The following is a 63353-nucleotide window of genomic DNA, read 5'->3' on the forward strand; positions in this document are numbered from 1 at the left end:
TGGCCAAGGCAATGGTTTTTAGAACCGGAAAACAGCTCAATGGCCCATTTTAAGGCTAGGCGTGGCTGTTGGCTGGTAATAGAGTTTATAGTTTTCTTGCCTGGCGTAACTTTGGCCAAGGCGATGGTTTTTAGAACCGGAAAACAGCTCAATGGCCCATTTTAAGGTTAGGCGTGGCTTTTGGCTGGTAATAGAGTTTATAGTTTTCTTGCCTGGCCTAACTTTGGCCAAGGCGATGGTTTTTAGAACCGGAAAACAGCTCAATGGCCCATTTTAAGGCTAGGCGTGGCTGTTGGCTGGTAATAGAGTTTATAGTTTTCTTGCCTGGCCTAACTTTGGCCAAGGCAATGGTTTTTAGAACCGGAAAACAGCTCAATGGCCCATTTTAAGGTTAGGCGTGGCTTTTGGCTGGTAATAGAGTTTATAGTTTTCTTGCCTGGCGTAACTTTGGCCAAGGCGATGGTTTTTAGAACCTGAAAACAGCTCAATGGCCCATTTTAAGGCTAGGCGTGGCTTTTGGCTGGTAATAGAGTTTATAGTTTTCTTGCCTGGCGTAACTTTGGCCAAGGCGATGGTTCTTAGAACCGGAAAACAGCTCAATGGCCCATTTTAAAGTTCGGCGTGGCTATTGGCTGGTAATAGAGTTTATAGTTTTCTTGCCTGGCCTAACTTTGGCCAAGGCGATGGTTTTCAGAACCGTAAACAGCTCAATGGCCCATTTTAAGGTTAGGCGTGGCTGTTGGCTGGTAATAGAATTTATAGTTTTCTTGCGTGGCGTAACTTTGGCGAAGGCAATGGTTTTTAGAACCAGAAAACAGCTCAATGGCCCATTTTAAGGCTAGGCATGGCTGTTGGCTGGTAATAGAGTTTATAGTTTTCTTGCCTGGCGTAACTTTGGCCAAGGCAATGGTTTTTAGAACCAGAAAACAGCTCAATGGCCCATTTTAAGGTTAGGCGTGGCTGTTGGCTGGTAATAGAGTTTATAGTTTTCTTGCCTGGCGTAACTTTGGCCAAGGCGATGGTTCTTAGAACCAGAAAACAGCTCAATGGCCCATTTTAAGGCTAGGCGTGGCTTTTGGCTGGTAATAGAGTTTATAGTTTTCTTGCCTGGCGTAACTTTGGCCAAGGCAATGGTTTTTAGAACCAGGAAACAGCTCAATGGCCCATTTTAAGGCTAGGCGTGGCTATTGGCTGGTAACAGAGTTTATAGTTTTCTTGCCTGGCGTAGCTTTGGCCAAGGCGATGGTTTTTAGAACCAGGAAACAGCTCAATGGCCCATTTTAAGGCTAGGCGTGGCTATTGGCTGGTAATAGAGTTTATAGTTTTCTTGCCTGGCGTAACTTTGGCCAAGGCGATGGTTCTTAGAACCGGAAAACAGCTCAATGGACCATTTTAAGGTTAGGCGTGGCTATTGGCTGGTAATAGAGTTTATAGTTTTCTTGCCTGGCGTAACTTTGGCCAAGGCGATGGTTCTTAGCACCGGAAAACAGCTCAATGGACCATTTTAAGGTTAGGCGTGGCTGTTGGCTGGTAACAGAGTTTATAGTTTTCTTGCCTGGCGTAACTTTGGCCAAGGCGATGGTTCTTAGAACCGGAAAACAGCTCAATGGACCATTTTAAGGCTAGGCGTGGCTATTGGCTGGTAACAGAGTTTATAGTTTTCTTGCCTGGCGTAACTTTGGCCAAGGCAATGGTTTTTAGAACCGGAAAACAGCTCAATGGCCCATTTTAAGGCTAGGCGTGGCTATTGGCTGGTAATAGAGCTTATAGTTTTCTTGCCTGGCGTAACTTTGGCCAAGGCAATGGTTTTTAGAACCGGAAAACAGCTCAATGGCCCATTTTAAGGCTAGGCGTGGCTATTGGCTGGTAATAGAGCTTATAGTTTTCTTGCCTGGCGTAACTTTGGCCAAGGCGATGGTTTTTAGAACCGGAAAACAGCTCAATGGCCCATTTTAAGGTTAGGCGTGGTTATTGGCTGGTAATAGAGCTTATAGTTTTCTTGCCTGGCGTAACTTTGGCCAAGGCGATGGTTTTTAGAACCGGAAAACAGCTCAATGGCCCATTTTAAGGCTAGGCGTGGCTATTGGCTGGTAATAGAGCTTATAGTTTTCTTGCCTGGCGTAACTTTGGCCAAGGCGATGGTTTTTAGAACCGGAAAACAGCTCAATGGACCATTTTAAGGTTAGGCGTGGCTATTGGCTGGTAATAGAGCTTATAGTTTTCTTGCCTGGCGTAACTTTGGCCAAGGCGATGGTTTTTAGAACCGGAAAACAGCTCAATGGCCCATTTTAAGGCTAGGCGTGGCTATTGGCTGGTAATAGAGCTTATAGTTTTCTTGCCTGGCGTAACTTTGGCCAAGGCAATGGTTTTTAGAACCGGAAAACAGCTCAATGGACCATTTTAAGGCTAGGCGTGGCTATTGGCTGGTAATAGAGCTTATAGTTTTCTTGCCTGGCGTAACTTTGGCCAAGGCAATGGTTTTTAGAACCGGAAAACAGCTCAATGGCCCATTTTAAGGCTAGGCGTTGCTATTGGCTGGTAATAGAGCTTATAGTTTTCTTGCCTGGCGTAACTTTGGCCAAGGCAATGGTTTTTAGAACCGGAAAACAGCTCAATGGACCATTTTAAGGCTAGGCGTGGCTATTGGCTGGTAATAGAGTTTATAGTTTTCTTGCCTGGCGTAACTTTGGCCAAGGCAATGGTTTTTAGAACCGGAAAACAGCTCAATGGCCCATTTTAAGGCTAGGCGTGGCTATTGGCTGGTAATAGAGCTTATAGTTTTCTTGCCTGGCGTAACTTTGGCCAAGGCAATGGTTTTTAGAACCGGAAAACAGCTCAATGGCCCATTTTAAGGCTAGGCGTGGCTATTGGCTGGTAATAGAGCTTATAGTTTTCTTGCCTGGCGTAACTTTGGCCAAGGCAATGGTTTTTAGAACCGGAAAACAGCTCAATGGCCCATTTTAAGGCTAGGCGTGGCTATTGGCTGGTAATAGAGTTTATAGTTTTCTTGCCTGGCGTAACTTTGGCCAAGGCAATGGTTTTTAGAACCGGAAAACAGCTCAATGGACCATTTTAAGGCTAGGCGTGGCTATTGGCTGGTAATAGAGCTTATAGTTTTCTTGCCTGGCGTAACTTTGGCCAAGGCAATGGTTTTTAGAACCGGAAAACAGCTCAATGGCCCATTTTAAGGCTAGGCGTGGCTATTGGCTGGTAATAGAGCTTATAGTTTTCTTGCCTGGCGTAACTTTGGCCAAGGCAATGGTTTTTAGAACCGGAAAACAGCTCAATGGACCATTTTAAGGCTAGGCGTGGCTATTGGCTGGTAATAGAGTTTATAGTTTTCTTGCCTGGCGTAACTTTGGCCAAGGCAATGGTTTTTAGAACCGGAAAACAGCTCAATGGCCCATTTTAAGGCTAGGCGTGGCTATTGGCTGGTAATAGAGCTTATAGTTTTCTTGCCTGGCGTAACTTTGGCCAAGGCAATGGTTTTTAGAACCGGAAAACAGCTCAATGGACCATTTTAAGGTTAGGCGTGGCTATTGGCTGGTAATAGAGCTTATAGTTTTCTTGCCTGGCGTAACTTTGGCCAAGGCGATGGTTTTTAGAACCGGAAAACAGCTCAATGGCCCATTTTAAGGTTAGGCGTGGCTATTGGCTGGTAATAGAGCTTATAGTTTTCTTGCCTGGCGTAACTTTGGCCAAGGCAATGGTTTTTAGAACCGGAAAACAGCTCAATGGCCCATTTTAAGGCTAGGCGTGGCTATTGGCTGGTAATAGAGCTTATAGTTTTCTTGCCTGGCGTAACTTTGGCCAAGGCGATGGTTTTTAGAACCGGAAAACAGCTCAATGGACCATTTTAAGGTTAGGCGTGGCTATTGGCTGGTAATAGAGCTTATAGTTTTCTTGCCTGGCGTAACTTTGGCCAAGGCAATGGTTTTTAGAACCGGAAAACAGCTCAATGGCCCATTTTAAGGTTAGGCGTGGCTATTGGCTGGTAATAGAGCTTATAGTTTTCTTGCCTGGCGTAACTTTGGCCAAGGCGATGGTTTTTAGAACCGGAAAACAGCTCAATGGACCATTTTAAGGCTAGGCGTGGCTATTGGCTGGCAATAGAGTTTATAGTTTTCCTGCCTGGCGTAACTTTGGCCAAGGCGATGGTTTTTAGAACCGGAAAACAGCTCAATGGCCCATTTTAAGGCTAGGCGTGGCTATTGGCTGGTAATAGAGTTTATAGTTTTCTTGCCTGGCGTAGCTTTGGCCAAGGCGATGGTTTTTAGAACCAGGAAACAGCTCAATGGCCCATTTTAAGGCTAGGCGTGGCTATTGGCTGGTAATAGAGTTTATAGTTTTCTTGCCTGGCGTAACTTTGGCCAAGGCGATGGTTTTTAGAACCAGGAAACAGCTCAATGACCCGTTTTAAGGCTAGGCGTGGCTATTGGCTGGTAATAGTTTATAGTTTTCTTGCCTGGCGTAACTTTGGCCAAGGCGATGGTTTTTAGAACCAGGAAACAGCTCAATGACCCGTTTTAAGGCTAGGCGTGGCTATTGGCTGGTAACAGAGTTTATAGTTTTCTTGCCTGGCGTAGCTTTGGCCAAGGCGATGGTTTTTAGAACCAGGAAACAGCTGAATGACCCGTTTTAAGGCTAGGCGTGGCTATTGGCTGGTAATAGAGTTTATAGTTTTCTTGCCTGGTGTAACTTTGGCCAAGGCGATGGTTTTTAGAACCAGAAAACAGCTCAATGGCCCATTTTAAGGCTAGGCGTGGCTATTGGCTGGTAATAGAGTTTATAGTTTTCTTGCCTGGCGTAACTTTGGCCAAGGCGATGGTTTTTAGAACCAGGAAACAGCTCAATGACCCGTTTTAAGGCTAGGCGTGGCTATTGGCTGGTAATAGTTTATAGTTTTCTTGCCTGGCGTAACTTTGGCCAAGGCGATGGTTTTTAGAACCAGGAAACAGCTCAATGACCCGTTTTAAGGCTAGGCGTGGCTATTGGCTGGTAACAGAGTTTATAGTTTTCTTGCCTGGCGTAGCTTTGGCCAAGGCGATGGTTTTTAGAACCAGGAAACAGCTGAATGACCCGTTTTAAGGCTAGGCGTGGCTATTGGCTGGTAATAGAGTTTATAGTTTTCTTGCCTGGTGTAACTTTGGCCAAGGCGATGGTTCTTAGAACCGGAAAACAGCTCAATAGCCCATTTTAAGGTTAGGCGTGGCTGTTGGCTGGTAATAGAGTTTATAGTTTTCTTGCCTGGCGTAGCTTTGGCCAAGGCGATGGTTTTTAGAACCAGAAAACAGCTGAATGACCCGTTTTAAGGCTAGGCGTGGCTATTGGCTGGTAATAGAGTTTATAGTTTTCCTGCCTGGCGTAACTTTGGCCAAGGCGATGGTTTTTAGAACCAGAAAACAGCTCAATGGCCCATTTTAAGGCTAGGCGTGGCTATTGGCTGGTAATAGAGTTTATAGTTTTCCTGCCTGGCGTAACTTTGGCCAAGGCAATGGTTCTTAGAACCGGAAAACAGCTCAATAGCCCATTTTAAGGTTAGGCGTGGCTGTTGGCTGGTAATAGAGTTTATAGTTTTCTTGCCTGGCGTAACTTTGGCCAAGGCGATGGTTTTTAGAACCAGGAAACAGCTGAATGACCCGTTTTAAGGCTAGGCGTGGCTATTGGCTGGTAATAGAGTTTATAGTTTTCTTGCCTGGTGTAACTTTGGCCAAGGCGATGGTTTTTAGAACCAGAAAACAGCTCAATGGCCCATTTTAAGGCTAGGCGTGGCTATTGGCTGGTAATAGAGTTTATAGTTTTCCTGCCTGGCGTAACTTTGGCCAAGGCGATGGTTTTTAGAACCAGAAAACAGCTCAATGGCCCATTTTAAGGCTAGGCGTGGCTATTGGCTGGTAATAGAGTTTATAGTTTTCCTGCCTGGCGTAACTTTGGCCAAGGCAATGGTTCTTAGAACCGGAAAACAGCTCAATAGCCCATTTTAAGGCTAGGCGTGGCTGTTGGCTGGTAATAGAGTTTATAGTTTTCTTGCCTGGCGTAACTTTGGCCAAGGCGATGGTTTTTAGAACCAGAAAACAGCTCAATGGCCCGTTTTAAGGCTAGGCGTGGCTATTGGCTGGTAATAGAGTTTATAGTTTTCTTGCCTGGCGTAACTTTGGCCAAGGCGATGGTTTTTAGAACCAGAAAACAGCTCAATGGCCCATTTTAAGGTTAGGCGTGGCTATTGGTTGGTAAGAAAGTTTATAGTTTTCCTGCCTGGCGTAACTTTGGCCAAGGCAATGGTTTTTAGAACCAGAAAACAGCTCAATAGCCCATTTTAAGGCTAGGCGTGGCTATTGGCTGGTAATAGAGTTTATAGTTTTCTTGCCTGGTGTAACTTTGGCCAAGGCAATGGTTTTTAGAACCAGAAAACAGCTCAATGGCCCGTTTTAAGGTTAGGTGTGGCTGTTGGCTAGAAACCCACCCGTGGCTGGTATTGCACGGCTATCGGGCGTGACCCCTGTGGCGATGGGGTAGCTGGTTCAAGTGCCTGAACTGGTTGTGACAGTGTCACCATGGACCAACGCAATATAATAGTAGTAATGATGTCCACATAAAACAAACTAGATGAAAGACTAATAGAATGCATGTGACGTTGCCATAGCAATGTCCCCAACTTTGTCCCTATTTTTAGGGCTTTATACGTCAGTGATGAAAAACCAACCCTACTTTTTCGGGGGGTTGAAACATGCTCTTTCTGATGAGAATGATTAGTGCTCAGTGGGCCATTTTAAGGCTAGGCGTGGCTGTTGGCTGATACTAGATTTTAGACTTTCCTTGCCTGACATAACTTTGGCCATAGAAAGTTCTTTATTCTTAGAATAGAGAAAAAACTTCAGTCGTTTTTATAGGAAGGTGTAGTGTATAAGGTATAAAGGATTTTAGACTTTTATTGCCTCTTAGTGTTAGACATGGCAGAGTTTCTTAAAGTCAAAGTAAAATCTCTGCCCTTTTTAATGAAAGGTTGGGTGTGTGCATTTCTAAAATAGTATAGTTTTTTCTTCTGATATAATTTTAGGCATGGCTGTGATTCTTAGTAGTTCATAGGGCCCCAAAAGTAGGGACTGGCTCAATTTATTGTGGTGATATTTTCGCACTGACCTTAGCCCTGTTTTCCCATCAGTGCCAAACTATCATGGACATTCATTCTCGATTGGCCCTGTGCTAGCAGTCCATCTCCACCACTGATCTCCTGTTCTTTCCCCTAGGCACGTGATCATGGATGATTTGCCCAGTGAGACTTATTCTTAGCCAATTCGCGATTTGGGACAACTGAATGCCAGTTGATCCCCATACCAAGGAATGGACCTCTGCCTTCTCCTTGAATGGCAGCAGTCTCGGTTTCCGGAGAGGCTTGGGACAGAGGGGTGGAGTCTGGAAAGGCCTGCGGTGTGAGATCCACCACCATGCTTGTGCCACTATGGCCCTGTACTTTGCATAAGCCCTGGACTCCACTTCTCGCAATTCCAGCTGCCCCATCCCCTCAAGCTCTCCTGCACTGGGTTGGCAGCATTTTGGGGCTTTTGAAAGTGTAGTGGCAACGACAAAAGTTCCGGGCCGCCGGTGGGGACCCAAAACATCTTGGGGGAGGCTCCCAGACATCCCTCTTTGCCAGCAAACACACACTCCCTTTGCAACAAAAAATCCCACCCCCACCCCCGGCTGCTACTCCAGAGATGGGGTACTTCTCCTGTAGGGTATGGGGTGGAGCACAAATGTGCATAAAAACATTGTGCTTTTCTGTGCAGCTTGGAGAGCTCCTGCTATGCTGGGTGCTTTTAGGGATTGAGCAAGCACTGATGGCTGGCTGGCTAGGCAGGGAGAAATGTTCATGGCCGGGAAGGGGGTGGTGTTGGTGGAGCTTGAAGTTGGTGCATGTTCTTGGTCCCTGCCTTCTCACAGTGATAGCCCAATCAAGAACTGGGTGGGGAGCAACACCAATGAACATCTGCCAGTCTTGAGTGCTGCCAACACCCTCCAGCTGCTAGCGCCCCTGCCCAGCCAGCCCTGTTTGCTCGCTTGAACAGCCCCTTGAAGGCATGTCTCTTTTTCAGACCCACTCCTCTGACCTTGGCACCCACCTTGGCTGCTGCCATCCACTGAGAAGGCAGAGGCCCCATCCCTCAATGTGGGGATTGGCTGGAATTTAGTTGTCCTGCACCAAAAATTGGTCAAGAATACGTTTCTTTGGGTGAATCGGCCGTGATCATGCAGGGGTGGGTGGGGAGGACAGGGCACCAGTGGAGGGAGGGGTGCTGGCAACTCCAAAATTTCTTGGGATTTGCAAATTTTTACTGTCAGGTAAGCCCATCATTTGTTCAGATAGCACTTTGTATCACCAGCTTACTGAAAACAAAGGGGAGGGGGAAGCCCAAACCCAGTCAGCCACTGAAATGGACAATGGAGTGCCAGGAGGCATTTGAAAAACTCAAATGCCTATTTGTGGTGGAGCCCATACTAAAGCACCAAACCCTAACACCTTCTTTGTCATCCAAGCAGACACGAGTGACGTGGCTGTGGATGCAGAGCTGCTGCATAAAAATGATCAAGGGACCCTGCAGTCATGTGCCCACACTTCCAAAAAACTGAGCGAAACAGAGCGCAGGTGGGTAGTATGAGAAAAGGAAGCCTATGCAGTAAACTGGACACTACTGACATGGAGGCATTTTCTAGAGGGGAACAAAATTCCTTTCAAGGTCTGGACAGATCATAAAGACCTAGAACTGCTTAAAAAAAAACAAAACAGAAAACTGTCCCCCAAGAAGTGTGGTGGGCTCAATACTTTAATCATTTTAATTTCACTTTACGGTACCTCCCAGGCAGTTAGAACTTCTTGGCGGATGCCCTCCCATGGCTGCCCCAATACAACAGCTCTAAAGCTGAGATTATTCGACTAGTCATTCCATCCAAGCAATTGGCAGTATCACTTTTCTACTAGAGCTCAAGAAAAATGCTCCCCCAAATGATGTGCCAGATGATCTTGAAAGTAGAGTTGAAGGAGGACTAGTGGTTCAGGGACCACAAGCAGACTGTATTGTACATGATGACTTAGCCTGGGCGGGGCCCAAATTGTATGTGCCTGCAAGCCAATGACTTGTAGTGTAGAAATGCCACAATTCAAAAACTGCAGGGCAATTTGGCTTCGTGAAAACCTTACACTTCATAAAGCGCCAATTCTGGTGGCCGTCACTAAAGCAGGACATTTGTAAGGACACAGCATTTCCCCTCATCTCAAACCGAATGGGTGGACACTCAGCATGTTAAGGCCTCGAAACTCCTTCATACATCCCATAGAGAATATCCAGGTAAACCCCAATGAACCCAATCTAATTGTTCTTTTCCTATTTCTCTTTTTTTTCCCAGGATTAACGTCCATGTCAAGGGGGACCGAATGTCAGCACTGCCGTCTTCACTAGGCTTGCTCGGGGAAGCTGTGCAGGTGGAGAGAAGATAGATGTTAGGGGAAAGGGTGAACACTGACAGGAACCAGAGGTGCTAAGCAGCCTTGCCTTTTACTGTAACCTCTAATCCTTCATAAAAGAACCCATTGCTTGAACCAAATGGAGTTGGGGTCTTTCTTTCCTAGGGACTTAGCTTGGGCAGGTTTGACAATAACCCCAAATGGCAAAATACATTTTTATAAAATTTTAAAAAAAATGGGAAAGAAAAGTTAAAATATGAGATCTCCAAATCTCTTTGAGGAGATCTCATACAATCAGAGGGAACACTCCAAATGTTTTTTTGATGCTCTTGAGTAAGATTTCAGATTCCAGGGACTCTCTTCTTGTTCTAGGTTAGTCTGTTTTATGAACCTGTCCATTAAGAAGTCAACAGAGGTAGGTTAGGGCTTTATATTTAGGGTGCTAAGGTGTTAAGCCTAGAGAAATGTTGTGGAAAGAGGGGGAGCGTCACCTGAACCTTTGGAAAAGCGAAGCTGTTCCTTCGCTTAGATTCAAGCCATACATGTCAAGTGCAAAGGATCAGGATCATCTGTTAAAGTTTTAGTTCAGAAGATTTATTGCTCATGCTTAAACACAATCTAGTCAACTAAAGTTCAAAACTAAATTGGCAGATAAGGATCAACTCGAGGGGTTTGATTTGGACCATTTGCGGGAACGTCTCTCGGTCTCTCTCTCTCTCTATATATATATATTTATAGCTTTCTATCTAACTTTCTATCTCTATCTTTCTATCTCTCCCTCTCTCTCTCTCTCTCTCTCTCTCTCTCTCTCTCTCTCTCTCTCTATATATATATATATATATATATATATATATATCTTTCCATCTATCTAACTTTCTATATCTATCTCTATATCTTTCTATCTCTATCTACCTATCTTTCTCTCTCTCTCTTTCTATCTTTCTATCCATCTATCTATATAACTTTCTATATCTATTTATCTATCTATCATCTATCTATCTATCTATCTCTTCATTCTCTCTCTAATCTTGTTTCTTTAATCTGTTATATCTATCATATCTCACTCTCTTTCTCTCCCCCTCCCTCCCTTTCTCTCCCCCCCCCTCTCTTTCTCTCTCTCTCTAATTTGGTAAGAAAATTACAATACAGTAGGGCTACTGTCATTACATTGGGTTGACACACTTCGAGCGAGTACCGCTCCAACACTGGAGAGGGCGCCCCAACGTCTGATTTACTTTTTTTTTTTTTTTTTTTTTAATTCTCTCTCCCGGCCCGTCTTGCCGCTTCCCTCTCTAATGCTCCTCCGGAAAACGGAAGCAAGCGCGCGAGCCCTCGGACCGGAAAAAGAAGAAGCGGGGCGCCGGGCGCGCATGCGCGGAGGGGCCGGCCCCGGGGAGGCACGTGAAGGTCGCCCGTCTGCCCGCCCGCTCCATCCATTCAGCCGCCCGTGCTCTCCCCCCCCAACCACTTCCAGCCGGGGCCCGGCATGGACCCGTCGTCCGTCGCGGGGGACTTGGGAGCCGCCGTCAACGACCCGCAGCTGCAGCATTTCATCGAGGTGGAGACGCAGAAGCAGCGCTTCCAGCAGCTCGTGCACCAGATGACGGAGCTGTGCTGGGTAGGGCCGGCGGAACTCCCTGCCACTAGAGCGGGAAAGGTGGAAAAAGGGGAGGAGGAGGAGGAGAAGGACCGCCCCCCCCCGTTAGTACAGGGGTGAGGGGGGTGATCTTCCAACTTACGACCGAGCGAATGAGCTCCCCCCATTGACGTTGCTGAGTGAGACGTTGCTGAAGTGAGTCTTTGCCACGGTCGTTAAGTGAAGCACTGCGGCGGTTTAAACGAGCAACGTGGTTATTAAGCGGATCTGATTTTCCCCCCCCTCCCCTATTGACTTTGCTTGTTGAGAAGGTTGCCAAAGGGGATCCATGTGACTCCAGGACCTGGCAGCCGTCATAAGTCTGAGTCAGCTCAGCCAAGTAGCTGAATTTGATGGAGACGCTGCTGCAAACGTTGAAAAATGTCCCTATTTTCAGTGCCCCGTTGTAACTTCGGTCCCTAAACGAACCTTTGTAAGTAGAGGACTAACCTATATCCCAAAAGGTGTTTTATTTTTATTTTTTTTCAAGAGGCAACTGGACTTTCTGGGTTTGTTTTTTTTGTTGGAAGGCGTTTCGCTTCTCATCCGAGAAGCTTCTTCAGCTCTGACTGGATGGTGGGGAAGGGAAGGATTTATATTCCTGGCAGACAGCTGGTCGTTTTCATCCTTTTAGAGGGTCACTGAGGACAGAGATAAACCTCCAAGTGGCCTCAACGACCCTCTAAAAGGATGCAAAGGACCAGCTGTCTGCAAGGAATATAAATCCTTCCCTTCCCCACCATCCAGTCAGAGCTGAAGAAGCTCCTTGGGTGAGAAGCGAAACGTCTTCAAATAAAAACCAGAAAAGTCCAATTGCCTCTTGAAAAAAAATAAAATAAAGCACATTTGGGACAACCATGACTTGGATGACTGAGAATCTCCATAGACAGAACTACCTATAGTTTCTCCCCCCCCCCCAAGGGACAACTCTCCGCCACTTGATTTATCCCCATTGGGGTAATGGAAATAATGGGGTGCTGGAGCCATCGGTGCTTTCCTGGAGCTGCCTTCCCGACCCCTGAGGCTCGCCGGCACTTCTGGGGTATCCCCCAAAATGTGGGGGGCACCAGCTTTGAGCAGGCTGGAATAGAGCCTCCAGAGTCAGGAGCAGTCTCCTAGGAGTGGAGTTCCAGCTGCTGCTGGCAATAATAGGGTGCTTCTATAGGGAGAAGAGCTCTTAGCTTCCTGCCAAGCAGACTTCTGGGTGGCACCTAGGAACCAGGAAGCTGCACGGAGTGGCATTCTTCTACGTTTTGTATTGGGAGCTCCTGGTATGCCAATATGTACCGCTTTGCCATTTGGCCTTTATGTGTGTGGCGTTTCTATCCACGCTTTTCTTTGGAAGGCTCAAAGCAGCTTAGATGGGATTTCCCCACCCCCTCCCCCCCCAATTGGATTCACGCGACAGCCCTGTTAAAGATGGCTCAGGCTGAGCCAGCGGTTCAGAGTCATCCACTGGGTTGCATGATCCAGTGGGTCTCCCTCGGATCTGTGTCTGCCGCCATATCACACTATTACAAACATCGAGCACCATGTCAGCGTCGCCAATTCTACTGTTGAAATCCACTCTTGCTTCTCTCAGTAAAACAAGGGTTATTTTCACCTAACAATGTCATTCAAACTGCTTGTCTGCCGGATTGATGCCATCTTCTGCGCTTGAGTTGTCATTTGTGGCAAGTGGCTATCTATCTATCTATCTATCTATCTATCTATCTATCTATCTCTATCTATCATTATCTAACTATCATCTATCTATCATCTATCTATATCATCTTTCTATATATCATCTTTCTGTCTATATCTATTTTTATCATCTGTCTATCTCTATATCTCTTTCTGTCTATATCATCTATCTGTCTATTCTTTCTATCATCTATCATCTATCTTTCTGTCTATATCAACTAATCTCCCTCTATCTTTCTGTCTATATCATCTATCTATCATACCTATCTTTCTGTCTATCTATATATCATCTTTCTGTATCTATCTATTCTTTCTATCATCTATCTGTCTATCTCTCATCTTTCTGTCTATATCATCTATCTGTCTGTCTGCCTATTCTTTCTGTCTATCTGTCTATTTCTTATCATCTGTCTATCATCTATCTATCCTATATCTATCTATCTATCTATCTATCTATCTATCTATCTATCTATCTATCTATCTATCTATTACAAATTGTGCATGTTGAGTTTTTTTGTGGGTGGAAACGAGTCTGGGTACAGTTAGCAGCAATTTGGATAGGCTGAAAAAAAAAAGAAAGAAAGCCAGATTTATGCATTTGCTGGTCGCGGGTCTGAGGTTTGAAATCATGGCTTCCCCTCGCTGTTGAATGACTTCTCTTTTGTGACACTAAACAGGAGAAATGCATGGATAAGCCTGGCCCCAAGCTGGACAGCCGAGCCGAGACCTGTTTTGTGAACTGTGTCGAGCGTTTCATTGACACCAGTCAGTTTATTCTTAACCGGTTGGAGCAGACGCAGAAATCCAAGTCGCCCTTCTCCGAAAGTCTCTCTGACTGAACGGAAGGCCTTCAGCGGTGCTGTTTTCTTCATTGGAAAAAGGAGGACGCTGTTTTGAATGGAAGAGGAGGAGAAACAACCGAAGGAAGGATTTTTAACTATGATACGCTGTGAGGGAGCTTGGCCCCCACGTTTGAGATGGACTTCAGGGCTTTCTGGTCACCTAATCTAGTTCTGGTGTTAAAATTCCTACTGGGTGAACACTAATAAACCATGCAACATCGCACACCTGCTATTTAACCCGGACTTCCGCTGTCCTAGATTTTAAATTTGTTTTCCCCTGGATAATGGGAGCTTCATACCAGAATGGTGGCTTAATTATCTTTACCCAGCAGTAAGGTGGGGAAAGCACACTCCTTGAAACTTGAAAAATGTTCTTTTTTGAGATAAGGAGACTGGGAGGCCTCAGATACTAACACAGCTCCGGGGGAAAAGTAGGGGTGCAAATGTGCCTTTAAAACGGTACTGTGCGTAAGCGCGACTCTTTCAAACAATCCAAATGTCACTTGCTTGAATTTTGCAGCCGAGTTAACCTTTGTAAAACGCAGGTGGATCTTGCAGTTGGACAGAGGAGCATTAGGAGATTTGCAAAAGGGTGTCAGTAAGAGACCTGCTGTCTTTCGTGAGGTGTTTTTCCAAACCTACCTCAGCTCAGTAGAAAGAAATACCGCCCCCCCCCCCCAGACGTGTGGCAGTTAAGAGGAGTTGTCGCTCATATGGTCATGTCTGTCTCTTGCCAAGTACAAAAATCAATCTTGACTTTTTACATCAAATTCCTTGCCTCCCGATCAGTGAAATAAACATCAATTGGATGCATTTTAAACTGTTGAGTCGGTGGTCATTCCTTCTAGTTTGCCGTAGTTCTGATGTAGAGGGGATGCTTTTAGGAGCAATTGCATGTTCCAGACTAACCTTCCTAAAAAAAGTGTGGCTCTCGAAGTGAGTTACCGTATTTTTCGGAGTATAAGACGCCCCTTAGTTTTTGGGGAGGAAAATAAGAAAAAAGTTGATTGGTGGGTGGATCGGCCTCCCGGAATAATCCCAATCAGCTGTTCCCAGAGGTGAATTTTAGCAACAGGTTCTGTGGTTGTGAGCTCTGTGCCTTGCTTTTTTTTCTGCCTCTGAAACTTCTGAAACTCTGTTGCTCCGTGTCCACTGAAGGGACGTGGTGGCTAAGATGCTGAGCTTGTCGATCGAAAGGTCAGCAGTTCAGCGGTTCGAATCCCTAGTGCTGCCTAACGGGATGAGCTCCCGTTACTCGTCCCAGCTTCTGCCAACCTAGCAGTTCGAAAGCACATAAAAAATGCAAGTAGAAAAATAGGGACCACCTTTGGTGGGAAGGTAAGAGCGTTCTGTGCGCCTTTGGCATTGAGTCATGCCGGCCATGTGACCACGGAGACGTCTTTGGACAGCACTGGCTCTTTGGCTTTGAAAGGGAGATGAGCACCGCCCCCTAGAGTCGGGAACGACTAGCACATATGTGTAAGGAGAACCTTTACCTTATCACTGACTGGGAATGTATGGCTCCAAGAAAGTTGCAGCTTGCTGGCCCTACTATCTTTTTACCAAAGATCATGAAATGCTGATTTCATTGACGGTGGTAAAGTCATTTGATGTGTTAGACAAAGAATTTTTGGAGAGACGAATGTAAATGTGAGAAGTTTTCATCAGATTTCCGCTATCAATTATTTCACTAGCTTAGACGTGTCTAGCTGTTCCAGATCCTAGAGGGATTGCTATGTTGGTCTGCCAATAACTGATAAAGAAAAATACAGACTAAAAGAAAACATTTCTCTTGTAACTGAGTCTTGGTATCCTAAAACCCAACTCGTGCTAGATGTTTATTCTGTGGCGATCTCTACAATTTTACGAATTGCCTCCATCAGGCTTGTTAACTATTACGTCGTTTTTCTCTTTTTCATGGTCTCATCTATGGCCATCCGAGTGAAAACCAGAAAATTATGGAGGGGGAAAAAAGTCCCACTTTCCAACAATTCATAAATGCAATCATTAAATTTAGTAACCTTCAAAACAAAATTTAGAAGGGAGATCTTGGTATATGGGAACGGGAGTGGTTTTTTCCCCCCACTTTGAACATGGTTAACTCTGGATGATTGATGACCCTCATCTCTGCCTGGCTGCCGTATTGTAGCTCTCAAAACTGACATTACAGTATACATATAAAAGGAACAAATAAAAATACTTTGTTGGGTAAATGATCTGATGGAACCGAGCTGAGTACAAATGGAAAAAGCTTGAAACTTAAGAGGCAGCCTTTGTTATCACAGATCAGAAACTGGTCAGGACTGGTATCCCTGACTTATACCGGTTTGGACTAGTAGTATCACTTTCTAGTCCCAAGGCTTGGTTTTCCTAAATTTCCAAAAGAACAACAGTCTACACCAGGTGTCTGTAACCTGCAGCTCCGGAGCCGCATGTGGCTCTTTCATTCCCCTGCTGTGGCTCCCTGTCTGCTGACCCACCATTGGCTGGCCCCCCCCATCGGCCTCCCCTCCCAGTCAGTCCTCACCTGGCCTAAGAAGGTAAGGGCAATTACCTAAGGCAGTGATGGCTAACCTTTTTGCTGTCACGTGCCAAAAGTAGGAGCGCATGTGTGCCTATGCCCATAATTCAATGCGCCCTGTGCATATGGCCCCCCCGTGCTCCCCCCACTTGGCACGTGACACGGGCCCAGTTGGCCATTTTTTTGCCCTCCCCAGGCTCCAGGGGCTTTCTAGGAGCCTGGGGAAGCTGAAAATGGCCTTCCCCACCCTCCGGAGGCCAACAGGCCATTTCCGGCCTCTGGAGGGCCTCGGGGGGGTGGGGAAGGCTGTTTTCACCCTCCCCAGGCTCCTAGAAAGCCTCGAGCCTGGGGAGAGCGAAAAATGAGCCTCCCCCTCCCCACCGGAGGCCCTCCAGAGGCCAGAAACAGCCTCTTTGCCGACTTCCTGTGGGACCGGAAGGCCCGAAAATCAGTTGGCCGGCGTGGGCATGTGCACTGCAGCTAAGCTAGGGCAACACTCGTGTGCCCACCGATATGGCTCCGTCACGGACCTAAGGTAACACCAGGAGGCACAAAACCTGTAAGTGTGGCTGGGGGTGTGTCGTGACGGTGGGAGTGAGTGATGTAGTTGGCCCCGCCCACCCAGGTTTTGTGGCTCCCGGTGATTTCTTTTCTGTGGGAAAATGGGTCCAAATGGCTCTTGAGTGTTTAAGGTTGCAGACCCCTGGTCTACACGAATCACTTTTCTACACTTAAATGGCCAATCACCCACCTTACATTCTGTGCCACTGCTAGAATGAAAAACAGAAAGGAAAGGCGATTTAGGAAATGACTCCAGCGATCGGATTGCCAGCACAAAAATTAGATGGCGGTTTACAAGTCCATTCCTGGACATGAAAAATTGGACTGATATTTTTTTTTTAAGGAAAAAAAAAATAACAAGCCGAAGAAACACATTTGAAAAATACTCCTTTAATAATGCTTTTAAAAGTCACATTTTACATTTGCAACATACCTTAGTGTCGTATAAAGAAAATACTTTATTTTAAATAATTTGTAAAGCTTAAGGCAAAGCCTATAGAAGGCTTTGTACATTCAAAAGGTAGCAGAATATTGTAATGGATCCAGAGAGTAAGAAAAAAAATGGAATCTTCAGGGTAAAAAACATTTGGGAACACGTCAATAGACTTGTTGCTTATTTTTCCACAGGGTGCCTTGTTTAAACAGCTAAATACTCCCCCTTTATGGTGACTCTGCCTTCAAGGCAGGGGTGGGTTCTTAATTTTTTTACTACCAGTTCTGTGGGTGTGGCTTATTTTGTGGGCATGGCTTGATGGTCATGTGACAATTCTTTAGGATTTAGCAGAGGTATTGGTCTACCAGGCTTTTAACTGCTTGCAGAGCTGTACTGGTCTATCCATTTATTTTTGCAGGCACTGGTCTACTCATGTATGTTTGCAGGCACTGGTCTACCCATTTATTTTTGCAGGCACCAGTCTACTCATTTGTTTTTGGAGGCACTGGTCTACCACCAAACTGCCTTTTACCACTAATCAGCTATAGGGCGGTCCTTTGAACCCCCGCGGCAAGAGTTTAAACAGTTTTTCCTTATAGCCCATCAGCTGGGACTCAGGAGGCAGCAATAGATTGGGGGTGGGGCCAAATAAAAGGTAAGAATAACATGGGAAGGTGGGGTGGGGGGCGGGGGGCAGGGGAGAGCAGAACCGGTTCGGTGATGTCATATCATCACCGCTACCAGCTTGGCAGAACCAGGAGGAACCCACCACTGCTTCAAGGTCAACAGCCATTCCATTTTATTTTCCTCTACATTCTTCCAGTTTGTATCTGTCACTCAGAAGGGAAAGAGGGAAAAAATATTTGCCTTTTCCATGTTCCTCTCCATCCTGATGTCAGTCTCTTGCTCCTACCCTTCTTCTCTGGGGTGCCTCTTCCATTCCCACGATGGGACAAGATTTGCTTGGCCATTCTTGGGCTCATGGACGTATTCATATTTTTAAAACAATACACCTATCAGCACATTCCCCCAACCACTTTTAATATATCTATATGCTTTCAACAGTGGTTTTGTCTGCTCTGAAGGCTATCCATAGGTAATGGTTCCCCTCGCACATATGTGCTAGTCGTTCCCGACTCTAGGGGGTGGTGCTCATCTCCGTTTCAAAGCAGAAGAGCCAGTGCTGTCCGAAGACGTCTCAGTGGTCATGTGGCTGGCATGACTCAACGCCAAAGGCGCACGGAACGTTGTTCCCTTCTCATCAAAGGTGGTCCCTATTTTCTCCTTGAATTTTTTAAGTGCTTTCGAACTGCTAGGTTGGTGGAAGCTGAGACAAGTAACGGGAGCTCACCCCATTATACGCGGCATTAGGGATTCGAACCGCTGAACTGCCGACCTTTCGATCAACAAGCTCAGCGTCTTAGCCACTGAGCCACCGTGTCCCTTTAGGCTATCTATGTACCTCCCCCCCAATCCTATCCATGTACACAAAATGTGACTTGGCATGCTCTTTTTTGGAAGCATGAAAAAAAAGCCCAGAGCCACTGCAAGTCTTATCAGCTTGAATCGAATAGGACTACTATCAACTATGCTCCCAGTATAAAAACACTTAAGTGGCCGTGGGAGGAACGAACACAGTGACTCTACCGCTAGTGAGAGTTAGCTGTGAAACTCACGATCTCCTGAGTGGTAAAATGTCCACATTCCAATTCTCCAGAAGGAAGCAGCAGCCAGGAATCACTTAAGAGCAAAAGCCGACACGTCCATCCAGTCTGAGGGACTGAGTCAAAAACTGGGAGGCCTTAGCAACAAGGGCGAGACTTACAGACAACGATTCCCAAAGAGTTCTGCATTGCCGGGGGGAAAAAAATTCTCCGGGGAGAAGAAATAACCGTTTTAGAAACTTCCGAAAGAACTTAAAAGCAGAGGTCTTCAAACATGGCAGCTTTAAGACTTGTGGACTTCAACTCCCAGCCAGCTATGCTGGCTGGAGAATTCTGGGAGTTGAAGTCCACAAGTCTTAAAGCTGCCAAGTTTGGGGACCCCGTCTTAAAGGATTTTTAGTCAACCTTTGCTTTCATAAACATTGACTGTCTTGGTCCTCTGGTTTTTCCATCCCTTTCAGCAAGTCCTCTGAATCCAGGAGAGGCTGATGAAGACACGAAGTCCCCGGTAGATTTTTCTGCTTATGTTTCAGGAAGACGGGCAGCAGATCTGCCGTGAAAGGCACATCTCTGAAACCGTGAAGAAGGAAGATGCCCAACACGATGGTGAGGAAGCCGCTTATGGTGCCCACGATGTTCATGAGGACCAGATGCTGCCACTCTTTGAACAGAATGGCAGAGCAGGTCATGACAGCTGTGGTGAAGAGGACGTAATAGATGGGGGTGACCACGGAAGTGTTGAAGATGTCCAAGGCCTTGTTCAGGTAGTTGATCTGGACGCTGATGCAGACCACCAAGCTAAGAAAAAGCATCCAGCCTAACGGTTCTTTCCAGACGGCCTTGCCGGCGAACAGCTCTTTCAGGGCAATGCCCAATCCTTTGACGCAAGCGACGGAGAGCGAGCCGACGGACGAACAGATCAGGATGTACACCAGGACGTTCCTCTGCCCGTAGCGAGGTCCGGCCACGAAGATGAGAAGAGCCGAACTCACCAGCACGCAGGTGGCAAAGACGATAAATCCTGCAAGTGGAAGGAAAATAAAAGAGGTTTTGTGTCTTATGCTGTTGTTGTTTGTCGAAGTTACAAGCAGCACTGAAAAAAGTATGAGTCCCTTTATTAGTTCTAAGTTTGCCCCCAACATCCTGTTTACTCTCCGGTCTGGAGAAAAACTCTCCCACCAAACAGTAACAGCCGTTGGCTGAAAATACTCCAGTCCAGGCGTTATAAACAGAAAACGTCCAACTAAAAATCTAACAAGGCAAGATAAGGTAATCAATCCGACAGGGCAAGCAAGATAAGGAGTTCCAGAAGTGAAGTAGGATGGTAGTAAATCAAACCAGTTGGGAGGATGCCAGGAACTCAGATAAAGCAGTTAACACAAAATGAACTCAGCGTTTGTTCCCGACAACCGTCCCTCCCATTTGCCTCTCCTTTAAACTCTATCCCCAGGTGTGCCTTCTGAAGGGAATCGGGGCCCTTTCCTCCCTCGTAAGCCACGCAACCCACATTGCTCTCTTCTCCGTTCTTCCCTGCGTGCCCTAGGATGAGGAGGAGATGGGCCTTGGTCTTCATCTGAACCCCCTCTCCCTTAGTTCTATATCTCCCCTGCTCTGCACAACCTGACTTTGCTCTTCCCCAGTTTCCTCCACAGCCAACGGAGCCACTCTCTTGCTCTGTGTCAGCTGCTCGTCTTCCCCCTCGGATTGACCGGGGCATGACACTTTTGGCAAGTGGCATGTATTTATGACGGTTGCAGTGTCCCGGGGAGTCCTGTGATCCCCTTTTGCGACCTGACAAAGTCCACCGGGAAGCCAGATTCACTTAACAACCGTGTTACTAACTTCATCACTGCAGCGATTCACTTAACGTCTGTGGCAAAAAAAGCTGTAAAATGGGGCAACTTAACAACTGTACCGCTTTGTGGTCACAATTCAAGGACATGCCTGCATAGGAATCAGGCTTTCTGTACCTGGATCTTTCAGTTTCTCCAACATTGACTCCAGACTGGCCACCGTTTCCTCTTGAGGAGCATGGATCACCATCACAGTAGATCCCAAAATGCACAAGAGGCACCCAATCTTTCCATGGATGTTCAGCTGCTCGTTCAGAAAATAGGAGGCTAAAAGCGCACTTTAGAACAAAAGGAACAACAAGATTAGTTTCCTTGAAGAGAAAACACAGCAGCTAGAGAGACAGTCCTGGACGTTAAGGAGTCATCTCTAAGATGTGTCTGACAACGTGAATTTGAGCGCTAGCACTGATGGCGCTCCCTAGTTGGGTCATGAAACGTATGCAAGAAAACAGCCAAGCTCAGAGAGCACCAAGGATCCCATCTTTCAACCCCCGAGCTACAAATATTCTCCTTCATAACATGAACTTACCTGACCAAAACACTAAGGGCTCCTAGAGGAGTAACCAGCGTGGCTGGGGCGAAAGCATAGGCCGCAAAATTTGCGGCTTCTCCAATCCCCACTGTAAAATAAAAACAACTAGTCAGAAGTGCAAAAAACAAACCCCTAAATGATGAAATTTCAGGCATTGCTTGTTCTGAGCCGAAATATTTAGACTTTTTTCCCCCCAAGATACAAAGTGGGTTGGTACCACGGCATCCATTGGGTGGTGTAGGGAGCAAATAACTAAAGTGATAACCTGAAGCACATCCATGAAGTTTCCTTTGTGTGTTTGTGAGTCTTCTAAGTTGATGATGCCCCTAAAATACGATAATATTTAAATGGGATGGGAATCGCTTTTGTAGATTTAAACAATGCAGTTAAAAAACGAACGGCGGGTTTTTTTTGTAGATTTCTTAGCAAAGTTTATGGGAGAGGAATGTTGTGGCCCACCAGCGGCCAGCAGAGCTGGCAGCAGATTCAGACAGTGAGGAGGTTGGGGAGGAACATGGGCCAGTCCTGGAGTCTGGGGAAGGCTCTGATGAGGGCTCTGCGTCAGAGGCAGAGATGGGGCCAGGGCCGTATGCCAGTTATCAGCTGCCTTCGGAATCGGACATCAGTGGGACAGAAGAATAGCTAGAGCCTGTTCCCAGTGTGCACATGTGCAGAGTTGTCAGACGAAGGGAACAGCTAAAGAATAAGGGTCGACTTGGGAGTAAGGCCACAGGTGGACGATGAATGGCCCCTCCCAGAGGGAATAAAAGAGGAGCGAAAGGGGAGTGGAGTTTGCAGGAGACAATTAGTTCGCTTAATTGGTTTGTGACTCTCAGAGGCTCCTTGCCAAGATATCGGCCTGGCAGCTCTCTAAACCAGATAAGGCCTGACTGTAAATTCTCCCTTGAAAGACTTTGCTAGATGTGAATGAGAAGAATTCACAGTAACTTAATAAAAAGGGTTTTTTTGTTGGGACAAGGAGTCTGCTTCGTGGTTTGGGAACGCCTAGGTCAGAACAAGGAAGCTCCTTCCTCAAGAATGTCTACATGCTGCCACTGGTCTTATAAATTAAAATATTTTAAGGGAAAAGAGAGAAATCTCAAGGTGTACTTACTGGATATTAATCCTCCCCACCATAGCCATTCTCTCAGATACGCATGACCTCCCAGGCCTAAGGGGGAAAAAAAAAAGTGATCAGAAACCGAGAAAGTGGATCACATAAAATAAAAACCTAGTCTGAGAAAAGATTCAACAGTTCTAAGAGAGGAGGCAGCGGAATTCAGTAGGTTTCAAACAAAACCAAAGAGCGTATGGTTTTGTCTTAGAAAGTTTTACTGAAGATATGCACAAAAGCGGAGGGGAAAAAGAAAGCACATAAAAGCAATAAAACAAAAACCGATTCCCCCCTCCCCCCAAACCCCCCCCCCGGAGAAAACTGATTCACGTATTCCTCAAGCAGCAAGAAATACTTAAGAGCTTCCCAATTTAAAATGAAAGAAAACGCCCATTCATTAAATAACATAAGCAGATGTGTTTGGGAGGCCTGCAGAGTGCTCCTGGGGGCTGGGGAGGGCAAAAACACATTTTTTTTGTGAAAAACGGGCCCATTTTTGGCCTCCCAAACCCCCCATGGTTGCGTTTTTGCCCTCCCCAGGCCCCAGGAGGACTCTGCAAGCCTCCCAAATCCTCTTCACATCCCGTTTTTGCGAAAAACGGACCCGTTTTTGGCCTCCCAAACCCCCCATGCGTCACATTTTTGCCCTCCCCAGGCCCCAGGAGCACTCTGCAAGCCTCCCAAACCCTCTGCACATCCCGTTTCTTGCAAAAACGGGACGCGCGGGACAGGGTTTCGGGAGGCCAAAAATGGCTATATTCGGTGTATTTATTATTTATTTTATTTATTTATTATTATTCATATTTCTATGCCGCCCACTCTCCGAGGACTCTGGGCGGCTTACACCAAAGACAGTATACTAAATAGCATATTGCCCCCAACAATCTGGGTCCTCATTTTACCCACCTGGGAAGGATGGAAGGCTGAGTCAACCTTGAGCCGGTGAGATCTGATCCGCTGATCTGCTGAACTAGCAGTCAGCTGAAGTAGCTGCAGTACTGCACTCTAACCCCTGCGCCACCTCGGCTCTTAAGATGTATAAGACGCACCAACATCTCCACCCTCTTTTGGGGGGGGGGAGTGCATCTTATACTCTGAAAAGTAAGGTAATTACATACACCTCCTTCAATCCTGCCCCCTAACGTCAGGACTCATGCTTTTCCAATTCCTCAGAGCAATTCTCTTAGCAAACCCTCAGGGCCCACCCAAGAGGACTACAACTCCTGACAATATTTCAATTCTGCTTTTCTCCTTCTCGTGACCAGCTCCAGATCTACCCTTACCTGCTCTGACAGCCCCTCGGCCACTCAGGCGGAGAAGTCCTTTCTTTTTCAGGATAAAACTACTTCCAATAAATAGGCTGGAGGTGATCGCCAAACCCACACCAACGTAGAATTCGTAATGTCCCGTGAAAGTCCCCATCTGAATTGTTTGGAAGGAAAAAGCCAGAGAGACTGCAGAGCTATCCACAAAAAATGCTGTCTTAAATATTCTGGACTGGTTTTTTTTTTTAAAGTAACTCTTTAATTAATCATCCCAGAGTCATCCACCCACGTCTTAGATACATCTACATGAAATTATGCTGAGACACGAAGCTTCTCTATTTCCTAATCGGGGGTGTGGTAATTTTGTGAAATGTTCTGGTTTTGGTTTACTGAGTGAAAATAACCACTAGGCATTTCCACGATGTAATTTAAGGCAGGTGTGTGTGTGTGTGTGTGTGTGTGTGTGAATTTCCCAAGGCCAAGAATCCTTGGTCCCAAAGCAGCAGAAGGGGTCAGGAGAGAGGAAATGGAACGGAACGGAACGGAATTCCTTATTGGCCAAGTGTGATTGGACACACAAGGAATTTGTCTTTGGTGCATAGGCTCTCAGTGTACGTAAACAAAAAGATATATTTGTCAAGAATCATAAGGGACAACACTTAACGATAGTCATAGGGTACAAATAAGCAATCGAATCATACTAGGAAACAATCTATCATTTCTGTTGAAGGCAGACTCCCCTCCCCTGGTAAGGGCTATCACTCGCTATCTTAAAAGGATGACAGCAATACGAGCCAGTTATATGGAAAAGAATTTCACTGATTGTAAGAAAGATGAGCTGAGTTAGAGAGGAGCTATCTTATTTGGGTTATCTAGTCTTGGCAACTTAGCTATTGAAATCTGATATTGTAAAATTTTAATGTCATATATCATATATTTTTAGATTGTTATTTCTGTAACTGTTTTGTCTTTTTCCCTTTTTCTTTTCTGTTTTGTTTGAAAAGGGCTTCGGGCTATTCAATAAATACAAATACACTTAACGATAGTCATAGGGAACAAATAAGCAATCAAATCATATTAGGAAACAGTCAATTTAAATCGTAAGGATACCAGCAACAAGGTTACCGTCATACAGTCATAAGTGGGAGGAGATGGATGATGGGAACGATGAGAAGATTAATAGTAGTGCAGACTTAGTAAATAGTTTGACAGTGTTGAGGGAATATACATTGAGGGATATACATAAATAACTGCAAGAATAAATATACAGCCCGTGCAAATCGTCTCCAATCACCTCTTTTAATCATCTCCCCTTTCTGCCCCATTTGAAATCAGAATTGGATAGCAACGGAGAGAGGGCCTGGCCACCCTGACATTACGAATACTCCAATACAAGAGAATATCTGTCATTCAGGACTGTGGAGTCTGCCCCGAGCTTGGTTATTTGCTTGCAGACATTTCATTACCCAACTACGTAACATCATCAGTGCTGCGGAATGTGGGGTAAACACTCCCTATTTATATACCTGCCAGTGCTCGGTGTTTTGCCCTTGATAGTTCCTTCGTCACGCTCATGTTTTCTCCCTGTTGTCTGGTGTTTAATCCCCGCTTAATCTGTGTGGTGTTAGTTACTGGAGAGGTGTGTCTGCTCTTTTTGTTTCCCTTCTTAGCTTTTTCCTTCTCTCTTTCAAATAGCTGGCAAATGTGGTTTAGCTCCATGGGTCTGTTGATAGCGGATTTGTCTGAATGCCAGGCTTATCTCCAGAGGTTGTGGGTGCTCCCTCACTGGAGGATCTCAGGAGGACACGGGACAGCAATTTATACAGATTGATATAGGGTCTCCTATTTGAGCAGGGGGCTGGACTAGAAGACCTCCAAGGTCCCCTCCAACCTTATTACTCAATCTTCTATATTCTAAGGACTCTATATTCTTAGAATATATAAGACTATACATACATACAATAGATAGATAGATAGATAGATAGATAGATAGATAGATAGAAGAGAGAAAGAAAATGTATTTGCTGTCGAGAGAGAGAGAGAGGGAGGGAGGGAGGGAAGGAAGGAAGGAAGGAAGGAAGGAAGGAAGGAAGGAAGGAAGGCAGGCAGGCAGGCAGGCAGGCAGGCAGGAAGGAAGGAAGGAAAGAAAGGAGAGAGATAGAGGAAGAAAGAAAGAAAAAGAAAAAGAGGGAGATAGAAAGAAAAGAAAGAAAAAGAGGGAGAGATAAAGAAAGAAAAAGAGGGAGAGTGATAGGAAAGCAAGAAAAAGAGGGAGGGAGGGAGAGAGAGAGAGAGAGAAAGAGAGAGAGAGAGAGAGAGACAAAGAAAGAAAGAAAGAAAAGAAAGAAAGAAAGAAAGAAAGAAAGAAAGAAAGAAAGAAAGAAAGAAAGAAAGAAAGAAAGAAAGAAAGAAAATATTCTATATTCTTAGGAATACTTTCCACAAACCATGGTTGAATCAACAGAGGACCTTTCAGGGTCTCAGTCAGAGAGCGGCTCGCCCTCAAACTGGGCATACCTCCTTGCCTGGGCGGGCACGATGGGTATTGTAGTCCAAAGGAAGGCTGATGATCTGTTTCCCTTCCAACATTTTCAGCCTCACAACCCCTCCCCCCCCAGCCGCCCACTCCATCACTGGACGTTTTTAAAGAACATCGCTTATTATCTACATTGCTAGAGGACAGGTTCTCCTGCTTGAGCAGGGGGCTGGACTAGATGGCCTCCAGGGTCCCTTCCAGCTCTATTCTACTCTTATCAGAGTTATTGCCTCCCCCAAATACAGAATGACCACGACCCCCCCTCCTCCCCTCCATCCAACCCCAGGCTCCTTTTTCCCTCCCCCCCTTCCCAACTCACCCCAAATCTAGAGGACCCCTCCCCAAAAAGCCGAGGAAGGCGAGCAACTCCGGCGCTCCCGGTTCGGACAGCAGGCAGCGCTGAGCTCCCTTATTATTATAGGGCAAGCGATGAGCATGCGCAGAAGATCCCCTCCATATTTTCCCCTCCCTCCCCTTTCTAGCCGCGGCTCCGCCCCTTCCGCTTCCGCATCTTGAACGGTCCAGGCTGGAGGCCGTGACCGGAAGCAGGTGAGTCCGGTTTGTGGGGGTCCCTCGTCAAGCTCCCCCACCCTATCCCTGCCCCAACGAGGGAGAGACCCCCAGAAGGAGCCCCTTTGGAGCAGCCGGGGGTCCTAGGTCTCCTAGGCTCCACTCCACCCCCCTCCCCGCATCTGGGGGGGGAGCATAGCTTTGGAGGGCCGGTTTTGGGGGGTGTCTTAATTTCCCCTCCCATTGGGGATGGGGGGTGGAGGGTGCTTTTGGGGTCGGGATTGGCGGGATTGTTTTTTTTCCCCCTCCCTCCTTCCTTTTCCTCCAGGATTTCTCCACTTTGGCAACTTTGGACTTCAACTCCCAGAATCCCCCAGTTCTAAATGTGGCTGAGGGTGGGAAAGAATCCCTTCCCGGGGAATTCTGGGAGTTGAAGTCCACCCTGTAGGGATGAAGGAGGATATATTTGTAGCTCAGGGTTGGAGGAGATGAGGGGGCTCCTTGCCCGCCCTCCCCCCCCAACATTGACAGGGATATAAACAGTGAGCAAATCCCATTCCTTACTAGCACTGATGGTGTTACCTAGTTGGGTCATGAAACGTCTGCAAGAAAACAACCAAGCTCAGAGCATCAAGGACACTATAGTCCTCCCTCCCTCCTCCATTCCGCAAATCACACTCCCTTCTAGCACTGATGATGTTACCTAGTTGGGTGAAGAAACGTCTTCAAGAAAACAAGCTCAGAGAGCACCCAGGACCTCACAGTTCTCCTCCTCTTCCTCGTCCTCCTCCGTCCTCCTTTCTCCTCCATTCCACAGATCACACTCCTATTTAGCACTGATGATTTTACCTAGTTGGGTCATGAAACGTCTTCAAGAAAACAACCAAGCTCAGAGAGCACCCAGGACCTCACAATCCTTTTCCTCCTCCTCCTCCTCCTCCTCCTCTTTCCATTCCACAAACCACACTCCCTTCTAGCACTGATGATATTACCTAGTTGGGTCATGAAATGTCTTCAAGAAAACAACCAAGCTCAGAGAGCATCAAGGATCCCTCAAGTCCAGCTGTCTTAAAGCTGCCCTCAATGGGGAAACACTGGGTTAAATACTGGGGGGGTGGGGTGGGGAGGGGATGAAGGGAGGCGGTTTCTGTCCCTGGAATGCATACAGCCCTACAGCCTGCACTGGTCCTTCTAGTTGGCGTATGTCTTGAGTCCAGGCAGTTCTGGCTTGCTTCTAAATCATGGTTCGACCAAACCTGGTTAATTTCAAGGTTTGATGCAGGACAGTCCATGTAGTCTTTTGCTCCTTTCCCCCCCTGAAGACGTTGGAAGATGTTTTGCCTGCTTTTGCAATACTGGATCTGGCCTACAGAACTGCATTCCTGTCCCAAACTATTCCTTTATAAATTAAAAAACAACATTTTGGGATTGTGCCTCTTCCGTTTTCCTGCGAATGGATAAACGCTGAGCTGAGCTGAGAATCTCAGCTGATTTGTGGGGTGATATATTCCTAAATATGAAGTTCTGCAGGAAACAGATTCAAGAAAGTGTCCCGTATGCTTTTTATCACAGAAATAACATCTCATTCCAAGAACAGAAGACCGTATGATGTGTTTAAACCCCCTTACATAGCAATACGTTGATCTGCAGATACTCCCTGGTTGTTGTCGTTGTTGTTTTTAAAACAAACTCTTTTTCTTTGCATTTACGTTTAGTATTTTTGAATGATACAAGTTTTTATAAACCTTTGCCTGGAGCAAGAAGAGGAGGAATGGCGTCTGCAAGTAAATGTGTTTGTTTTACGTTTCTCTGGTGGCGGGTCTTTATTTTCTCTCTCTCTCTCTCTCTCGAAGATGTGCTGATTTTGGTGCAAAAGCTGTTCTGCTTTTCTAAAACGAGGCCCGGGAGAATTGCAGACTCCTGATGGGTGTGTGGGTGTGATGGCTGTGCTTTGCCAGCTTTTACGAACATGGATCGAATCGTTCCTTGTGACAGTACTAATTTAATGGGAGCGGATCTTTCCTTCCTTTCTGTGCTCCAGCAAGTGGCAGGATCTGTTCTCCAGTGTCTGCATTTGTCACGCTTCAAACCATCGAGTTTCGCTCTGTTCTTCTTATTGCTCCAAATCTGTATTTCTGGCCTCCCGGTGGCACCTTATTTGAAAGAGCTAAGAAGGCGTTTTGCTTGTTGGCTTAAGATGGGCAGGGAGGGGAAGAGAGAGGAACAGATCCCTAGCTGTCCTTTTTTAAAAAACAATTTTAAATTTAAGTTTATTATTTTTATTTCTCATAAAACATATATAAATGTACAATCTCTTTACAAACTCCTACCCTCAAAACAACGCTATAGAGCACTGCGCACCAGAACAACTAGACACAAGAACAGTTTTTTTCCGAATGCCATCACTCTGCTAAACAAATAATTCCCTCCACACTGTCAAACTATTTACTAAGTTTGCATTACTATTAATCTTCTCATCATTCCCACCACCCGTCTCCTTCCACTTATGACTGTATGACTGTAATTTTGTTGCTTGTATCCTTACGATTTATATTTATATTGTTTCCTGATTGCTTATTTGTACCCTCTGACTATCATTAAGTGTTGTACCTTATGATTCTTGACGAACATATCTTTTCTTTTATGTACACTGAGAGCATATGCACCAAGACAAATTCCTTATGTGTCCAATCACACTTGGCCAATACAAAATTCTATTCTATTCTATTCTAGTCTATTCTAGTCTAGTCTAGTCTAGTCTAGTCTAGTCTAGTCTAGTCTAGTCTAGTCTAGTCTAGTCTACTCTATTCCTACTCTACTCTACTCTACTCTACTCTACTCTACTCTACTTCTATTCTATTCTATTCTATTCTATTCTATTCTATTCTATTCTACTCTACTCTACTTCTATTCTATTCTATTCTATTCTATTCTATTCTATTCTATTCTATTCTATTCTATTCTATTCTATTCTCCATTCTTATCACCACATATTATCTTTTGGTTTCCATATTGGTTCATTCTTCATCCTAAAAGTTTAAAATACATTCGGCGTTGCTCTTCTACGATTCCATATCTCCCTTCTTCCACAGCAACCATTCCTCTCCGTCCCTTCTTCTCTTACCCTTCCCTCACCTCTCCTTCTCTTTCCCTTCCCTCACCTTCTATTCTTTTCAACTTTCTTCTTTCCTCCTCTCCTTCCCCTTCCTCTCCCCCACTCCTCCCCTCTTCCTCTCTTTCTAACCCTCTCTCCTACTCTTACTTCCCCTTCCTTCCTTTCTTCCTCTCCTTTTCCCTTTCTTTCTCTCTTTTCCTCCCTTCTCCTCTCTCCTTCCTACCTGTCCCTCTACTCCTCTCTCCCTTCCCTCTCCATTGTTGTGTCCATTTTCAATTCAATATTTTGTCAAGATGGTATTCGATAAAACCCCGATCTTATATTTACCCACATTTTCCTTTCAATTTCTTTTCTCTTTTGCTGGTTAGACATATATCATCCTTAACGTGCATTTATATAGTACCTCTTTTTTCATTTTCCTCTTCCTTCCCCCTTTTTCATTTACTCCGGTGTCATTTGAATTTCTATTTTTGTTGTTGTTGATATTTTCTCTCATTTATTCATGTTCCTTTTCTAGCCAATCATAGAAACGTCCCCATGTCTTGAAGTACACCGATTCCTTTTCATCTTTTATTCTTAATGTTAACCTGTTCATTTCTGCACATTCTAAAATTTTCTTTATTACTGTATCTCTCTCTCTAGCTGTCCTTTTTTTGAAGCTGTGCAAACATTAACGTATTCTGGTTTAAGTAGAAGCAACGTCATCGTCTTTACTTAAGTAATGGAAATAAGCCGAGCGGGTGCAATGAGCTAAGGAAACCATTCTGCTTTCAAATTTAATGGCTCCTGATGCAGCTCGGGCCTACGAGGCTGAAATTGGACTTTTCAACACATGTCCCGAAGGCGCTTTTCCCAAAAGGCAACTGGACTTTGTTTTTCCTCAGAAGGCGTTTCTTTCTTTCTTTTTTTTTTTTAAATTTGATTTATATGCCGCCCTTCTCCGGAGACTCAGGGCGGCTTACAATGCGTTAAGCAATAGCCTTCATACTTTTGTATATTTATACAAAGTCAGCTTATTGCCCCCACAAACTGGGTCCTCAATTTACCTACCTTAGAAAGGATGGAAGGCTGAGTCAACCTTGAGCCTGGTGAGATTCAAACTTACAGTAATTGTAGACAGCTGGAGTTAAATTACAATGCATTAATCTGCTGAACTATCCAGGCTCCTTTCGCTTCTCATCCAAGAAGCTTCTTCAGTTCTGACTTTCAACGTTCTCTCTGTGGATTTGACCATAGAGCAGGGTTTCTTAACCGTAGCAACTGGAGCACAGGTGGATTCCCGGTGTCAGAACTGAAAAAGCTTCTCGCATGAGAAGCGAAACGTCTTCAAGGGAAAGTCCGGTTGCCTTTTTGGAAAAGCACCTTTGGATAACCGTGACTTGAGCGATGGAGAATCTCCATAGATATTCGCTTCAACACACGGCGTAATGCCTTGGTTCTCTCCGATAAGGTGCTTCCGGATGGAATATATTTGTTTGCACCGCTCTTGTGTGATGGCTAGCAGCTCAGCAAGTTGCATAGCAGTGCTCAGGAAAAGCGCTTGTTCAACGGTTGTTTAACTCTTGTTTATTTTTCTTGTCTTCTCAACCTCTAAGAAGTGAGGATGACCAAGAACAAGGATAACATCCCCCACGAGTTAGAAAGCCAGTTTGTTTTGCGGCTGCCTCCGGTAAGTGACCCGAAGAATAGAATAGAAGAATAGGAATAGGAATAGGAATAGAATTAATAGAATAGAATAGAATTAGAATTAGAATTAGAATAAGAAATAATAGGAATAGAATAAGAAATAATTAGAATAGAATAGGAATAGAATAAGAAATAGAATAAGAAATAATTTAGAATAGGATTAGAATAGGAATAGAATAAGTAAAGAATAGAATAGAAATAGAATAAGAAATAATAGAAATAGAATAGATTAGAATTAGAATAAGAAATAATTAGAATAGAATAGGAATAGAATAAGAAATAAGAGAAAGAGAAATAATAGAAATAGAATAAATAGAATAAGAAGTAATTAGAATAGGAATAGAATAAGAAATAATAGAAATAGAATAAGAAATAGAATAAGAAATAATTAGAATAGAAATAGTAATAGAATAAGGCAGAATAGAAATAGAATAAGAATAGAGAATAGGAATAGAATAAGAAAGAATAGAAATAGAATAGAGTAGAGTAGAATAGAATAGAATGTTGGAAGGAACCTTGGAGGTCTTCTAGTCCAACCCAAATGAGTAAATGCTAACCACCTACCGTTTTGCTGTGATTCCTGGTTATGTCTGTTACGGTCCCTTGATCTTGGTTCTCGCTGCCTCTCTGTTTAGGAATATGCTTCTACGGTGCGGAGGGCTGTTCAGTCTGGGAGCGTCAACTTGAAGGACAGGCTCACGATTGAATTGCACGGTAAGGGGACAACACCAGCCGCTTTTAATTTTTCTTCCTTTTTTTAGAGAGAGAGAGAGCATATAAACAAACACAAACATAAAATAAAAATCAGGTACAGGTAGTCCTTGACGTACAACCATTCGTTTAGTGACTGTTCAAAGTTACAGCGGCACTGAAAAAAGGTGACTTTTGTGACTGTTTTTCGCCCTTATGACAGTTGCAGCAAAATCCCATGGTCACAGCATGGGATGTAGAAGCTTGGCAACTGGCATGTACTTATGACGGTTGCAGTGTCTCCTGGTCACATGATCAACTTTTGTGACCACCTGACAAGCAAAGTCAATGGAGAAGCCGGATTTGCCTTGACAGTTGTGTTACTAACCTCACAACTGAGTGATTCTGTTAACAGCTGTGGCAAGAAAGGTCATAAAAACGGGGCAAAGCTCAATTGTCTCACTTAGCAGTGGAAATTTTGGGCTCAATTGTGGTCGTAAGTCAAGGATCACCTGTAACGTAAAAGAATAAAGGATGGAGGAGTAAGCAAGAAATCTAAAAATGTCAAGAAGGTTACTCAGAGTTTTCTAGTATATCATTAGTAAATTTCCCCCTTCTTTCCACAGCTATTTAGTGTTGTGTTATTGATACTTATTTCTTAGCTGCTTGGCTCTGTATTGTCTAGACGTTTTCTTAAATGACAGGTGTCCTGAAATCATATTTTTAATAGCCAGGTTTTCTGCCTTAGCCACAAGATTATGTGATAATCCAGATTGGTCAGTAAAAGCCCACTCATGTATTCAATGGTTACAACGTTATTATATTTTGATTGCATCGGATTTTTGTCCTGGTCTTGGACCATAGTAAAATATTGTTCTAATTTTCAAACTGTTGCCATTGCAGTTCATTGACTTTGAGTAGTTCATTCAGGGGTGGGGCTGCTGGGGGTTTGTAGGGGTTCGGGAGAACCTCTAGCTAAGATTCTGTGCAGTTCAGAGAACCCCCCCAAATCCCACTCCTGGCTGGCCCTGCCCACCCTGCCCCTCCCAGGAGTCCCCACACGGCCCATTTTGGATGCAGGTAAGTGCAGGGAACTCGCAGAGGCTTGGGGAGGGCGAAAAATGGGCCTACCGGAAGTTCGGGCCCATTTCCGGCCTCCGGAGCCTGGGGAGGCTGTTTTCGCTCTCCCTGAGGCTCGAGAAAAGCCTTTGGAGCCCGGGGAGGGCAAAAACGCCCCCTGCTGTGGTGCAGAAGGCCGACTAGGCCACTCCCACCATGGCCACGCCCACCCAGCAACCGGGCAGAGAACCCCTGTCTAAAATTTTTGAAGCCCACCCCTGAGTTCATCCCATGCTTAGCCTTTTGGGGACAAATTTCTTGAGACTTGAAAGCATTTGAATGCTGTCTAACATCTCATTTCACTGCCGTTTCTAAGATAGGGAGAAAAAAACGAATAGGAAAGCGTTTTCTAAATGGGGTCTTCCCCATCATTAAAAAAAAACCACACACACACACATTTCGCTACTTTTAGATCTGGTTCACCTATAATGGAAGTAACGTGATGGTCTGAGCCCATAACCTTGTGTCTTCCAATTGCTAATGAAAAAATACTCAACGGTTGAATGTTTCATAGGTATCACAGGGGTGTCAAACTCAATTTCATTGAGGGCCGTATCAGGGTTGTGTTCGACCTCGAACACAGGATGTGTGGCCGTGGCCGGGGGGCGTGGCCAGTTTGACATCCGTTTTCGGCTGTGACGGCCTCCTGCAGCCCTCTGCCAGCAAAAATGGAGCTGCTGGGGCATGCATGGCCCTCCTGAGCTCCGTTTTCGACCATGACAGCCTCTGCCAGCGAAAACAGAGCTCAGAGGCGCCGCTCACAGAGGCACCCTGGGCTGGTCATTCGCTGTTTTCCAGGGCGGCCCCGCTGGCCAGATCTAAGCACCCCGCGGGCCAGATCCGGCCCATGGGCCTTGAGTTTGACACCCCTGACATAGCAATTGTCCTGTTTCCTGTTCCTGCAGCGGATGGGCGTCACGGAATTGTGCGAGTAGACCGTGTCCCCTTAGCTGCCAAGTTGGTGGACTTGCCCTGCACCATGGAAAGCTTGAAAACCATCGATAAGAAGACCTTCTACAAGACAGCTGACATTTGCCAGGTAGATGCCCTCCACTAATCAGAAAGATGATCCGAGATGATTTTGCTTTTCATTTTCGTAGGCACGTTTTCATTTTCAGCTCCATTCTTAAATCTGTATTATTATTTTTCTCCAAACCACAAATACTGTATTTTTTTTCGGAGTATAAGACGCTCCGGAGTATAAAACGCACCTTAGTTTTGGGGGAGGAAAATAAGAAAAAAAAAATTCTGCCTCTGCCTACCAGCATCCATCGGTATTCATCTGGCTAGCGTCCTGTCAGTGTGTGAGAGAGTTGAGGGCTGTTTGGAAACCGAAACAGTATTTGCTGTGTGAGCAACAAGGAAGGAGACATCAAGGAGCCTGGGCGTGGCTTAGGTCAACTGTTCTAAAGTTGCATGCTGTGCTGATCTCGGAAACTAAAACTGAAACTCCTCTCCTCTGCTTGTGTTTTGCTTGTGTTGGAAAACCTGCTTTTGGTGTTGTATATTTACTTTATATTATATATATATATATAAAGAGAAGTTATTGAATCCTGCTGAATCAGTTAACTTGTGTGCGCTTTCTGGATGTGATTGCTGCTGCAAACTCTGACACGTCCTTGCAGCAAATAGTGAGCAGCCAGGTCAGCTTCAGCACATTATTGAAGCCTGATTCAGCACGAGCAGCTGATTGGCGGGTGGATCGGCCTCCCAGAATATCCCCAATCAGCTGTTCCAGGCTGCAGGGATTGCCACAGACCATCGCCTCCTCCATGCCTCGCGTTTTTGGCTACATTTGGTGTATAAGACGTACCCAAATTTTCACCCTTTTTTGGGGGGCGAAGTGTGTTTTATACTCGGAAAAATACGGTAATTATGGAATATAGTTGATCTTAACAGTTCTTTGAGGGTGCAGTATTTCTAATAAGCTGCCATCCTAGAGCTTAAAACTCGCATTAGTTCGGGATTGATAGAAACTTGGAAGGCTTGAAAAGGAGATTAGACAACTTGATGGTGGATTAAAGGTGTTGGTTACCACCTTTAAAGCGCTCCATGGCATTGGATCTGGATACCTTCGAGACCGTCTTCTGCCACCAGTAGCCTCCCACCGGCCAGTCCGCTCCCACAGAGAGGGTCTCCTCAGGTGCCATCGGCCAAATTATGTCGGCTGGCGATACCCAGGGGGAGGGCCTTCTCTGTGGGAGCCCCTGCCCTTTGGAATGAACTGTCCCCAGAAATTTGTAAAATCTCTGATCTCCGTGTATTTCGCTGTGCCCTCAAAACCTTCTTGTTCCGCCAGGCTGGGCTATCAATGTAAAGATTTTAATTGATTTTTAAATATGGGATTTTAAATTTGGGGTTTTATAATTGAGCCTATCATTTAATAATTTTAATTATTTTTAAATTTTGTCTGTCTTTGTGCTTTTAATCAGGCTGTACACCGCCCTGAGTCCTTCGGGAGAAAGGCAGTATAGAAATGAAATAAATAAATAAATAAATATAAATAAATAAAAGAAAGGCAGTGGCAATTAGCTATGAAGATTCAGAGCCACTCTGAAGATATTAGCGTCTATCTCCAATATTGAGCTATTTGTCCTCATATTACGAATTACAACTCAGAAAGCAGGGTCGACTTGGGAGTAGAGCCACACCTTGGAGGTGATTGGCCCCTCCCATAGGAAACAAAAGAGGAGCGAACAGGGAGTGGGTTTTTGCAGGAAACAATTTGGTCGTCCGGTCGTTGCAAGAGTGGAAAGATCTGTTTGTGACTCTAAGAGACTCTGTGCCAAGTTTTGCCTTGCCCTGCGTTTGGAAACTAGTTACCTGGCAGCTTTCCAAGCGAGATAAGGTCTGTGTTGATAAATATTCCTCTGAAAGACTGTTTGCCAAGCCCTGCTGACTGTGAATGAAGGGAATTCACCGTCGTGTAAATAAAATGAGCTTTGCCGGGACCAGGACTCTGCTTTGTGCTTTTTAAGGGAGCCTAAGTCAGAACAAGAACTTTCCTTGGGCTTTTACACCTTCCAATTTCTTTCTGATAACAGTCAGTTACCCTTTTATTTCTATGGCGGAGTTCAGATGCTTGTATGCACTGTGGATGGAGACCTCTACCCTCCTTTGGAGGAACCACCCGTTAGTACTGATGCTAGAGCCAACAAGAAGAAGGATAAGGACCGGGAGAAGAAGTTTATCTGGAATCATGGCAGTGAGTAGCTCTTGGGTCATTTACCTACGCTAAGGAGCCTTAATCTGGGCATTGTCATCTGCCTCTATGCCAGTGATGGCTAACCTTTTTCTTGTCATGTGCCAAAAGCGTGCACGCATGCCGGCACCCATAATACAATGCTGGGCCCCCTGCGCATGCACACACAACCTCCCCACGCTCTCCACGCACCCCTATGCATGCACATGTGACCCCCGCCCCCTGTTTTGGGGCTAGTAGACCTCCCTGCAGCCTCCTGGGCGAAAAATGGGCTGCGGAGGGGCGCTGCACCCCCCAATGCCCCATTTTGGGCCTAGTAGGCCTCCCTGCAACCTTCTGGGCCCAAAAACGGGCCGTGGGGGGCGCACTGCATTTCCCACGCCTTGTTTTGGGCCTAGTAGATCTCCCTACCCAACCTTCTGGGTCCAAAAACAGGCCGTGGGGGGCGCGCCACACCCCTCCCCACCTCCTCGCACATGTGTGAGTGACTCCCCCTCTCCGCATGTGCATGCATTTTCCCGCATGTGCCCCGCTCCCCCGGCACATCCTGAAAATCAGCTGGCCAGCAGGAGGCGCGCGCGCACATCTGTGGTGAAGCTGAGCTGGCCGATGGCTCGCATGCTCACAGAATAGGCTCCGCGTGCCATTTGGCACGCATGCCACAGGTTCGCAATCACGGTTCTATGCGCTCACCATTCCTCATGAAGGATGATGAGACCCATTGATCTTCCTGTTGTTGGTTCAGAACGCTAGCCTCTCTTCTACATTCCCAAGAGCCCGGTTGGCTGCATCCTCCTGTTCCGTCTTCCCTTTGCCAATCGATTTGTTGTGTTCTTGCAGTTACGCTCCCGTTGAAGAACGTCCGAAAGAGGAGGTTCCGAAAGACGGCTAAGAAGAAGGTGAGTTATGTAGGTGAGCCTTCGAGAGCGGTTGCTTAACGGAAGCCGGGGCCAAAATGTAAAGCACAATTGGAAAGTTGAGTCAAGGATAGACAGTACCTTGGTTTATTCTTATGTTGTTCTAGGACAGTGTTCACCAACCGGTGGTCCGTGGACCACTGGTGTATTTGTGAGAAAATTTTGGTGGTCTGCAGAAAAATTATTTGCATTTTTTTATATTGCACTAAATCAAGGGTCCTCAAACTATGGCCCCTGGGCCGGATACGTGAAATGAATGTTTGTGTTGCTGAAGAGGGTCTCTGTGATGGACAGCAACGAGGCTGAGGAAGAACATGGGCCAGTCCTGGAGGCTGGGGAAGGCCCAGATGAGGGCTCTGCATCAGAGGCAGAGATGGGGCCAGGGCCATCGGGGAGTGAGGTGCGGACTCCAGAGACTGATAGGAGTGAGGCAGAGGAACTGGAGGAGCCTGTTCCTAATGCACACATGAGAAGAGCTGCCAGAGCTGCCAGCAGCTCAAGCAAAGAGGACAACTCAAGAGTAGGGCCAAGAGATGATTGGCCGCTCCCATAAGGCTTAAAACAGACCAGCAACGGCGTTTGGGCTTTGCCGGAAAACAACGTTGGTAGCTTTGTCGTCTTCTTCATCTACGTCTTGTATTTATTTTTGTCTCTGTGACTTCTGAATGTTTGCCAAGAAAGGCCTTTGGCAGTTTGCCTAATTGGACCAAGGTTTGCGATAGGACTGAGGAATTTGCGTTGGGAGGAATTTGCTTTAATTTAATTGAACGACCCTGGGAATGAAGTAATTCTCAGCTGTTCGAATAAAGTTTGTTTGTTTTTTCACGGACTGATTTTCCTACTGCTTACTTGGGCCTGGGTCACAACAGCTTTGACTTGTGACATGGGGAGACAGAACGCTAGTGTGAAGCCTTGCACAATTGTGCAGAAGTGATCGTGAAAGGTGAGGTTGATGGCTATACACAGATGTGCCCAACAGCAGAAAGTTAGGAGAGAAATAAAACTGTTAATGCAGAAGTTTCTGCTCTAGAGGCAGAAACTCAGCTGGTAGTATACAATCTCTCTCTTTTCCCCCCTCTTTTTTCTGTCACAGTATATCGAGTCTCCAGACGTAGAGAAAGAAGTGAAACGTCTTCTCAGCACGGATGCCGAAGCCGTCAGTGTCCGTATCCTTTTCCCCCCTCCCCCGTAAGATTTGCTTTGAAATGAATGCAGGCAGTCCTCGAATTAAGACCACAACTGAGCTCCAAATTTCCATTTTGCTAAGCAAGGAGGTTAAGTGAGTTTTGCTTGACTTTATGCCCTTTTTGCTACCGTTGTTAAGCAAATCACAGAAGTTCTTAAATGAACCATGGGATTGTTAAGCGAATCCGGCTTCTCGTTGATTTGTCGAAACCCTGCTGGGAAGGTTACAAATGGTGATCATGTGACCGAGGGACAGTGCAGCTGTCGTAAGTACATGCCAGTTGCCAAGCGCCTGGATTTTGATCATGTGACCACGAGGATGTAGCAAGTGAGCATGTAAAATGGTCCAAAGTTGCTTTTTTTCAGTGCCTTTGTAACTTCAAACATCTGGGTACAAATTTTTGTGTCATCATAATATATATATATATATATATATATATATATATATATATATATATATATATATATATATATTATGATGACACAAAAATTTGTACCCAGATGTTTGAAGTTACAAAGGCACTGAAAAAAAGCAACTTTGGACCATTTATATATATATTTCTTTGCTTTTACATTTCAATTGAATATATCTCCTGTTAGAACATTTTTCTTCCGGATTTATTTAATTTGGCACTGCTTTTTGTCCATATTCATTTTCTATCCAATAATAAAATTGCCCCCATATGTTATAATATTCCGATTCTTCCTTCCCTTTAATTGCTAACGTTAAGCTATTCATTTCTGCACATTCTAATATTTTCTTAATTACCTCCGTAGGGATTTTTTTCTGCTTTCCAATTTTGTGCAAATACAATTATTACATGAATAATCAAGTATTCATTTTCTTTACTAATTTCCTAAAGCAGAACTTCCCTTCATTAAATTGAGTAAGACTGGTGGGGGAAATTGTAAGAATATTTTTCCAACATGGATTCGCATTCTGTTTCTTGACGCGCTTCCCGATTAAATGGACTTTTCCTTAATCGGTCTGTGCCTGAATTCAGGCTGGGAAGTGATTGCCGAAGATGAAACGAAGGAAGCCGAGAATCATGGGTCATTTACAGGCCTGGATATTTCTTCTCCTGGCATGACCGGACATAAACAAGGCCATGGATCTTCAGGTATGGTCACATTTTTAGGATGCTACCCGAGGGTTGCCAATTCTTGAAAAGCCACTAGATGGCGGCAAAGGATTAGTATTTCCTCCAGCTCTCTATTGCTCCCTTGTGATTCTCTGGAGTTTTGCAGTCTGCTCAGGATAGTCCTAACCAAATGGCTCTTTATATAAGGGGAGGGGGCATTGGGGTATAGAGACCAGACTAGCCAGCCTTCTCAGCAAGACACGATGGGGTACATTCAGGGGTGGGATTCAGCTGGTTTGGATCAGTTCAGGCAAACCGGATGTTAATTTTACATCTGGTTTGCTGAACCGGTAGTTGCTAGGACTGGCTGGCCCCGCCCACCCCTCCCAGGAGTCTCTACATGGCCTGTTTTGGATGCCAGGTAAGTGCAGGGCCTGTGCGGAGGCTCTGGGAGGACAAAAAACAGACCTCTCGAAAGTCCGGAAACGGCCCCATTTCCAGGCTGTGGAGGGCCTCCGGAGCCCGGGGGAGGCCATTTTCGCCCTCCCAGAGGCTCAAGGAAAGCCTCCGGAGCCTGGGGAGGGCGAAACTACCACCACCACCACCACCACCACCTACTGTGGTGCAAGAGGCTGAGTAGGCCACGCCCACCCAGCAAGCGGGCAGAGAACCAGTTGATAAAATTTTTGAATCCCACCCTTGGGTACATTGAGGAATGTTTTGGCTCCTTTTTTTCCTTCTCTTTCCAACCAGCAGAACGTGACGAACTCCGGGAGATGTTCAATGAAATCAGCAGCAGCAGCAGCGATGAAGAAGAGAGAGATCACCATGACGACGAAGATCTGAACGTGATGGATACAGAGGAAGACTTGGAGAGGAGGCTGCAGGGCAAGCTGAACGAATCCAGTTCCCAGCAGCAAGAGAACGAAGGAACCAGCCAAATCGGTTAGGAGCCGGTGGGGAAAGGAAGGTGTTCTACGACAGGGGTCTCCAACCTTGGCAACTTTAAGACTTGTGGGACTTCAGCTCCCAGAATTCCCAGCAAAGCTGGCTGAGGAACTCTGGGAGTTGAAGTCCACAAGTCTTAAAGTGTTGTGGCCCGTACGCGGCCTGTGCAGCTAGTAGCTGATTCCAACAGCGAGGAGGCTGGTATGATGCGCCAGCAGCCTGTGCAGCTGGCACTCGAGTCGGACAATGAGGAGGCTGGAGAAGATGTGGTGCCAGAGGCGGGGATTCAGCCAGGGCCTTCAGAACCTCCAGAAGCTCCCATAAGTGAAGAGGAGGAGCCTCTTCTCGATGTACGGGCGTGCAGAGCTGCCAAAAGGCAGGAATGGCTCCTCAGGAGGAGGTCTCGAGAATAAGGCTTGGGGCTACTTGGCCACTCCCTTAGCCTATTTAAGGAAGGACGACGATTGAGGCAATTTGCAGGGAACAACTTCGTTCACTCTCCTTCGTCTGGATCTTAGTTCTCTGCAAATTGCTTCTGGGCTTTCTGCCAACCATAGTAAGATTACGATTATTTATTCTTTGGATTCTTGTAGGCTGTTAAGAAAGTTAATTAACAGCCTTTGTTTGAAAAAGACTAATTTAATTTAGTAAACTAAGGTTTGTACAGACTTTGTGTGTTCTGCGTTCTTTGGGGTCCGTAGCTGGGGCAGAACATAAAGCTGCCAAGGTTGGAGACACCTGGTTAGGTGATTTTGGGTGGTCCTTGGGGCAGCCCTTGGTTTATTATTTCTCTCTTTGCAGCGGCTGGAATCCAAAAGCAAATTGACAACCTGAAGGGCAAGCTGCAGGAGACCCAGGAACGACGGAAACGCCAAGAAGACCTCATCATGAAAGTGGAGAATCTGGCACTCAAGGTGATTCTGGAATTAATGGATTTTTAATCCCACCTTTATCATTGTTTAGAAACTCGAGGTAGCGAACATACCGTATTTTTTGGAGGATAAGATGCACCGGAGTATAAAAGACGCATCTTAGTTTTTGGGGAGGAAAATAAGAAAAAAGCTGATTGGTGGGTGGATTGGCCTCCCGGAATACCCCCAATCAGCTGTTCCCAGAGGTGAATTTTAGCAACAGGTTCCTTGGTTGTGAGTTCTGTGCCTTGCTTTTTTTTTTTTTTTTTTTTTTGCTTTTTTTTCCACTTCTGAAACTCTGTTTCAGAAAAAACTTTTCTGAGTCAACTTTGAGCCTGGTGATAGGCGAACTGCCAAATTGCAGGCAGCCGGCAGCCAGCAGCCAGCAGAAGTAGCCTGCAGTACTGCATTCTAACCACTGCGCCACCACAGCTTCCTTCTCATTTTCCTTCCTTCCTTCCTTCCTTCCTTCCTTCCTTCCTTCCTTCCTTCCTTCCTTCCTTCCTTCCTTCCTTCCCTTCACAAGCAATACCACTTTGATTTATATACCGCTTCACAGTGCTTTTACAGCCCTCTTTAATTGCCCCCAACAATCTGGGTCCTTATTTTACCGACCTCGGAAGGGTGGAAGGCTGAGTCAACCTTGAGCCTAGTGAGATTCGAACTGCCAAATTGCAGGCAGCCAGCAGAAGTCTAACCACTGCGCCACCGCAGCTCATAGATAATATCTTTCCTATTGGTCTAATTCCCAGACGCGCCTCCAAGCCGTGCTGGATGAGTTCAAACAACAGGAAGAGCGAGAGAAACAGCAGGTAAGATTTCTGCCATTTTGATAAATTCTAAGAAGGTGCAGCAATTTTAGCTGGGATGCACATTCAAAACACAGAAGCGTAACATTCATTGCTAGGCTAGCCTGGGAAAATATTTGCAGGGCACTAAGCGATTACCTTGCATTTGACTTACACATTATTAGCTCTGAACTGCTTGTAACTTTCATCCATTTAGCACATATGAGTGGCAACTAATCAGAGCAGCTTCATAGTTACAAGTGAATGTTGCTTGGCTGAGCTGGCCAGGATTTAGGGAGGTCATTTGCTTGACATCTATAACCTCTTAGAATAGATCCTTTTTTAAAAATAAGATACTGTGGAGACCCTGTTTTGTGAATTAGACAAAACTGGATGCAATTGCTTCTGAGTTGTCATTTTTAGCAACTCAGACTAGCTTTGATGGTGGCTGAGAAATACATGAGGAGATTTGTCTGTGGAGATTCTCAGTCCTCCAGGTTGTGGTTGTCCCAAAGGTGCTTTTTCAAGAGGCAACTGGACTTTCTTGTTATTCTGTGAAGACGTTTCGCTTCTCGTCCAAGAAGCTTCTTCAGCTCTGACTGGATGGTGGGGAATGGAAGGATTTATACTCCTTGCAGACAGCTGGTCATTTGCATCCTTTTAGAGGATCATTGAGGCCACTTGGAGGTTTATCTGTGTCCTCAGGGTCGTCTGAGAAGTGCAACTGGATGTGGAACTGCTGAAAGGACTGTGTTGTAGACTGGAGACAGATAATGTCGGATCCCTCCCCCTCTGTTGAGAGAGGGCTGTTCAATTTTGACACAGATGGCCTCTTTGACCCCTCTTTCAAACCAGCGTCTCTCTCTGTCCAAAATGTGGACTTTGCTGTCTTAAATTCAGATGGAGTGCTGAGTCTTGTCCTGATCGGTTTGTTCGCCTATGTTGTGCCATGCGCTAGAGAACAAACCCACGAGGACAAGATTCAGCAACCGTGAGATTGTTTGCATTGTCTACACAGCCCTGAGGAAATCAAACGAATGACTTTAGGAGAATGCCTTGACGTTTCCCGTCTTCTTCATTGCTATGTTCCCAAAATCTCTACACAGAAAAAGCTTCCATTCACATTCTCCTACTTGTGATGAAACTATGGACCTAGCGAGAACACCCTTTATAAAACACCCTTTATTTGGTTGCCATGATGTAAAAAAGATGTGGAGACTCTAGAAAGAGTGCAGAGAAGAGCAACAAAGATGATTAGGGGACTGGAGGCTAAAACATATGAAGAACAGTTGCAGGAACTGGGTATGTCTAGTTTAATGAAGAGAAGGACTAGGGGAGACATGATAGCAGTCTTCCAATATCTCAGGGGCTGCCCCAAAGAAGAAGGAGTCAAGCTATTCTCCAAAGCATCTGAGGGCAGGACAAGAAGCAATGGGTGGAAACTCATCAAGGAGAGATTCCACCTAAAACTAAGGAGAAATTTCCTGACAGTTAGAACAATTAACCAGTGGAACAACTTGCCTCTGGAAGTTGCAAATGCTCCAACACTGGAAATTTTAAAGAAGATATTGGATAACCATTTGTTTGAAGTGGTGTAGGGTTTCCTGCCTAAGCGGGGGGTTGGACTAGAAGGCCTCCAAGATCTCTTCCAACTCTGCTATTCTATTCTATTCTAAAGTGAGAGGAAAGGATTATTGTACAGGTTGGGAATAATAGGAAAGATTGCCTAGAGATTAGAGAGATCGGGGAACTAATGGAAAGATCCCTGGATCTTTATTTGAAGGCGAAAGATGGGACTGATTGTACATTTCATTGTTTAATTATTATTATTTTTTTTCATTTTTCCTTCTTTCTCTGCAGCTGGCATCTCTTCAGGAGCAGCTAGAAGCTCTGATGGAAAAATGAACCTCTAAACTTCCAAGAACAGATGCTCTGATGTTGACTAAGAAGTCCCTTCTCTTGGTGCTGCGGCCCACATATTCTTAGTGCAGACTCATAACTTTTGAGCTGATTAGCAAGTTCCTCGCAGAAATCTAGATAAACTAGATTTCTAGTAAAGCTAGGTTTCTTACAAATAACATGTGCGCAGAACATGCAGAAAATGTGAATGTTTTGCAAAGAGTGGGATTTCCTGGAAGATGGTCACAAAAACCAGTGTTCATTGCTGAGAGCAAAATTCACTTCAGGACCATTTTTGGTTCTTTTTCAGTTCTTTGTTTTCCAACGAGCCCAATGTCGTACTTGTTTTAAGTGGCATGAAATCAGTTCTTTCTGGCATGAGGGATGACAACACTCTGCATTTTTGTAAATACTGGTTGTGAGAGACAAAAGTTTGCCTCCTAACGTTCCTCTTTACCCATTCATGTTTTTGTCTTCAAGAGCGTTGTGAAATAAAAACAAAGTTTTCTGTATATACTTTTAATGTTATTTGGGGTATATATTTCACAGGTTATCTGATGCTATTTAAGTATATTGCATATAATGGCCCAACCACCTAGCAATCATTCTCACAACAGCTCCAATTTCAAAAAAGTGACACTCACAAAAATTTACCTTAGCAACTTGAAGCTGTATAGACTTCCGCTTCCGGAATTTCCCCAGCCAAGCGTGCCTTAGAAAAGATCTTTTCCCAGATGTCTGGGGAAAAAAACAAGGTATTTTTTATTCCTCGAGAATTCTGTTTGTGATAAACTAGAGTCCTTGTGTGATAACACAATCACAACCAATCTCTCGAAAAGGATTTGATCACATGGGAATTAGAATGTACAAAGTTTAGGCTTAAACAGAGATGCAAAGTATGGAATAATAAGAATAAGAAAATGGTCCAAAAGTACAATGAAAGAGGAGGAAGAATTAGGATTAGGATTAGTTTGTCTATGATGCTCCATCATAGGGAGGAAATTTTTTGCCCTGCCTAATACAAATGTATGGAGCAACATACATATAGTTCTCTACTTACAACAGTTCATTTAGGGATCAAAGTTACAACGACAGTGAAAATAGGGACTTATGCCCATTTTTCAACTTTTGCAGCATCTCCATGATCATGTGATCAAAATTCAGATACTTGGCAGCTGACTCAGACTTAAGTTAGCAATCACGTTGCTAATTTAAGAATTGCAGTAATCCACTTAACACTTGTGGCCAGAAAAGTTGTAAAATTGGGCAAAACTCAACAAATGTCTCAAATTAGCAACATAACTTTTGGCCTCAATTGTGGCCATAAATCGAGGATTACCCGTATAGTTATGTAAGCTTTGCATGGAGCCTAGAGTGACACATTCCAGATCTGAGTTTCTCCCTCAAAACATATTTATTTAGAGGGCTTAACATGGCCTCCAACCTCATACAGTGATACCAGGTGGTTAAGAACAATCCATAAAACATGGAAACGAAGGTACAGCAGTGGCCAAAATTGTGGAAACCTTTTGGGAAAAGTGTATTTTTGAGGTTTGATGGCTAACAACACTTTTTTTTTTTTTTTTTTTTGGAGTTTCAAGATAATCCTATTCCACTGCTGGAATAGCCTGGGAATAGCCCCGATCTTAACCTAATTAAAAATCGATGGAGCCGACTAAAGAAACTTGTTAGTCAAAAGCGACCAAGCAATAAAACCCAGTTAACAGAAGCCATCATGCAATCTTGGTTTCACATTATAACAGCTGCAGAACTAAAAGACTTGGTTCACTCCATGGGAAGACTTAAGGTCATAATTCATGCTAAAGGTCACCCAACTAAGTATTAACTGACATAATTTTTGTATATCTCGTTTTGTCTACGTGTTTCACTTTTCTTCTTTTTACTCTAACTGCTATTCTAATAGCAAATCCATCATCAAAGTTATTGCATTACATTCTTGATTCAATTATCTTTCCATTGATATATAATTTTTATGGTACTACTCCCCCAAAAAGTGGGGTTATTAACTAGTTTTAGAAAATACACTTTTCCCAAAAGGTTTCCACAATTCTGGCCACTACTGTACTTTTCCCCCCAGGCACCAGATGAGACATCCTTACAGTTCAACTTCCCCATCCTATCCCAATGCTTAAGGGAAGAGCCAGATTTTCCTAGATCTGCACTCTTTGTAGGAATGTTCTAGTATCATCTGGAAAGTTATTGGTGGCACCCTTTGTTTAGCTTGATCTAATTTTAAATTCCTAAGACGGCAAATCCTTCATTAACCTGGCTGAAAAAAGATTAGTGAACGTTAAAACTTCTGCTGAGCCCTTGAAGAGATGTTCTCGGCCTCTGAAAAGAGTCCTTCGTGCTGTAAGGAGCTCTACCGATAGTTGTCTAGAATCGGTTGCAACTGTTTGGATATCTGTTGCGGCACGCAAGTACAGTATAAATAATTGGAAATTAGGTAGGTTGAAGTGTCCTGTGTGCATGTAAAGAGAAGAATTGTCTTTTCCCAATTTTGAAGGAAAGGGGAACATAACAATCACCACATCGTAACTATGGAAGAAACCTACCTCCTTAGCATGGAAGGAGTCAAGAAGAAGATTTTGCATGGAGGTTACGGGAAACTGCCTCATTTTCAAGATGGGAGCAAGGTAAATGTCTACATGCACTAAGTAGCAATGTTGAGTTTAAGATGGGAACTGTAAGTAGTCATAATAGCCACAGGGCTGGGTTTTTTTTGGGGGGGGGGAGCAGATCCCATTCGTTGGGAATGCCCAGTTTGCAGTGGAGTTTCTGTCTGGAAATATTCTTTATTTTTTTCTCTCAGTTTATATTGGGTTTTTTTTTAACCTTTAATCTTTCTATCCTATTTTTTCTTCTATATCTTTTCCCCCATTTCTTACATTTCTTTGTGTTTAGCTTCTAAGTTTATAAAAATTATTTTAAGGAAAACAATGTTTGCATAGACTAGAGACAGCAATAGCACTTAGATTTATATACCACTTCACAGTGCTTTACAGCCCTCTCTAAGCGGTTTACAGAGTCAGCCTATTGTCCCCAACAATCTGGACCCTCATTTTACCCACCTCGGAAGGACGGAAGGCTGAGTCAACCTTGAGCCAGTCAAGATCGAACTGCTGGCAATGGGCAGAATTAGCCTGCAACACTGCATTCTAACCACTGGGAAGGAAGGAAGGAAGGAAGGGACGGAAGGAAGGAAGGAAGGAAGGAAGGAAAATAGCTATAGCACTTAAATTTATATACCGCTTCACAGTGCTTTACAGCCCTCTCTAAGCGGTTTGCAGAGTCAGCATATTGTCCCCAACATCTGCGTCCTCATTTTACCCACCTCGGAAGGACGGAAGGCTGAGTCAACCTTGAGCCAGTCAAGATCGAACTGCTAGCAATGGGCAGAATTAGCCTGCAATGCTGCATTCTAATGACAGGGAGGGAGGGAGGGAGGGAGGGAGGGAGGGAGGGAGGGAGGGAAGGAAGGAAGGAAGGAAGGAAGGAAGGAAGGAAGGAAGGAAGGAAGGAAGGAAGGAAGGAAGGAAAATAGCTACTTAGACATACATATCGCTTCACAGTGCTTTACAGCCCTCTCTAAGCGGTTTACAGAGTCAGTATATGCCCCTCCCCCAACAATCTGGGTCCTCAGATAGCTGGGTAGACGATAGATAGACCAACAGACAGATAGACAGACATCAATTCCAGGTTCTCTTGTCTCATCCGTAGCCCCAGCGGTCATAGGAGAACTCAATGCTGTGACTCCTAAACTGGGAAAGTGACTCCAACTTAGTGGCTAAGTCGCTGAACTTGTTAATCAGAAAGGTCGGCAGTTTGGCGGTTCGAATCCCTAGTATAGGTCTCCTGCATGAACAGGGGGTTGGACTAGTTGACCTCGAAGGTCCCTTCCAACTCTGTTACTGTTACTGAAAGCAGACAAGTCAGAACCCTAAAACTAAAAAAATCACACACACACAGGTTTTCTCAAGATGGATTAAGACTGTTGCGTCTCTCAACTTGTGTTTACGGGCCGATGCCATCCACTCATTGCTGGAGAGAGGAGAATCAGTTACGATCGAGATTCCACCTAGCAAGAAAAAGCTGCTAAACAACGAGAACAAAGATCTATATTTAAAGCCAGGCAGGTCCCGCCCCGCACCACTAACCAGGATTCACTGTAATCTTCCTTCGATGCAGATCACGTTCCACTTCCAGACTCTGAAAGATGATTTTGAGCGGACAGTGATTGATGACAGCCGGAATAGTGGGGTCCCCATGGAGATCATTGTGGGGAAGATGTTCAAAATCGAAGTGTGGGAGACATTGCTGACCTCCATGAGGATCAACGAGGTGGCGGAGTTCTGGTGCGACGCTGTAGTGAGTGTAACTAAGACGATGTTTATGTTAAGCTTAGGTTTGAATGGACATTGCCGCCTCTCCGTTAGGAGATACGGTGATCAATAATATCTTCAGGTAAAAAGGGGGGCATAATGGCTCAGTGGTTAAAGACACTGAGCTTGTCAGCTGGCTGCCATCCCAGGACCATACACCTGTGATGGCAAACCTATGGCACGCGTGCCACAGGTGGCATGTAGAGCCATATTGGTGGGCACACGAGCGTTGCCCTAGCTCAGCTCCAGCATGCATGCGTGTGCGGGCCAGCTGATTTTTGGGCCTTCTGGGCCCACCGGAAGTTGGCAAATGGGCTGTTTCCGGCCTCCGGAGGGCCTCTGGGGAAGGCTGTTTCCGCCCTCTCCAGGCTCCTAGAAAACCTCTGGAGCCTGGGGAGGGCAAAAAAAACGGGCCTACTGGGCCCACCGTGCCATCACATGCCAAAAGCAGGGGGAGCATGTGAGGGGGTCACGCGTGCATGTGGGGGGGCAGGGCGCATAGAATTATGGGTGTGGGCATGTGCACGCGCAACCACCCCTCACTCCCTCAGCTTTTGGCACGCGATAGCAAAAAGATTAGCCATCACTGCCTTATACCTTTAGTATCTTCAGATAGCTTGTAACAGAAAACAGTCGTAGTCACAATTGGTTTCATGTCCTACTGAAGGGTCCCTTGCAGTGGTGAAATCTGAACCAGTTTGCCACTGGTTCATTGGCCACGCATGCACGTTGTGCGCCAAATGCACCCTTTGCGTGGAAAAATAAGACTTCCCTAGTTAAGTAGAACACCGGGGGGGGGGGGGGGAACAGCTGTGCTGTGCAATTTAGTTTTGCTAAGAAAGCAGGATTTCCTGCTTTCTAGCAAATATAATCCGCGCGACACAGCTGATCATCAGAAATACCGGTTCAGCTTTTTTAAACTACCAGTTCAATTGAACCGGTAGCTTTTTTAAAATCATTACCGATTTGCCTGAACTGGGGCGAACCGGTAGCATTTCATCCCTGGTCTCTTGGAGGCATCTGACCCTGGTGAGAATCTTTGGTCTAATCTAGCACAAATTTATTTTAGAATAACAGAGTTGGAAGGGACCTTGGAGGTCTCCTAATCCAACCCCCTGCTTAGGCAGGAAACCCTACACCACTTCAGACAAATGGTTGTCCAATCTCTTCTTAAAAACTTCCAGTGTTGGAGCATTCACAACTTCTGGAGGCCAGTTGTTCCCCGGATTAATTGTTCTCACTGTCAGGAAATTTCTCCTTAGTTCTAGGTTGCTTCTCTCCTTGATGAGTTTCCACCCATTGCTTCTTGTCCTGCCCTCAGGTGCTTTGGAGAATAGCTTGACTCTCTCTTCTTAGTGGCAGCCCCTGAGATATTGGAAGACTGCTATCATGTCTCTTCTAGTCTTCCTTTTCCTTAAACTAGACATACCCAGTTCTAGCAACCGTTCTTTATATGCTTTAGCCTCCAGTCCCCTAATTTTATCTGGGGATAAAGCAGGGGTTAAATCCAGCAGGTTCTAACAGGTTCTGGAGAACTGGTAGCGGAAATTCTGAGTAGTTCAGAGAACCAGCAAATACTACCTCTGACTGGCCCCAGAGGGGGGTGGGAATGGAGATTTTGCAATATCCTTCTGCCACGCCCACAGAACCGGTAGGGAAAAAAAATTAGATTTCACCCCTGGGATAAAGCCCTGGAGCTGGCATACATATGCAACCCAATTTCTATGTTCTGCACAACCCTTTCTTGTCTGCAATAAACATCTTCTGTAGCCCTGTCATATCTATAAAAGCTGCTGTGACCAGCACGTTTCTGAAAATGAATTGAAACGTCTACAGAGTCCAGATTTATTATAGTGCCCCATGAATTGTCCATCTTTGACCGTTGGTTCTTACATGTTTCATTTTAATTGTTATTGCTTTTTTATGCTGTGACCCACCAAAGGCCTGAATGTAATTGCTGTGGGATGTAATACATATATAATATAAATAATAACTAACATCTGACACTTGAGAGATTAGGTGGTGATCTTCAGAATAAGAATGAATATAGGCAAGAGTTTCCTTGTTATCTAAGCATTGTTGGTGGTGGTAAGGTTGAAGGACAGGGTTGGTGAACCCATGGTCCTCCAGAAGTTGCACCTGCTTTCTTTCAAGCTCCCCACGAATTTCTCTTTTTCTGCAAAAATCTCCTTTTTTACTTATGACTATAACCTTGTGGCTTGTATTTTACGATTTATATTGTTTTATTTAGTTTCCTAGTATGATTTATGTTGAATTGCTTATTTAGTATCCCACGATTGTCACTAAGTGTTGTATCTGATGATTCATGATGAAGGTATTTATGATGACTATGACCATGATTCATCACTTATGTCTTTTATGTACACTGAGAGCTTATGCACCGGAGACGAATTCCTTGTGTGTCCAATCACACTTGGCCAATAAAGAATTCTATTCTATTCTATTCTATTCTATTCTATTCTATTCTATTCTATTCTATTCTATTCTATTCTATTCTATTCTATTCTATTCTATTCTATTCTATTCTACTCTACTCTACTCTACTCTACTCTACTCTTGTTCTATTCTATTCTACTCTACTCTACTCTTGTTCTATTCTGTTCTGTTCTAGTCTATTCTATTCTATTCTGTTCTGTTCTATTCTACTCTACTCTACTCTACTCTACTCTACTCTACTCTACTCTACTCTTGTTCTATTCTATTCTACTCTACTCTTGTTCTATTCTGTTCTATTCTATTCTATTCTATTCTATTCTATTCTATTCTATTCTATTCTATTATTCTATTCTATTCTATTATTCTACTCTACTCTACTCTACTCTACTCTTGTTCTATTCTATTCTATTCTATTCTATTCTATTCTATTCTATTCTATTCTATTCTATCCCATCCCATCCCATCCCATCCCATCCCATCCCATCCCATCCCATCCCATCCTCTATTTTCTCTGTTTTGTTCTTTATTCTACTCTACTCTCTATTCTCTCTTCCTCTTCCTCTTCTCTTCTCTCGTCTTGTCTCTTCTCTTCTCTTCTCTTCTTTAGAAGAGAGCTTCCCTTTTCTGCTGTTGTCTGATGTTCTTCCTTTATTGTATCTTCTGCTGCTCCACTATCTGTGAGCAATTTGATCTAATTTGTCACTCGTCTTGTGTTTCCAGCATACAGGAATGTATGCTTTGGTCTCCAAGGGCTTGAGGCAAATTGCCGAAGGCAAAGATCCTCTCCACAGACAGAATCACCATTGTGGAATGGGCAACATGTTTGACTATCACAGCACAGGCTATGAAGATCTGGATGAACTACAGAGGACTCCTCAGCCCCTCATCTTCATCATGGAGCTATTCAAAGTGAGTTCACTTCATAAAGGTATTTTGAGGTCTTCTGAGTTAGTGTTTCTCAACTTTGACAACCTTAAAATGTGTGGACCATCTTACATAATAATCTCTGGAACTGGGCATGGCTAATCTAGTGAAGAGAAGGACCAGGGGAGACATGATAGCAGTCTTCCAATATTTGACGGGCTGCCACAGAGAAGAGGGGGTCAAGATATTGTCCAAAGAATTTGAAGGCTATGCAAGGAATAATGGATGGAATCTGAACAAGGAGAGATTCAACCTGGAAATAAGGAGAATGTCAGATCCCAAATAATGCATCCATCACAAATTGAACTCTGAGGCATTCCTTTCTCTCAAAGAACATATTTATTTAGATACACCATCTTGGCACTAACTGGTGAAAAGCCAGTACTGAAGTTCCTGGGCTTTTCACCCCAATGTAAGTTTCAGTTTCTCCAGTTCCCAAAACAAACGGTCACATTGTTCAACCAAGATGGGAGCTGGTTGCTTGGCAACTTCTCTCCTCCTCCTCCGGTCAACCAGCCGTTGAAATGTGGTTGACACATCGGCTAGGAATGATGTTTTGACTAAAGGCTCTATTCTCCTTCAGCTTCAAACTGTGTCAAACTGAATTCATGTCAGAATACCCAGTGATACAAACAATCCCACACCCCAATCAAATTCAGGCTTGACAGAGAAATTTTCAGACAGTGGGAACAATCAACCCATGGAACAGGAGTTGCCTTCAGAAGTTGTGGGAGCTTCATCACTGGAAGCTTTCAAGAAGAGACTGGACCGCCATCTGTCAGAAATGGTGTAGGGTCTTCTGCTCGGGCGGGGGGTTGGACGAGATGACCCACAAGGTCCCTTCCAACTCTGTTATTGTTATTAAACTTTCTCTGACAGGGAGTGAAGGACACGATGGGTTGTAAATTGGATAAGCAGAATTTGTATCCACCCATTGTTTTCCTGGTTTCTCAAGGTGGAGGACCCTTCTTCCTACAGAAGAGACACCTGGGCTATGAGCAATGATGAGAAGTTGGCTGCTGTGCCAAAATTACACACGGAGGGTAACCGACTGGTCTTGTCCAGGAAATTCAAGGAAGCAGCAGAGAAATATCAGGAAGCCGTCATCTGTTTGCGCAATCTCCAGGTTAAGGTGAGAGATGGATGGAATAAGATGTACCAGGTTTCTGTTATGGTCCGCCGGTGGCCTGCGGAGCTGGCAGCAGAGTCGGACAATAAGGAGGTTGGGGAGGAACATGGGCCAGTCCTGGAGTCTGGGGAAGGCTCGGACGAGAGCTCTGTGTCAGAGGCAGAGATGAGGCCAGGGCCATCTATCTCTAATAAAAACAGTTCAGGTTTAAAATGTACGTTGTTTCCCTATTCTCTTTTCTAGCCAAATGTGTATCTTTGCCCAACATTTTTTTGTTTTAGCACAAGTCCACCACATATGATGAAATGTGCCCGTCTTTTGATGGGCCTACGGTCTGATCGGGGCTCTCCTCATGCCCTTACAGTTGGGTAGTGACTATTTTCTTCTTTTCTGGAACTCTTAACAGGAGAAGCCATGGGAGGAAGAATGGCTGACGCTAGAGAACCTCGTCACACCACTTGTGTTGAATTACTGCCAGTGCCTGCTAGAGTTAGGGGAATACTACGAAGTGTTGGAACACACCACAGAACTTCTACAGAAGCATAAGGGTATGGCAATCACTTTGATCTGCTTTCCTTGGTTTTAGCTTAATGAACTTAACCATTGTTGGGTGTAAACTATGGTTTTTGAGGGTCCTACCTGAGATGTTTTGGACATCCTATTTCCTACCTTAGACTCCTATTTCTTTTATTGGACTGTTGTCTTGGTTATGGCTCTTCCTCCTGTTCCTCAAGTTACTCCTTCTGCACATTATAGTTTGTGGTAGAGGCCATATTTCTGTAAGATTATGTTGTTTGTGTGACAGAATAATTTCTTTACGATTTGGCCTTCTCATCTCAATAACAATGGTCCTTGAACATAAAGGGTGTCATGCTCCCATCAGAGCCTGAATCTGTGGGGGAAGACAAGTTGGAACCTGAGCCGACAGAGATTGAGGGGGTGGCTTTGTTGGCTTCGGAAGAAAATGGGGAAGGGCAGGGCCAATTAGGCCAGGGCCTTTGAGGATTAGAACAATTTGTAGACAGAGAGAAACAGGGGCAGGATGAACCTGAGAGTTAGAGCTCAGGTGAGGAGCAAGGACCACCCCCTCCTGATCCGAGAGCATGGAGAGTGGAGAGAAGGTGAGAACAGCGCAGACTGTGCAGGCTACTCGGGAGAAGAGTGCCCCGCCTATCTTTACAAGGCATACCTGGGGAATGAGACTTAAGGAGACGCTGTGGGGAGGGGCATTTGTCAGGAACAAACACTGAGTTCCTGAAGTGTTAAGTGTTTGAACTTCCCAAGAGTCCTTGCATTCTTTCTGGCTTTCTGGACTAATTACCTGGATCCTTTACTTCCTGAACTCCTTGATTTGCCCTGCTGGATGTATTGCTGTGCAGCCTTGGTGTACATAGAGCTGGGCTGGACTATTTGCAGCCAGAGGCTGCTTGAGGTGTTTGTGAGGGTTTGACATCACTTTACTCTGGAACTGGCCAGAAACGTGGGAACGTTTGGGGAAATTTGGAGCAATAAAGGGACAGTTTGAACTGCCAGCTGGTTGTGTTATCTCTGTGCCGTGTCCCGGGTCATCACAAAGGACTACATTTGAGAAGTGGTTGTGAATGATCACATTTTACAAGATTTGTTTAGGAAAATGTAAAATGTAAACCATCTTTGTTCTTTCCTAGAAAATGTCAAGGCATACTTCAAGCGGGCAAAAGCTCATGCTGCTGTTTGGAATGAGAAGGAAGCCCGAGCAGATTTCTTGAAGGCAGCCCAACTGGATCCTTCGCTGGCGGCCGCAGTGAGAAAAGAGTTAAGGATCCTGGGAGAGAGGATGAGATCGAAACATGTGGAGGATCGCAAGAGATACCGAGATCTGTTCCAGCAGCCCCTCTCAAAAGAGAGGAGTGAAGTATCTGAAGAAACTTCTGTGGAACAAAAAGAGCAGGCTGGCAATGGCCTCGCAGCAGAAAAGAAGCAAAACAACCCAGAAGCTATGAAGCAAGAGAGAGAATTTGAGGCAATAAAGAATGAAACAAATGAAGGAGAAGTAGCTGAACAAGAGGAAGGGCTATTGGTAAAGGTTGAGGAAAAAGAGAGAGAAGATTTTGTCTCTCAGAAGAAAACGGAAGAAATGGTGGTTGCAAAACAAAGAGGAACACAAGACGACCAGAAGGAAAGACAATTATTTCCCGATTCTGAAAACTGTACAGTAGAACATTCTGAGAATCAACAACAGTTAGGACCAGGACTACAGGAAGCGAAAGGAGAGGTTGAAGCTGCAGAGATGAATTCTAAGGCCTGGGATGAAAATGGAGAGATTGATTTTATAACACTGACAGAAAAGCAAGACCTCAGAACAACCCATAGTAACTCTGATGGGATGGCAGTAACGCCGATGAATGTCACGGAAGAAGAATCCACAGAAGGACACTACGAGACTGAAGAAGAATCCAGAGAAGGACACTATGAGGCTGAAGTGAGGTTTCGGCTGGATATTTTCACTGGAAAGGGAGAATATGAAGGAAGCTGTGAGAACAGAGAAACCGAAGCTCATAATCTTGATTGGAAAATGGCCGATGTGGGTCTTGAATCAGAACATGTCAAGGAAGATATGAGAATCAAGTGTCTTGAAGAAGAGGATTCTTCTCAAATCCAACAAGAAAAATCCCAAAGAGGAATGGAGGCATCAAATGATTTGGATTGGGTGGAGGAAGTAGCTTTGAGGAAGGAAAAAGGGGACATTGGTGACAATTCCAAGCCAGAAAAATTATTTGGACACGAAGCAAGTCCAAGTTGTTATGAGGCAAGCCCTGAAGTCAGAGCCACTGAAGAAAATGGGGAAGAAGTAATGGCCTATAGTGCAAATGCAGAGATGAGCATTAGAGAAGCGAGAGATAACCACGAAGAAAAAGTTGGACATGATAAGGAAGGAATCGACATTCTGGGCAGCTCTATAACACAGGAAAAGGTTGAATGGGATGAGTCAGGGCTGAAATATTTTGAGGCAGAGTTAATTCCCAGCATTGAAGCTAAAAATTCGAAGATAGGACCGCAGGGAAGAACTTCTGACGTGGAGCAGGTGGATTCGCAAGTCACGTGGGAAGAGCCTGAAAAAAGAGGAGGAACTGAGCAAATCTGAGGGGGAAGGACCTCATCGGGGATGATTTCAGATGTCAGGAATGGAAGACGGCGGTTAGGATGATGCATCATTTACCATGCATTGCGCAGAAGACACAAAGACAAGCGTTTACTCAGGAGAGATGGCTGGGTTGGAAACAGCAGAGCCAGTGGCATGTTTCTATCCCAGGTCAGACTGCCTTGATGCAAGAAAAAACTGGTTTCCAAGAAGGAAAATAATCTGAACATGACAGTATGAGAGCGCCTGTTGACTAGCTTACCTTTAGGGACAGGGCCAACGTGACGATTCCCATCCCCTTTGCTGAAGGAGCCACCTCCCCGTCTTGAGCAATGACATCCCAATGCTAAGATCTCCTGATCCCCATAAGTCACTTAGCAGTTAATCAGCCAATCAGAATAGAGCTGGAAGGGACCTTGGAGGTCTTCTAGTCCAACCCCCTGTTCAAGCAGGAGATCCTATACCATTTCAGACAGGTGGCTGTCCAGTTTTTTCTTAAAAACTTCCAGTGATGGAGCACCCACAACTCCTGAAGGCAACTTCTGTTCCATTGGTTAATTGTCTTCACTGTTAGGAAGTTTCTCCTTAATCCCAAGTTACTTCTCTCCTTGATCAGTTTCCATTCATTGTTTCTTGTCTTGCCTTCTGATGCTTTGGAAAATAAGTTGACCTCAACTTCGGTGTGGCAACCCCTCAAATACTGGAATACTGCTATCATGTCACCCCCGGTTCTTCTTTTTCTAGACTGGCCGTACCCAATTCCTGCAACCGTTCTTCGTATGATTTGTCTCCAGGCCTTTAATCCTATTAGTTGCTCTTCTGTGCACTTTTTCCAAAGTCTCAACATCTTTTTTTTGCAATGTGGTGACCAAAACTGGATGCAGGATTCCAGGGGTGGCCTTACAAAGGATTTACAAAGCGGAACTCTTAGTTCTTTCTTCTCGGTTTCATTACATCTAAACCCAAGAGAACGTATCCTGACTCCTTGCTGGCCTTTCCTGATCCGGCAGTGTTTTTGCGAAATTAAATATTGAGTGACCTTTTAACGTCGTAAATCTGCTGGTGTTTTCCATTAGTAAAGATGAAATAGTGATCGCTAACACTCAATAAACTTTAAAATAAAAAGTGAGCAATGTATGTTGGATTCAGTTGGGCTACTCTTGACCTTTGAGCAATATAACTGCCCAAAATACTAAGTGCAAGCTAGGGTGGAAAAAAAAAAAAGCAGATTGGTTTAATCACATTTTCGTCAGATTAAATGAATTATTTGGACAGGTTTCAATTTATTTCGTGTTCTGCCCCAGCAAAATAACTTGTGGAGGTCTCTTGGGTTGACATCTAAAACCTTTCAGAGCCTTTGCTTTAAAATGCAATAATATCTGGATGTTTGAATTCCACCCCCGGCCTGAGAACAAAATAAATTAAAGTGTTTCAGGCAACAGTTAGTAAGGGAATAATTCACTGACTCTTACCCTCCAAGCTTCTTATGAAGTTCTATAAGCGTAAAGTGGAAGAAACTTCTTTTCTGATGTTACGGGAAGAGAAGGATGGAGATTTGATATTCCCAGATCCATTTAATGTTAAGTACAGGTAGTCCTCGATTTACGACCATTTTATTTTTTGGCTAAGTAAGACCTTTGTTAAGTGAATTTTAAGCCTCATTTTATGACCTTTCTTGTCAGAGTCGTTAAATGAACCACTGCCCTTGTTAAATTAGTAACACAGTTGTTAAATGAATCCGGCTTCCCCGTTGACTTTGTTTGTCAGAAGGCTGTAAAAGGGGATTGTACGACCCCGGGACATGGCATAATTGTGAGTCCGTTGACAAGAGTCTGAATTCTGATCACGTGACCATGGGGATGCTGCAGTGGTCGTTAAGTGTGAAAAACGATCATACGCCAGGTTTTTTTCCAGTGCTGTTGTAATTTCGGTCACTAAATGAACCGTTGCAAGTCAAGGAATACCTGTAATACATTTTCATGTCATGAAGGAAGATGTAACCACAGAACTTGACACTGTTTGTCTAAGGCAAACAATAATCCAGTGGTGGGATTCAGCCAGTTCGCACCTATTCGGGAGAACCGGATGTTAACTTTCTAAGCAGTTCGGAGAACCGGCTGTTGGAATAAGAAATCTTATTCTACTTTACAGGGCTAATCCTGTAAGGAAGGCAGGAAGGAAACATTCTGGTGCTATTTCTAGCCTAATCTTTATTGTCCCGCTTACAGAAACTGCCTCTCCGGTTAACCCTTATTACATTGTAACAGCTAAAACGAAGCACCCATCGACGTGAGTGACATTGAGCTGGCCACGCCCACACGGTCACATGACCACCAAGCCATGCCTACCCAGTTGCTCATTAGGGCAGAAAACCGGTTGTTAAATTATTTGAATCCTACCACTGCAATAATCCCAACCCAATCAAGAAAGGGACCAAACAGAACAACGGAAATACAAATTTATTGTCATTGTTTTCCAGAACAGAAGAAATCAAGAAAGATTTGAGCGAAGAAAACATCATCACCTGTCCAGATTAGTTTAGCTCCTGATCTTTAGAGAAAGAAACCCTCCTCCTGTATTTGGCTCCCACGTTCACTTGCTTTTAACCCAGAATTTCCTCCCCTCATTCTGTCGCCAGACAATCTGAATATATATTCTTGGCTGGTTCTCTTCTGTGGATGGACCACAAAAGATGTCCCGGAAGATCAAAGGAGAAGAATTTTGCTAGCCATCTCTTTTGAGATGAGATGTTGCACCGCCAGTGTTGGCAATGGCCAGATGCAGTGGTGGGATTCAGCCGGTCCAGACAAACCGGTAGTTCCGGTGATCAGTTGGCCCCGCTCACCCGCCCCTGCCCTATTCTATCCTATATTTCCGTGTTTTTCAGCTCAGCTGATTTGCACAGCACAGATTCCCGCCTCTCAGCTGTTTTACTCACTAGCGCTGCAATAGAAGGTAAGGTTTTGCGATTAAAACGGGCAGTTTTTCAACGCTGTCCGCACGCGCAAATCACACGCTCACCGTACACGCTAACCGGTTGAATCCCACCACTGGCCAGATGTCATAGAAGGGATCAAGCCTATCAATACCAACAGTTGTTACATCCTTCACTGTTGGGTCCTTGGTGCTCTTTGAGCTGGGTTTTCTTGCAGACATTTAATTACCCAACTAGGTAACATCATCAGTGCTAGGACAGATTGGGATTTGCTCTCAAATTTATATTCTAGTGGCTTGCCCTGTCAGCGTTGGTAGGAGTGATCTTGGTTTTGTTTACTGTTTGACTGCTGTTTACTGTTTGCCTGAGTTGGTAGTCACTTGACTGAGGTATTGTTTATTGCTTGATCGCTAGTCTAGTATTAATCTTGGGGTCAACCAGGAACATTCTCACCAACACTGACAGGACCCTGCAAGCCAACTTCTGCTTCCTAATCTTAGTAACTCCAAGAAGCATCTTGTTGTGACCCAGGCCCAAGTAGGTATTATCAGACACAATCAGTTCAAAACAAACAGACTTTATTAGAACAGCTGAGAATTAACTCATTCTCAGCGTAGTCCAAACTAATTCAAAACAAATTCTTCATAACACCATTCTTCAGCCTTATCACCAACCTTGGTCTAATTAGGCAACCTGCCAAAGGCTTTTCTTGGCAAAAGTTCAGAAGCAGAAGATGCCGACAAGAAATAAATGCAGCAAGGCAAGAAACAAATCTATCAACGTTGTTTTCCGACAAAGAGCCCAAGAGCCATTGCTGGTCTTTTAAACCTTATGGGAGGGGCCAATCATCTCTTGGCCTTACTCCCGAGTCGTCCTTTTTGCTTTAGCTGCTCTTGCCTTCTGGCAGCTCTTCTCATGCATGCACTAGGAACAGGCTCCTCCTGTTCCTCTGTCTCTCTGCTGTCTGACTCTGGAGGCTCCGGAGTCCACACATCACTCCCAGATGGCCCTGGCCCCATCTCTGCCTCCAACGCAGAGCCCCCATCCGGGCCTTCCCCAGCCTCCAGGACTGGCCCATGTTCTTCCTCAACCTCCTCACCGTCTGACTCCGCTGCCAGCTCCGCAGGCTGCAGGCAGACCACAACACATCTAGAGAAGGAATCTAACCCGGTTTCAAACATATCAAACTGAAACACTCTATTTAGATTGGCACGAAACGAGTACCAGGAAAACAAAAATCTCTTGCGGAGTTGCATTCCCCAGGTTTCCCTGGAGAAAAAAACATCAAAAATAGAAAGGGCTGGCCAGCTGTAGGAGTAGAACAGCGGGATCTGCAGCCGAATGCAACCCAAAGGCATTAATTCCAAGAGGCTGGTTCAACATCTGTTGTTAGACCTCCCGTTCAACCTGATTTCCTGCAGAGAGTCTGCAAACAGGATTCCAGGGGTGGTCTTACAAAGGATTTACAGCTGGCCAGCAACCATCACAGACAGTCTTTAAATATTTAGTGTATGGAACCTACCCAAATATCCAAAATGCCGCAATCTCTTCCCCGCCCCCCCACTTTATCGTGTAACCTTACGTGCTATAACATCCTTCCCGGTTTACCCTACTTTCAACATCTGTAGCCTTCCTGACAATTTACAATGTTAGAATGAAGAACCATTCTGGGCATCATCACCAACTGAAAAGTAAAACCTCCGAGGTGGACCTTCTACTGCTACAGCAGGAACTTTTAACAAACGAGAGGCCAACACAGTGTAACTTTCTAAGAGAGGTTTCCAAAAAGCACGCCTCCTTTTTTGAACAGATATGTTCTTCAGTCCTTGGGGCTCTCTGAAATTGTTTTCTTGAAGATGTTTCGTTACCCAAACTAAGTTACATCATCTGTGCCCTGACGATCGGTGCACTGAGGATGTTACCCAGCTGGGTAATGAAACGTCTACAAGGAAACCAGGAAGTTCAGAGAGAATCATTGTTCTGACCTAAACTTCCCCAGCAGCATGAAGCTAAGTCCTCGTCTCGATAAACCCCTTTTATTTAATTTACAGTGAATTCCTCTCCAGCAAAGTCTTTCCTCTCCCACAGTCTTTCAAGATAGTTCACAATGACCGACCTTTTTTAGGCTTGGAGAGTGGCCAGGCCGATATCTTTCAGACACCGCAATACTTGGCAAGAATGCACGAATGAACTAATTGTCTCCTGCAAACTCCAGTCCCCTTTCGCTCCTCTTTTATTCCCTCTGGGAGGGGCCCTTCATCGTCCACCTGTGGCCTTACTCCCAAGTCGACCCCTGTTCTTTAGCTGTTCCCTTCGTCTGGCAACTCTGCGCATGCGCACACTGGGAAGAGGCTCCAGCTGTTCGTCTGCCTCACTGATGTCTGATTCCGAAGGTAGCTGATAACTGGCATATGGCCTTTGCCTCAACTCTGCCTCCGACGCAGAGCCCTCATCAGAGCCTTCCCCAGACTCCAGGACTGGCCCATGTTCCTCCCCAATCTCCTTACTGTCTGAATCTGCTTCCAGCTCCGCTGGCCGCTGGCAGGCTACAATGATCATGGACTCCACCTTTCAACCCTGAGCTATCAATATTCTCCTTTATTGGCTTTTCAGTCCATACTCTGCAAGGGTAAAATTCCATGTACGAGGTCTTGCTCCAAACGCTACACATTAAATTCGACACTACGCAAACCATCCAACATACTTGACTAAAAACCCAAGTGATGTTTGCTTTAGAACAAATTGTAGTTCACAATCTCCAACTAACCCATATTGAGGCCTTTTAATTCAGGGTTGTAAATACACCCTTCCTAACGACTAGAATGATATTCAAACAATCATCATTGGCACCATTGGTACAGAACTGAAGAAGCTTCTTGGATGAGAAGCGAAACGTCTTCAAGAAAAACAAAGAAAGTCCAGTTGCCTTTTGAAAAAACTCCTTTGGGACAACTGTAACCTGGATGGCTGAGAATCTCCATAGATGCTGCTCTTCACTGGTACGCATGTGTCAATACTGTGACAAAATGCACACTGAATGCATGTGAGTGATGTGGATGCATGCTTTTCACACCCACCGAAACTAACACATGATACAACCACAGGGAGCAGACTTGTCTGGACCATAATTTCTACTTCCCTTCTGAATTTTGTTTTTCATACAGATACTTCTGTCCATTTCCTTTTTAAAAAAATCCCATAAATACAATGGAATCTGTATCACCCATCTACGTTTATGTACCTGTGGGAGAAATTCAGGATATTTCCGCCTTGTGTTCTTATACACCAATGTACATTTATTACAAATCGGTGGAAATTGAAAATATCCCAGATGATTCCAACAAGGAACATGTTGGCTAAAACGTACACTCCAGCAGCGGTAAGCGTACATAATTTATCCGGTGTGTTCGTATGTTTTCTTGCTCACGTCTTCTTTGGACCAACAGCAATTTCCCGTGAAATAAAATATGCGAAGGATGGTTTCCCAGAAGACAAAACTGTCCGTTCAGGGTTGTTTTAAAGCTTAGAAGAGCTCCTTTCTAGAAAATCTATTTGGAATTTCTGGAGTCCTTGGTGCTCTCAGAGCTTGGCTGTTTGATTGCAAATGTTTCATTACCCGACCAGATAACATCAAGACACATAGAGATGAACCATATTTACATATCGTTCAAAGGAGACAATAACAAAGTTAAGAAGGAAACAAATAGACCAAAACAAGCCCTCTCCAGCAACCAACATCCAGATAAGCAGGGATTACCACCAGACAAACAAGAAGGAAAGAAACTACCAAGGAGAAACCACAACCCCACCAAAACTGGAAGGGCAATCTACCAGTGGTGGGTTGCCCCTGGTTCAGACCAGTTCTATAGAACCGGTAGTAAAACTGGTGGGAAGCTCCACCCACTGACCCCGATGTCATCAGGAAGCTTCTGCGCAAACGCAAAAGCGTGCATGCAGCCCTGTTGCAAACCGGTAGTAAGCATAAGTAGAACCCACCCCTGCAATCTACTATATATAAACAGGGAGCAAACTCCATTCCCTTCTAGCACTGATGATGTTATCTAGTTGGGTTATAAGACATCTGCAAGCAAACCATCAAGCTCAGGAAGCACCAAGGACTCCGCAGTACAAACCCAAACTATTGTTATTCTCTAACTATTGGTAGCACAAGACTCTGGGTAGCATTTCAATCAATTATGCTTTCACTCTATGGTCTACTCCTTACTGAAGGT

The 63353-nt window shown here is 44.9% G+C and overlaps 4 protein-coding genes and 1 long non-coding RNA gene across 12 annotated transcripts; 4 read left to right on the plus strand and 1 right to left on the minus strand.

The window, feature by feature from the left end:
• Positions 1 to 8300: 8300 nt before the first annotated feature.
• Positions 8301 to 9600, plus strand: LOC148112227 (uncharacterized). Its single transcript, XR_015729687.1, has 2 exons — positions 8301 to 8644; positions 9403 to 9600. It is a non-coding gene; the product is annotated as an uncharacterized LOC148112227 (long non-coding RNA).
• Positions 9601 to 10767: 1167 nt separating this feature from the next.
• On the plus strand, positions 10768 to 14441 carry TIMM8A (translocase of inner mitochondrial membrane 8A). The gene is made up of 2 exons (XM_034416645.3): positions 10768 to 11078; positions 13457 to 14441. Exons 1-2 carry the CDS (start codon positions 10947 to 10949, stop codon positions 13616 to 13618), a joined length of 294 nt encoding a protein of 97 aa, XP_034272536.1. The 5' UTR covers positions 10768 to 10946; the 3' UTR covers positions 13619 to 14441.
• A 2636-nt stretch (positions 14442 to 17077) lies between these two features.
• LOC117665107 (magnesium transporter NIPA2-like) lies at positions 17078 to 26601 on the minus strand. The gene is made up of 6 exons (XM_034416646.3): positions 26420 to 26601; positions 23583 to 23721; positions 22300 to 22356; positions 21183 to 21273; positions 20771 to 20931; positions 17078 to 19821 (listed from the first exon to the last, which is right to left on the minus strand). The coding sequence occupies exons 2-6, from the start codon at positions 23719 to 23721 to the stop codon at positions 19214 to 19216; spliced, it is 1056 nt and encodes a 351-aa protein (XP_034272537.2). The 5' UTR covers positions 26420 to 26601; the 3' UTR covers positions 17078 to 19213.
• Positions 26556 to 44664, plus strand: TAF7L (TATA-box binding protein associated factor 7 like). 8 transcript variants are annotated; one of them, XM_087877466.1, is made up of 13 exons: positions 26556 to 26649; positions 28326 to 28394; positions 31321 to 31394; positions 32047 to 32125; positions 34126 to 34259; positions 36299 to 36425; positions 37263 to 37321; positions 38433 to 38505; positions 39529 to 39645; positions 40363 to 40551; positions 41356 to 41468; positions 42218 to 42277; positions 44114 to 44664. In XM_087877466.1, exons 2-13 carry the CDS (start codon positions 28382 to 28384, stop codon positions 44156 to 44158), a joined length of 1083 nt encoding a protein of 360 aa, XP_087733592.1. In that variant the 5' UTR covers positions 26556 to 26649; positions 28326 to 28381; the 3' UTR covers positions 44159 to 44664. The 8 variants fall into 8 exon arrangements, with proteins under 8 accessions (XP_087733592.1, XP_087733591.1, XP_087733593.1 ...); XM_087877465.1 differs by having other exon boundaries at positions 26575 to 26649; positions 40360 to 40551; XM_087877467.1 differs by having other exon boundaries at positions 26575 to 26649; positions 31324 to 31394; positions 40360 to 40551.
• A 1915-nt stretch (positions 44665 to 46579) lies between these two features.
• LOC117665109 (uncharacterized) lies at positions 46580 to 57311 on the plus strand. The gene is made up of 6 exons (XM_087877464.1): positions 46580 to 46809; positions 48362 to 48541; positions 51733 to 51921; positions 52892 to 53068; positions 53472 to 53613; positions 54733 to 57311. The coding sequence occupies exons 1-6, from the start codon at positions 46714 to 46716 to the stop codon at positions 56187 to 56189; spliced, it is 2241 nt and encodes a 746-aa protein (XP_087733590.1). The 5' UTR covers positions 46580 to 46713; the 3' UTR covers positions 56190 to 57311.
• The last annotated feature ends 6042 nt before the right edge of the window (positions 57312 to 63353 follow it).

This window comes from Pantherophis guttatus, chromosome 12, assembly GCF_059756535.1.
Source record: "Pantherophis guttatus breed Tessera chromosome 12, ASM5975653v1, whole genome shotgun sequence".
NCBI lineage: Eukaryota > Metazoa > Chordata > Lepidosauria > Squamata > Colubridae > Pantherophis > Pantherophis guttatus.

Excerpts from the sequence above, each read along its gene's own strand:
- LOC117665107 (XM_034416646.3), bottom strand. The coding sequence starts at position 23,721 with ATGGGGACTTTCACGGGACATTACGAATTCTACGTTGGTGTGGGTTTG. Across the intron at positions 22,357-23,582 it reads CCGAGGGGCTGTCAGAGCAG|GCCTGGGAGGTCATGCGTAT; the intron begins GTAAGGGTAGAT and ends TTTCCCCCTTAG. Across the intron at positions 21,274-22,299 it reads GTGGGGAGGATTAATATCCA|TGGGGATTGGAGAAGCCGCA; the intron begins GTAAGTACACCT and ends TTTATTTTACAG.
- TAF7L (XM_087877465.1), top strand. Across the intron at positions 32,126-34,125 it reads GCTCACGATTGAATTGCACG|CGGATGGGCGTCACGGAATT; the intron begins GTAAGGGGACAA and ends CTGTTCCTGCAG. Across the intron at positions 38,506-39,528 it reads TGCCGAAGCCGTCAGTGTCC|GCTGGGAAGTGATTGCCGAA; the intron begins GTATCCTTTTCC and ends GCCTGAATTCAG.
- LOC117665109 (XM_087877464.1), top strand. The coding sequence starts at position 46,714 with ATGGAAGAAACCTACCTCCTTAGCATGGAAGGAGTCAAGAAGAAGATT. Across the intron at positions 48,542-51,732 it reads AGTTCTGGTGCGACGCTGTA|CATACAGGAATGTATGCTTT; the intron begins GTGAGTGTAACT and ends TTGTGTTTCCAG. Across the intron at positions 51,922-52,891 it reads TCATCATGGAGCTATTCAAA|GTGGAGGACCCTTCTTCCTA; the intron begins GTGAGTTCACTT and ends TGGTTTCTCAAG.
- TIMM8A (XM_034416645.3), top strand. The coding sequence starts at position 10,947 with ATGGACCCGTCGTCCGTCGCGGGGGACTTGGGAGCCGCCGTCAACGAC. Across the intron at positions 11,079-13,456 it reads AGATGACGGAGCTGTGCTGG|GAGAAATGCATGGATAAGCC; the intron begins GTAGGGCCGGCG and ends GACACTAAACAG.